Below are 51,589 nucleotides of genomic sequence, written 5' to 3'. Positions count from 1 at the left end.
AAGGAAACAGGAAAAGGACCAAGAGGAATTACGGAAGAAACAGGAACGTTTAAGGAGAGAAAAGGAACAACTTGCTTTGGAGGCAGAATTGAAGGTAACAAACGCAAAATTTAAGGTTCTAGAAATAAATTCAAAGTGTGGCTCTAAAGTGTCAAAATGTGCATCTACAACATCAGATGGCATGAACTCTTACTTGGAAAGGTCAGAAATTCCAGGAAAATATTAACTAAATCCAACTGCTGACCATTTTGTGCCCACCAATGAAAACTCTGAACCTTCTCCTAGGTGCTTATTAAATTCTGTCCCTGTTGGTGTTAAACCTAAACATGTTGTAATGCAACCACCCATACCTAATGTTATTCCTGCTTCTCAAGGACAAAGTACACATCCACTGGTTTTGCAAAATGCTCACGACAATAATCAATCCAGCAATTCTCTGGACGTTTTGAACATCATGCAGCGTCAAAATGAAATTACTGCCCTGTTGGTCCAACAAAACACAGCCTCTGCTCTGCCAATGAGAAATATACCTGTATTTGATGGTGATCCCCTGTATTTTAAATCTTTTCTCAGAGCCTTTGAAAATTGTATAGAGGATAAAACTCAAAATTTCAGTGACTGTCTGTACTTCCTAGAACAATACACTAGGGGGCAACCAAGAAATATTGTAAGAAGTTGTCAGCATCTGCCCTCTGAACTGGGATACCAAAGAGCAAAAACACTTTTGATTGAACATTTTGGCAGTGAACACAAAATCTCTTTTGCTTATATGGACAAAATCAATAATTGGCCCTCAATAAAACCTGAGGATGTTACCGCTCTGCAGTCGTATGCTTTGTTCCTTCGAGGTTGCGCCAATATAGTGCATCACATAAAGTACATGAAGGAGTTGGACATGCCAGCTAACCTCAGGACAATTCTAATGAAACTTCCATACAAACTGAGGGAAAGGTGGAGAAACGTGGCATGTGATATACTGGAGCAAACTGGAAGCAGAGCAGTGTTTGTTGATTTTGTAAATTTTATTGAAAAACAAGTCAAAATTGTTTCAGACCCGCTGTTTGGAAATATTAATGATGTTCCCCCACCAGCCACACAAAGCTATCCACTCAAGTTAAGCAGAAAAGGAAAAGTGGTACCTTTGCCACCAGCATCAATGTAATAAAGGATGGACATTAAAAAAAGGAAAATTTAACAGCCCATAGTAATCAGCTCAAATGCCTGTTCTGCCATTTCATTAATCACACTCTGGAAAAATGCTTTCAGTTTAAAAGACAGACACAACAGGACAAGATTCACTTTCTAAAGGAGAAAGGTGTGTGTTTTGGGTGCTTGAAATATGGACACACAAGCAAAGACTGTAGGAGTCGTTTGGATTGTGAAGTGTGTCACAGGAAACACCCATCTGTCCTGCATGTGGAGAAGGAGGATACTACAAGGATAACCTGCAAAGAAACTGTGAGCATTGTACCTGAGCAGCAGCAGACGTGTGGTCATATTGGGGCTGGTGAAGAGGATACTGCTGTTTTTTCCATTGTGGCTGTGCGGGTGAAAAGTCAGAAAAGTAATAAGGTTGTGCATACTTACCCTTTCTTGGACCCTGGGAGCTCTGGTACCTTCTGCACTGCAAGTCTGGCTGAAAGGCTGGGAGTATCAGGTAAAAATTGTAACATACTATTAAAGACACTGGGACAGACTAAAACCATAAATACCACTGTGATAACGGGTCTGGAGGTGTCTGGTTTTGATACAGAGGATTTTATTGAGCTGCCATCTGTTCTGACACAAACAGAAATGCCTGTATCCAAAGTTAATGTGCCATGTCAGGATGATGTTGCCAAGTGGGCGTATTTGAGTAGCATTAGGCTACATGAAGTAGATGCAGATGTGGACTTGCTCATTGGAACTGACTCTCCCAAAGTTTTGGAGCCATGGGAACTAATAAACAGCCAATGTGGTGGACCGTATGCAGTGAGGACCAGAGTTGGTTGGGTCATAAACGGGCCTCTTCGTGTTGGAGATTCTGGAAGTGCTGGTGTCAAATCAGGATGCACTGTTGTTACTGCTAATCATATATCTGTGGAGCACTTGGAAAATATGTTGATGCAGCAGTACAATCATGGCTTTGCTGAAAGAACATACGATGAACAACTTGAGATGTCAAGAGAAGACATTAAATTTATGAAAATTGTGAAGGATACAACAGTGCTTAACAATGAACATTATTGTATTGATTTACCTTTTAGAGTTGAAGATCCTGTTTTGCCAAATAATCGCTGCATTGCATTACAAAGACTCCAAAGCCTGAAGAGGAGATTTAACAGAGATATTTCATTCAAAGCTCAATATACTGATTTTGTCAACAACATGCTGGAGCAAGAATATGCAGAAAAGGTTCCCACAAATGAGCCCGCTCCAAAACAAGGAAAGGTGTGGTACATTCCCCACCATGGTGTACATCACACAACCAAAGGTAAATTGCGTGTTGTGTTTGATTGCGGCTGTACTTATAAAGGTACATCATTAAACAGCCAGCTCTTGCAGGGCCCAGACTTCACTAACACGCTTATTGGCGTCCTCCTCCGGGTTTAGAGAAGAGCCCATCGCTATTATGGCTGATATCAATGCCATGTTCCATCAGGTCCGGGTCCCACACAAGCATGTCAACTTCTTGCGCTTTTTATGGTGGCCCAATGGAGACGTTACAATGGAGCCAGAGGAATACAGGATGTGCGTACATTTGTTTGGAGCTGTATCCTCTCCAAGCTGATCAAACTATGCACTGAGAAGAACTGCTGAGGATAATGCATTGCGATACTCACCCGACGTCCTCAGCACAGTCAAGACAAATTTCTATGTAGATGACTGTCTCAAGTCCACTGCAACAGAGGAAGATGCAGTGAAGCTCATACATGGATTAACATCTCTCTGTAAAAAAGGTGGCTTCTATCTCCAAAAGTGGGTCACAAATAGCAAAAATGTGTTTGCACTTATTTCCATCAATATCAGAGCAGTGGGTTTGGAGAGCATGGATTTGGATAGGGACCAACTCCCTGTGGAAAGAGCTCTGGGCATGCAATGGTGTGTTCAAGGAGACACGTTCAGCTTCAGGACGGCGGTACAAGAACGTCCACACACCAGGAGGGGCATCCTTTCTGTGGTGAGCTCTCTCAATGATCCACTGGGTTTTTTGTCTCCTTTCATAATCCCTGCTAAGTTACTGTTACAGGAGCTGTGTAGAATGAACTTCAAATGGGATGAGCCAGTCCCTAGTGCCGTCTCCAGACATTGGTCTGAGTGGCTCTCTGAACTTCAGCATATGAGTGGATTTAAAGTGGAACGGTGCATTAAACCCAAGAACTTTGGAACACAAGTGAAAGCAGAATTACATAATTTTTCAGATGCCAGTCAATCAGGACATGGCACTGTTTCATACTTGAGATTGGAGAGTGCTGACAGTGTGCATGTTTCATTCATCACAGGCAAGGCTCGTGTTGCTCCTCTAAAGCAACTAACCATCCCACGCCTTGAGCTTGTATGGTAGAGAAATTTTGAGTGTTTTATCTTATGCTTAGTATAAATGTTTTATATAAAGTATACTTTTAATGTGATTTATGGTTGACGTCTAAATGAATTAAGTTGCCTCTCTGATGCTTGCACATGACAGTGTTTTTCCACAGCTAGGCCGGGATGGGGGATGTGTGACCTTGGTAAGAATAGCAAGATAGCTTTATGACGCATTAGAAAACAAAGGCATTGTGTTTTACCAGCAATGGCTGTCTTTTTGTGTAGCAACTTAAAGGTCGCAAAGATACAGGCCCAGTACAAACAGATTGTTCGAAAGGGAGGGCTACTAAAACTGGGGCACTATTTAAATCACTGAGAAAATCAGAACGGGGTCATTGTCATAGTCATCATCATTTTACCAATGCAGGTGTATACACCCTATGACCAGTATTGTGTTTCAAGCTGTCTGACACAATTCTTTAATAAAATACTTTGAAGAAAATTTTACATCTCAACCGTCTCTGATTCTCCTGAAAAAATCCACGACATTTTGGCGCTGCGGAGCAGGGTTACAAGAGAGAACATTGGACAACCGAGTGGGATCGTTCAGAGGCCGTTCACGGTCGGGGGGAGATGTTCTCCAACCTGAGTCGATTGTTTTGTCTTTGTGGGTGTTAAACTGCTAAGGCTGGCCAGCCGCTTGCTTCTTAAATTAAGGTAAGCAAAGCGTTATGGCATTTTTTCACCTGCATTGATGAGATTTTTAGCTCTGTTTGGAAAACACAGACAGCCCGGCGTTTTCATTTGAATTCCTTAATTCTCTCTGTAACTCATAAACGAACTAGTATTGCTATTAATGAGAAGGGACTTGTGGATGATATTACAAGATAAATTATCTCTAATAGGGAAACCTGGTCTTCCGAGTAAAGTGTACTCTTATCTGAGGGTCAAGAGGACCCAGCTGTGAAACAGTTGATGGAAATTAATATTAACATAGCCAAGAGGGCGTTGACTGTTAATAGCCAAGAGGGCATTTAATTATACTAAATTTTGTTGATTTTATGGACTCAAACTAAAACATTAATTTTGAAACTAAATTTTGTAAAGCCAGTGGGCTGATTTAAATAAGAGTATCTGAGATGAGTACGGATATATCTTTTTAAAGGAAAGAAAAACCAGTGGGTTGATTGTGAGCTGTTTCTTGGTGTAACTGGTTAAGTTACGAAACAAAGTGAGATAAGAGAGAAGATTTTTGTTGAGGGAGAACCAGTGGGTTGCTTAAATGAGTATTTGAGAGTAATTTATCGATGAACTATGATACTATAAATTGCTCTGTAAAACAAATATGAAGAGTTTGCATAGTTTGTGTTCCAAATAGCTTAGAACGTGCAAACGAGGGTGAGCGAGAGAGTCTGGAGTGCGGGAAAAACCAGTGGGTTGCTTGAGTGAGTGTTTATGTGTGCCTCTATCGATGAACTATGATACTATAGAGAGCTCACTGATATGGACACAGTGTTCAAGGGTGCTTTATCGATGAACTATGATACTATAAAGTATTCTTTGAGATGAACACAGTGTTTAAGGGTAATTTATCGATGAACTATGATACTATAAATTACTCTATCAAGTAAACACGGGAGAGACAAGGGAAAAAGCTTCGGTCCAACTTAAAGTTAAAAAAAGTGTTTATTAATTGCTGCATGGTAAGGATTTACCATAAGTGAATTGTTTTAGAACAACCCAAGAATATTTCTGCATTTTATTAAACCCATATGAGAATTTTGATTTTGAAAGTTAGGGGTAAGAGTTATCCTGTGTGAAAAATATTGTCCATGATTGAATGTCAGTTGTTACTGAAAACATTGAATTTTGGTGGAACCTGAAATCTTTATCTAATATTGAAAAGTCATTATTGAGTGTATTTGATTTGACAAAAGAAAAGTTAACAGAAGAAAGTTTAACAATTAAAACAGAAGCCTCTGAGATCAATACAGTTACGTCTGCATTTAAAATAGCCCAATTAATCAGAGAGATTTTTTGTGTTAGTTTTAGTTGGCCTGAGATAAGAAGTTTTTCCAGTTGTAAGATTAATGTGTCAAGGACAATTGTGGGATATAGAGAACTGAGCATTGTAAGTGCTAAGTTTAAGTTTGAATCAAATCTTAAAAGTGGTTTTGTGACAGATAAAGTGACTGGTGAAAAGGAGATCATTTACATACTTGTGGGACCCTTTGTGACATTTTATAGTGCAGAGAAGTGCATTGATTTATTGTTAAATAAATAAAGCAAACAACCATTTAGTGTAACATGGAAGCAGCAACCAAAGAATTAGAGCGTGCTATCACTGTGGCCCCGGTAGAATGGTGTAACTTACAAGACAAAGGCTTTGATGGTAAAGCATTGGCTAAGTGGTGTAATGATCTAAAATGGTATACCAGAAGTAACAAATATAAGAAAGGAGAGCAGCCTCCCTTTCACTGGCCAGAACAGGGAACGTGGAATAAAGAAAAAATAAAGAGTATGAAAATTTGGATGACTAATTATATAGCTAATCAGGATTTGAAAACCAAGAAAGATGGAAAGAAGAAAAAGAGAAAAGCTTTGTTAGATGGAATGGAATTGTGGGAAAAAGCTAGAGGTTGCTGGAGTAAGGAAGCTGAAAGAGTGATGGCTGATAGAGAAGACATCAGAGCTCAAGAGCTGGCAAAGCACAACGAAAGAACAGAAAAGACAAGATTGCTAGAACAGCCAGTAGACACTGCAAACCAATTACCTGTGGTAACTAAAACAGTTAAGCCACCGCCCTATGCACTGCCCACTGCCTCTGCCTCCCTCAATCCATGCCCCCCCTTTACCACACACACAAACTGCCCTCCCTCTACCGAACACACAAACAGCCCTCCCTTCACAGCTCTCTCTGAGAGTCGCCCTCCCTTTCCCACTCTCTCTGAAAGTCACCCTCCCTTCACTGCTCACACTCCAGCCCCAACCACCCCTGTTGCTTCACCAGATGCTAGCACACTGTATCCAGTTATTAAAGGAACTATGCAGCTTAAAGGGGAATTAGAAGTTAAGGGAAATGTGGAACTGTATGATGAGATGCATAGAGGCAAAGAAGGATCATTCAGTGAACAAAGTCAGGCAGCAGGAGGAGCTAGTCAGTATACCAGGACTCAGTTAGAACATCTGGACCGACTAATTGAACAGAGAGCCAAGGAAATAACAGAATTAACTAAAGAGGTGAAGTATTTGGGTTTAGCAGGGCTATCGCAGGACAGAGAGCTGGGTAAAAGATTACAAGAGGAAGAAAGGATGATTTTGGAGCAAGAAAGGCAGGATAGAGAGATAGCAAAAGAAAGGGTGCTTAAGCAACAAAAGGTCAGGGCAGTGCAGGCTATGGAACAGAGAAAGCGAGAAACTGATGACTGGCTAAATATGAAAATGACACAAGAGTACCCAGCCTCTAAAGGTGGTATAGATATGACAAAAATGTCAGGACCTGATGGATTAAGAACTTACAGAGCTAAGATGTTGGTAGAGGAGAGAAACAGAGATTTGGAGCATAGGGACACATTAGCTTTAGACTTTGACCCAATAGAGGACAGATCCCCGTTATTGAAAAGCACCCCTAGAGGTGGAATGACTGAGCCAGGTGTGAGTGTATTTCCGTTGCGTATTGAAGGGAAAACAGCTGTGTATGTCCCATGGGCTCATAGGGATTTAGAGACTATAATAAATCTGTTGCCAAGTTTAAGGGACGGTGCTGGTCCCTGGATCGGTGCGTTAGAGAAAGAGACGCAAGGTACAAGATTGGCGGTGGGTGACATAAAAGCCTTACTGGCAAAAATCACTAGTTTGAGGGAAATGGAGGATGTGTTGTGGTCAGCAGGTATGGGACAGAGTGTGGTTTCGTCTGATTTTGACGGCCAGGCTCTTGACTGTTACAGAGGCAGACTTTGGGGTGCCTTGAGAACTGAGTTCCCTGTCAAGTTTGACAGCACCAAACTGACCCCCGCTGCACTGGGTCAGGAGAACTGTGCACTGTGGATTGCTAAAAACATGCAAACTTGGAGAGGGCAGGGGCTGAGAAAAGATCCCACTGACCCAAGAGACTTTGAAACCAGACTGTTCAGAAAGGAACTGCTGGACGCACTGCCAGTGCCTGTGCAAAACAAACTGAGTGACACCCCAGGGCTAGATGCAATGCCACACAGCCAGTGGGTGGAGACCCTGAAACACCATGCCTCCAAACACCAGAAACACGAAAGAGACTTAGAGCAACAAGCTAAAGAGACTGAACGAAAGTTGGCTCAAGTTAGTCTGGAAGAAAAGAAAAGACACAAAGACATTAGTAAGGCCCCCAGGGGAACCTATGTAGCGGGATGGGCAGGGTCATAAGAGTCAGCGAGCCACTCTCAGGGCGAAATGGTGGCAACACACCCTCCTAACAAGTCTGAAAAGGTAGCAGATCTGCCAAAACAAGCTGCGGATCAAACCCAAAATCAGAACCCATGGCAGCACCCCCAGGGCGCAGCCCCGTCTCAACCAGTAGTTGTGAATGTAATGGCACCTAGTGGACAGAGTAGATGAATTATTTTTTGAAAATGGTCAAGGGGTAGAGGAAGGGGATATTTTCAGAACAGGGCATCCGCTGATCTGGGTCCATATTTCGGGCAAAACAATGTTTGCTGGGGATGTGGGGAGAATACTCATGCTAGGCGTGACTGTCCAAAAAAACCCATGGAAGCAATAGGGGTGTTCGAAGGAACCCATTAACCAACAGGTAGCATTATCCAAAAATTATTGGGAAGAACCTAAATTGACATGCATAATTAATGGAGTGAAAATTGAATGTTTAATTGACACCGGCGCTACATGCAGCTCAATTGATCCAAAATTGGTACCTGGGGTTGTTGCATCACAATCATCTGTTAGAACAATGGGATTCTCTGGAAAACCTATGGAAATGTGTCTGTCAGTACCAATTATGGTTCAGATAGAAGGAAAAACTGTTGTAAATCAATTTCTGATGGCACCTCAGGTTCCGATCACATTAATTGGAAGGGACATTTTGTGTAAATTAGATGCTACCATCAAAACCACACCACAGGGATTAACATTGCAGTGTCTAACCAAAATAACTAAACAGGATCTAACCCCTTTAATTAGACCAGAAGTATATTGGATTGGGAAATTAGAAACAATGATGGTGGCTGCCAGAGAAAAAACAAAAGATTTTCAGGGAAGGAAGCCAAGATTTGAGGGTAACTGTACAATGAAATATTGCCTCAAAGGAGAGGATTTACAGTATGAACAAAGATTCAAATTAGGAGAAGAAATTGAGTTGAGAAGTGAAGGAGTGTTGGTTTGTGAGGCTGGAGTAGCAGTGAGAATCAGCAGTTTTAAGATAGATAATTTTGCTGTGGAAGGAAGCCACCCCCATGTGAAAGTGTGGGTGTGGGGAAATCATAGGGCTAGGGATCCAGAACCTTATGTGAAAAAGTAATATTCAATTGAATGGGAAGAAGGAGAGGATGGCTGGATGGAGAACAGGGAGCTAGGTTGGTATCTAATTCCATTAAAAATGACTGAGACAGGTATACAGCAGAAGCAAATAATTTTACAGGACAGCAGCACAAAGGAGCAGGTAATTGCATTGTTTAACCAATTGCTAAAAGATAAGCTAGTTATCCCCGGAGATGAGAGGGAGTATGCTTGCAATATGTAGATGATATTTTGATAGCACACAACAACAGAGAGGGGTTTGAGAAATTAACCAAACAAGTTTTGAACAGACTGTATGACATAAAAATGTATAAAAGTATCAAAATAAAAGCTGATTTTGGCTAAAACCAGTGTACAATAACTATAAAAAGTAATCTTTGAAGGGCAAAAATAAATTTGTGACAAACACCACAGAACCATGCTTGACTATCCATAGCAAAACACAGTGAAGCAAATGATGGAATTAATGGGAGCCATAGGGTATTCTAGTTCATACCAGAGTTAATACCAGAATATGCCAGTAGGGTAAATTAATTTAGGAAATTTAAATGTGAGGACATGGGAAAAAAAAAATCAGACAGATGTTGTTATATTGTAGTGAAGGCACACCACAGGTTTGTATAACAGAAGGAATTAATTTATTGACAAAGGAAATGAAAAAGCAAATAAGGAAGCAAAATTAGGCGCAGCAAAACCAGAGTGAGCTGAAACCATGTCCATGGTAGTGACAAGGTCAGGTAAAAAGAATGAAAGTGAACAGGTGAGCATTTCCGCAGACGTAACTGTAGATGAAATCAGAGACATGCAAAATAAAGCGACACAAATTGAAAAGATGGAGTGGCAAAGCAGAGGTGTTGCCAATGTAAAAGGTTTGTGGAGAACAGAGCAACAACAATTAGTAATTCCATCTAGAATGGAGAAAATGGTAATGATGAATGCGCATGGTAGTGAACATTGCGCGAGGGGGGAGATGATAGATAAGATTTTGAGACAACAGGGTTTCTGGTTTATCAATATGCAAAACAAGATTAGCCAATTTTTGTCAGAGTGTGACATATGTATGAAAAGAAATGTCAAGCCAGCAGTACACCCAATGCGTCTGTTTCCAAGTGTGGAAGGACCATTTGTGCATTTAGTGATGGATTTTATAGATATGGTCCACCCAATTAAGGAAAAAATTTGTTTTTTCGAGATGGACAGAAGCTTATCCAGTGTGAACGCAGAGTGCGCAAGCAGTGGCTGGAGCACTTAAGAGGGAAGTGGTCCCAAGATTTGGGCTTCCCAAGGTATTGCAGGCAGATAATGGACCAGGATTTCAGGCCAACCTGTTGAGAAAAGCACTTGCTAGGGTAGGAATAATAACCCAAAAATTTGGATCAGTGTATCATCCACAGTCTCAAGGGGCGGTTGAGAGGTGTAACGGCATACTTAAATCAAAAATACCCAAAATCTGTGCACAGACTAAACTAAATTGGGTTCAGGCATTACCAATAGCGCTCATGGCCATAAGATCTAGTACTAACAGGGAAACGCGTTTATCCCCTCATCAAATGGTAACTGGGAGACCAATGTTCAAAGCTAACCAAAATGAATTGAATTTGGAGCATGAGGAGGATCTAAAAAATGAAATTAATGAATATATTGCTGAACTAATGAGAAACCATAAAGCTATTTTACAGATTGAAAGCAGGACCAGAGAGACACCTGGTGACGAGACTGCAATACCTTTTCCTGTAGAAACCGGGGTGTAGATCAAAGTTTACTAGCGTAAGTGGGATGGACCCAGACGAGAAGGCTCGTATGAGGTCATAGAAGCTAGCCCAACAGCTGTTAAGGTAAAATGTTCCTAATTGTGGTATAATAATACTCTTTGCTTCCAGGTACCAGAGAAGACAACCGCGGCGACTGTCTCCATGTCATTATGTTGAAATAACCATATGATAAATAAACACTGTAACCTTATTTTTTAGATAGTGATGTGATGAACCATAGAAACTGGATTTGGAGATCACAATGAATGGGTAATGTAGGATCAAAGCCTTTCAGGATAGGGAGGAGGACGAGTGCAGGACTGTTGTTTATTTGTTTTTATTAATGAAAAGGTTTCTCCCACCAAATGTACAGGCTGAGACGGGTAATTGTACATGTTTTAAGATCACCATTTCACAGATGTGTGGTGCCAAAGAGAGATTGATGTTTCAAATGACAAAGAGGAATACAAGGCAAACTGGTTTGTAGGCCAGACCAGAGAAAGGGCAGACGTATGGTGAATGTGTGGTGACATGAATTTAAGGCCAAGTTTGAGAGTAAATTGGAAGGGAATATAATGCTATTTCAAATGTTTTCATTACCTGATTTTGGGAGCCTACATGATAAAGTAAGTGTTAAGAGTATTAACAGACAGAAAAGAAATCTGCCTGGTGGATCTTATGATAATATGTGTATATAGAGTGTACAGTATATAGATGCCATAGGGGTTCCAAGGGGGGTGCCAGATGAATACAAAGCGAGAAATCAGATTGTTGCAAGTTTCGAGTCAATTCTGTTCTGGTGGTCAACCAAAAATTTGGATTGGATTAATTAATTGTATTACGTTAAGGGGATAACTGAACAAATGGGAGTAACGTCACTGATGGCACAACAAAACAGGCCGGCATTAGATATGTGGTTGGCTGAAAAGGGGAGTGTTTAAAAAATTATAAATGATGGATGCTGAAAATTTATTTCTGACAATACTGCCCCCGATGGCAGCATTATAAGTGCATTAGAAGGTTTGACCTCCTTGTCTAATGAATTGGCTGAGAACTCTGGTGTAGATGATCCGTTTACAAAAATGATGGAAAATGGTTTGGGAAATGGAGTACACTGATAACTTCTTTACTGATGTCAACTGCTGTAGCTGTTGCTATCCTTGCATTGTGTGGTTGTTGTTGCATACCATGTATCAGTGGTTTGATTGAGAAATCTATCGACAAAGGAATGGGTAAGATAATGTACCAACGGGTACAAATTAATGAGGACAACGAGGGAGATAAATTTGAGGACAACATCCATGTGTGATGGGAAACCAACGAGGCTCTAGTACCCTCCTCCCTCACACGGCCCTCTACGCGTGCAAAGCGCATGGGTTGAAGACCGTTGAAAGCTAGAAGATGCACCCTACACATATACATATAGAATTCATGTTTCTTAGAAAGACTCTGTGTGGACTGCCCACCAGAGCAAAACACTCTCATGTGAGAATCATTATGTTACTGGTCATGTTAAACTGGACATAGGGTGTCACCTATACTAATGCATTTATTATTTTTTATTAACATTTATTTTTTTTGCATTTGTTATCATTTATTAACAAGGTATTATTTTTTGCATTTATTATTTTTATTACTATAATCTTTTATTAGTAATGCAAGTTGCAAACCTGAAGTGTGTGTAAAATAGGGAAAGGGATAGTTTTAAGCATCACTGTCCACGATGTGATGACAGTGTAACAAGCCTGGTAAGTGACTGATGGTCCAGGAATTTCCTGGGGGTGGAGGTAAAACATCCACCTAGCACGGCTTACCAGAAAGTGAAAAGAATTTTTTGAAAAGATGATATGCTTGCTTTATATTTAAAATTGAATGTTATGTTATTTTTTATTTTTTGTTGTTAATCATTACTCTTTTTTACAGGTTGTTAATTATCATTTAAAGGATAACCCCATGTGAAATGACTGTTGAGACTAGAAAAGTGACTGAGGGTCTGGCCCTAACTGTCAGGGGTATTTTATTCTTTTATATGTTTTCTTTCTTTAAAGTACCTAGCCCGGCTTCTCTGGTATCATCAGTCGTATTTGCAGGGTGGTTATCAAAAACATTTAGTTTCCGAAGGGGGGATATATGGTAGAGAAATTTTGAGTGTTTTATCTTATGCTTAGTATAAATGTTTTATATAAAGTATACTTTTAATGTGTTTTATGGTTGACGTCTAAATGAATTAAGTTGTCTCTCTGATGCTTGCACATGACAGTGTTTTTCCACAGCTAGGCCGGGATGGGGGACGTGTGACCTTGGTAAGAGTAGCAAGATAGCTTTATGACGCATTAGAAAACAAAGGCATTGTGTTTTACCAGCAATGGCTGTCTTTTTGTGTAGCAACTTAAAGGTCGCAAAGATACAGGCCCAGAACAAACAGATTGTTCGAATGGGAGGGCTACTAAAACTGGGGCACTATTTAAATCACTGAGAAACTCAGAACGGGGTCATTGTCATAGTCATCATCATTTTACCAATGCAGGTATATACACCCTATGACCAGTATTGTGTTTCAAGCTGTCTGACACAATTCTTTAATAAAATACTTTGAAGAGAATTTAACATCTCAACCGTCTCTGATTCTCCTGAAAAAATCCACGACACTTGCGGCAGCTGTGCTTGCAGTTCGAGTGAATACCATGCTGTTGAAGGAGTTACAGTTGCCATTGCAAAGGTCAGTTTTTTGGACTGATAGCACTACTGTTCTCAAGTACATCTTCAATGAAACAAAGCGCTTTCACACATATGTTGCTAACCGTGTCAGCACTATAAGAGAAGCCACAGATAAAGATCAGTGGAGGTATGTAAATACCAAAGATAATCCTGCAGATGAAGCATCTCGAGGACTAAGAGCTCAGGATTTTGGGAAAGGAAAATGGCTAAGGGGACCAGACTTTTTGCATTTGTCTTCCACCGAATGGTCAAAACTTGACTTGGACTCCTCGTCCATCACATCTGATGATCCAGAGGTAAAAAGGGAACTTAAAGTGAATGCTGTCGCAACGCACAGTGACAACCCCCTCAGTCGGCTCATTCACTATTTCTCATCCTGGAGAAAGCTTAAAACATCAGTGGCCTGGTTGTTGGTGTTGAAAGAAAGACTTTTACTTTTGAGCCGAAAGAGGAAAGAATATGTGGTCAAGCAGAATGAAAATGTGGAAAAGGAGCTTAAAAAATTCAAATCCACGCTTGGAACATCCAGCTTGACACCAGAGCGTTTGGAGGAAGCCGAAAGGGCAATAATTCGGTTTGCACAAAACCAAAGATTCAGCAATGAAATTTCCTCACTACAACACGATCCAAAGACTGTTTCCAAAGACAGTCCTCTGTATCGCCTTGACCCCTTCATTAAAGATGGCATTCTCAGAGTTGGTGGACGCCTGTCTAAATCTGTCCTGCCATTGGAGGTTAAACATCCTGTGATTCTGTCAAAAGATCTACATGTTTCCCAGCTCATATTACGTCACATCCATTATCAACTTGGACATGCTGGACGCAATCACATGCTTTACAGATTAAGACAGAAGTATTGGATTATAAATGCCAACTCTGCGGCCAGGAAGATTCTCTCACAATGTACAGTGTGCAGAAGGTACAGAGGAAAACTTGGAGAACAAAAGATGTCAGATTTACCAGAGGAACGAGTTGTGCCTGATAACGCGCCCTTTACAAATGTAGGAGTAGACTATTTTGGACCACTGGATGTGAGGAGAGGGAGAACTGTGCTGAAGCGATATGGAGTGATATTTACCTGTCTGAGCAGCCGTGCATTACATCTGGAGGTGGCGAACTCCCTCGACACAGACTCCTGCATCAATGCTGTGCGAAGATTCGTCTGCAGAAGAGGACCCGTGACAAGTATGAGGTCAGATAACGGCACAAATTTTGTTGGTGCGCAGAAGGAGCTGAGGCAGGCACTGGCTGCTTTAAATCATTCTAAAATTGAAAGGATTTTTGTGCAGGAAGGAGTGACGTGGAGTTTTAACACCCCAGCTGCATCTCACCAAGGTGGCGTTTGGGAGCGTCTGATTCGCTCTGTGCGCAGTGTACTTACCTCTGTTGTTGGACATCAACTGCTGGACGAGGAAGGCCTGCAAACACTGTTTTGTGAGGTCGAAGCAATACTCAATGATCGGCCAATAACTAAGGTCTCAGAGGATCCCAATGACTTGGAAGCGCTCACTCCAAATCACATTCTTCTGCTAAAAGGCAAGCCCATTCTGTCACCAGGTCTGTTTGAAAAGTCTGACTTGTATATTAAGAGGAGGTGGAGGCAAGTGCAGTACATTGCAGAGCTTTTCTGGAAAAGATGGACATCAGAGTATTTGCTTGTGATGCAAGAAAGACAAAAATGGACAAGGCAAAAAGGAAACTTCATTCCAGGAGATATTGTTGTAATCGCTGATGCTACAGCTCCAAGAGGCTCATGGATGATGGGTAAAGTTCTAAGTACTACAGCTGACTCAAGAGGACTGGTTCGCTCTGTGAAGGTCCAAACGAAGACCAGCATCCTGGACAGACCAATAACCAAGCTCTGTCTTCTCTTGGAGGCTAACAATTGACTATGCATCTCACTCTCTCTCTCTTCTGTTTTCTATCTATTTGGTTTTTTTTTTTGCAGGCATGGAAAATCTGAAGATGCAAGATTTAAGCTTAGTGTTTGGGTTATAATTATAGCTCCTTTGTGTTAACAGCTAAGGTTAATTGTGGGTAACTTACCGTCACAATTAGGGGCTGGGTTGTTGGAGCTATTTTTGCACTTTGTTTATTTTAGGCTTAAGTTATAGTTTACTATATATATAGTCTATAGTTTGGTCACGTGGTGCTATGTTAATTTGCATAAATGGGTTAAGGTGGGAGGAACCGGAAAGGCTGCGAGGGCATATGGTTTTTTACCACAGGGTGAGAGAGGCAGCAGGAAATGTCTGTGAGCTTGCTTATCTGTGAAAATAAACCTCCTCGAACTCATCTTTGGCTATGGACTTTTGTTTATTTTTGTACCTCTTACCATGCGTAAAGCCTACCCATGACGCAGCCTTATTGGCGATTTGTAAATTTTTGTTTTTATTAGTCTTGCTTAAGTAAAGGACAAATAGCCGCTACACACATGTTAACAATAAAATGTACATATCCCAAAGTAAACGATGATGCGAGTTATCGTCTCCAACGTAAATCTCTTTTTCTTGGACTACAACAAACACACGGATTTAGGTAACAGTTTACTTCCTGGGATTGGCGATGTAGTAAAGACTGACATTATCATAATTCCTCTCGCTTGGACTCACAGCCTGTAAATTAGCTCCTGTTAGCATTGCGAGCGAATCTTTCAAACATGGTAAGGAGCGTCACATTTCTGGCTGACGTCAGAGGTATTCAGGCCAATCACAATGCAAATATTAGCTGGCCAATCAGGGACACTTTTCAAATCTGTGCGTTTCAGGAATAGAGTAAAATCTGGAGCTACAAAAATGTACGGTATGTGGAAAATAGTGTGTTTTTTTAACTATAAACCACGCATACACATTGTATTATACTAAATATACAAAATAACGTTGTTTTTTTAGTAATAAAATAGGTGCTCTTTAACAAGAAAAAGTGCACTCAATATTGTACGCAAACATGCAAACATACTGTTCACATATTTATGTTTATCATATATCTAAGGCATATGCACTGCAGCTGCATATTGCATAATATTCAATAACAGTTTATGCTATTAAAGATATAAACACAGTTTCTAGAGGCAACAGAGAAGGGACAATATGACCTTGATAAATGCCTGCCCTGGTCTCATTAGTACAGTCATCCAGCTGTGAGCTGCCTGTTAAAAGCTCCAGCAGGTCTAATGAGACTGATGTGTAGGTTAATGCTGGATCATTTGCTATAGCTTTAGGAACTCAGACTCTCTTTATACAAAGACTTCAAAAGAATATAGATTGGCCGTTAACAGCATGAAACCATTTCTATGCCAACAAAGACATTTCTGAATATTTATTTGCTTTCAATTGATACAGAGTTTAATGAGGACGATGTCAACATGCAATATGATCTTCTCTGCCATTCAATAAGCAGCATTAAGATCTTAGTCACACATTAATTCATAAAAATGATATGCATTACCTTTAAATGGCTTAATGATTAATAAATAACTATAATAAATTTAACAAAATTATGAAATTAAAATAAATAAATTCAGTCTTGCCATGCCATATACAGTACAGTACTTTTCTGGAAGCTCTGATTTTTTTCCTCATCTTTTAAACAGATCCACTTACATATTACAAGGAGAAAACCAAACAAATCAGCCAACACCATTATAAAGAATTATACTGATAACATATTGTGACAAATAACAAATTATCTGAGGCTACATATACTGAAAGTAGTCAAAACAGACCACCACTGCAAAGAAACAAAACAAGAAATATCAACCATGATGCATTAGTCTATCTGACTGGAGAGTGAAGAGAAAACCGTTTGTTAAATTGTACACCATTCATTCTTAATTTTTTCAAATATCTGAATAAAACATTATTAGGAAGTATACAGATGCCTGTCTGTGGGAAGCAAAAGCATGCTGGAGAATTTATTTACCCAGGCTGGATAATAAGCAGAGAAAGTTCACACATCAAATGAGATATCCAGCCTAATTTACTACTTTTTCGACATAAAAAGTCCCTCTGCGGAAATCGTCCTTGAGATCAACATTGAAGTCTTTACTGTTCTGGTCCAGATGTGGCATCTGTCTCTGCTTCATCTGATCCCCCTGCTGTCAAAACAAACAAGACTGTCAGATTTACTCAGACTCTTTAAATGAATCAACTTCGACTACAAAATATGCTTGAAACAGCAGCTTCAAAATAGGAAGGGTGATGATGTGTCAAAAAGAAGGTCTGCTATAAAAGCATTACTATTGATTTACCGTATATCCCCAAAATATGTGTTGATCCTAGCTATTCTTACCTATTTATTTTTGTCCAAGTAAAACAGAGCATTTTATTTTAGCCTTGTTTTAGTAATACAGCTGCACCTGGAGATAAAAATAGCACGTCCATACATTAAATGCTTAGCAACTAAGAACTGGGTTGATTTTGCTCGATTCGGCACAGAGGTGGGGTGAAGTGAAGAAGCACAGCTGAAGGAGAGAAATTTGGGCCTGGATGGAGGTGGAAGGACACCTTGATTTTCTTTGCTTGCCCCACTTTCAACATAAAATCCTTCAGAATAACCATAGGCCTTGCATAGAAAGACTTGCTGTAGTGTTATGGGTATAGTTTGTTCAAAGTAGAATTGCAGTGCACCTCTGAAGGATACACTGTTTGTGAACAATTTAAATAAAATGGGTTGAGGTGATATAGTTTACCTAAATCTCTAGAAAGTATGCAATTTTGTCCAGAACAGTTTATCTGAGTGAAAACTTAAAGGGACACATTTTTAGCTCCCCTAAAGTAAAACATTTGATTTTTACCGTTTTGGAATCCATTCAGCCGATCTCCGGGTCTGGTGGTATCACCTTTAGCATAGCTCAACATAATCCACTGAATCCGACCACATTCATTAGCATTGCGCTCAAAAATTACCAAAGAGCCTCGATATTTTTCCTATCTAAAACTTGACTCTTCTGTAGTTACATCGTGTGCTAAGACCGACAGAAAATTAAAAGTTGCGATTTTCTAGGCAGATATGGCTAGGAACTATACTCTCATACTATACATGGCTGCAGCAGGCACAATGATATTACTCAGTGGCCGAAAATAGTCCCCTTGGTAACTTTCAATAGCAGGGGACTACTTTTGGGCACTGCGTATTTTTAAATAGGAAAAGTATCAAAACTCTTTTTGAGCACAATGCTAATGGTCCAATCGGATTCAATGGATTATGCTAAGCTACGCTAAAAGTGGTACCGCCAGAGATCGGCTGAATGTATTCCAAAACGGTAAAAATCAGATGTTTAACTCTAGGGGGGCTGGAAAATGGGCCCGCTTTCAAAAAAAGTGGAGTGTTCCTTTAAAAAATTGGTAAATCGGTGAGAGGATTTAATATCTTAGTCCCACAGCAATTGGATTTAAAAGATTTATATCTCAAACTGCTCAATATGAATTTCATGGACAAACTAGAAGTAACCCCCTTTACTGCTGGAGGCACCACCTTCACATGATCAGTGAAATGACAAATGTGCTCATTGATAATGACTTCATTAAAGAAACAATTATGTGAAAGCATTAGAACAATTAAACAGCACTCCTGAGCAAGTCTTAATACAACTATAAAGACTCATTAAACATCATTGATGTATCGTTTTAATTTCGTTTCATTATAGACTCGACAGGTTATTTTAAACAATAAGAGACTCATCTGTGAAACGCAGTAGTACGCAATAACACATTTGTTGGATCTAGATATCTGGCAACATATGTGGAGGCAGAATTACACTTATACTATAAAGATGAAGGGACAGGAACTGACCTGTGTCTCCTTGGCTGCCATTGAGGGCCTCACCACTGCTGCTCACCTCCTCCCCGGAGTTTTCACCAGGTTTCATCTTCTTTCGGGTCATGTGACCACGAAAGCCGGCCTGGATTTTGGCGGCTGCCTTGTTGGCTTCTGGGTCATCCAAGGGGATGTCCATAATGTCCTCTTCCTCCTGTGGTTGGTTGCGTTCCTCCTGCCGGGTGGAATAAACAATAAGTTCATGTTTGCTGTAAAACAGACACTGGTTGTGCTCTTTTTAAAAACAATTATTCTGGCTAGCCCTTGAGATCCATTCACTGTATACCACCGTGGTGGATTTAGCATGATGTATCTCCTGCCCACTTAAATCCCCTTGCAATGAATCACAATCCATCAGGGACAGAACATCTCTACAATCTTTGTATAAAGCGAGCTTGTGCATTAAATCTACAACCACTTTAGTGGTTCAGCTTGTTGTCATTTTTATCTCACTGTAGGGTAAGAAGTAATGTTATTTCAAGTCTCAAGTCTGTCTTGTATTTTCCTACCAAAACAATGTAGGGCGGACTTTAAACATCTTGTGTGTGGTTGACAGGCACAAGTCTATTGTAAAACCGTAGCAGGAGCACGTCCACCCCTTTTGAATCAAAAAGCATTTGGCCAACAGGCTCATATTTTGTTAAGTTTTTCAGTGCTGCTGACATTCGGTACCAAAACAAGTCTACATACCTCCCAACTGACATTATACAATTAATATAATATCTACAAACAAACAAAATATGATGCAAAAACATTTTATAATGTATATCTACATGCATACACTTACACAGTATCATGGTCAGCCACACAAAGAATAAACTATAAATGATAAAATACGCACTCAATTTGTGAATGCAATCATAAGCAACACTATTCTCAAATATACTTCTTTCTAAAGTTACTATCGACATTTATTGACACTAAATAAATATTCAAAATACAATCATATATATATTTTTATGCAGCATTTCTAGTTTCAAAATAAGTAAGGAAAACCTTAAATAGTTAAAAGGTCCTTATTTCACCATTTTTCATCTTACTTACTAGTGCAAGTAAGCATAAAAACGGACTTATTATTATTTATTTAAATGATCAGTACTTACAATATGACAATCCATGATTCCCAGTTACAGATGCTTATAAATGCGCTCTCGTGTTTTTCAAGTGCAAAAGACCGTAAACCTTCTAACAGGGCAAAACGCCTTGAACAAATACCCCTCTCCTTCAACTATCCTTATTATTTTGAATCTCAGTGTGGGAGGAGAGAGAGAGAGAGAGAGAGAGAGAGAGAGAGAGAGAGAGAGAGAGAGAGAGAAAGAGAGATCATCATCATCAGTCTCACACTCGGTCTGCGCTCCTTTCAAACATTTTGTTTAATGCTGACGATTATAGCGCCATTATTCTCACTTTCCTGTCACCTCGTACCAAAAGCATCAGACATACTTTATTTAGAATAGAAGAGAGAAATAGTATATAATGCTGTACATTTACCGAAGTGCAAAATAATCTATTCTGCAATTAAATAACATCAATTAAAATTCGACATTTACAGTACGAAAACATTTTCCAAATTGACTTTCTTTATATGCTTAGAAAATACTGGAAGCCAGCTCGAAACATCTCAGGCAGACCCACACAGTCAGTGCCTCCTCCACCCAGTGGCAATACACTGTAGTATAACGTGCAGACAGTAAATCCATTTCGCTTTATTTCTCTGAAACATCTCTTGCCTCCTACCCTGCCAATATTAAAAACAGAAAACTCTGTGCTGTAATGATATCACTTTTATTTTCTCAGCATCTGCTATGTGTGCGAAGCCGATATCTATAATGAACTCGTAGAGTTCGCAGAGCACAGAAGTGTTAAAACACATCAAGAAGATGACGTGACTTCACAGTTACTACGGAGATTGATGATAGCCATGCATATTGTTTCTCCAAATAGCAACTGCATGATTCCCTTGCTCCTCCTACAGTATATAAAGTCTTTGGACAGGAGTTGATATAGGTCAGGTTAGATGACCTACATTGGAGAGAGAGAGAGAGAGAGAGAGAGATAGTTTGTTCCTAATAAACGCATGCAGAAATTCTTCGGACAGAACAATCAAGCAGGTGGTGATAACTGATATGTATGTGCGTCTCGATTGCATTAGCTAGATTATTGCCAGGGGAGAAAAAAGGTTGGCACAATGTTTCCATGGAAACAACACCAAATTTTGTTCTTCAAACCCCTCTACAGAAGCGTATGGATATTCTTCTGACCTTTCGGTGAAATATGAAAACATATGTGTGCATAGCGTGACCAGTATGTACTGCAAAATGAATACAGAATTCATGCATACTTGTTAAACCCAGCATGATTGTAATGAGGAGCAGGACTATTTCAGGGGCATCTTCAATCACAGTTCTCTAGAGACTGTATAAAGGTACAGAGCCGAGCTGTTGATCAGCCTTGTCCTTGAAGGATTTATTTTTACTTGTTAACTTGGGACTGTCTGAAACCAAAGTAAGGATGTGTCTTCTAAACTTTAAATTCGGCTACAACTAAGCATATTGTCTTTATGAACACCATATACTGTATTAAACCGAGTGGGTGTGGATGGAAAAATGAGATATGGAAAAAGATACCTTTTGTTCACTGCTTTCAGGATTCTCCTGGCTCTCAGTGTCAAGTTTTGATTCCAGATTGAGCTCAGATCGATCCTCTTGATCTTCATTAGTCTCTGAGTTTTCGGTAGGATTTTCATTCGTGACCTCTGCTTCTCTCTCAGTTTCCTCTGGCTCCATCTCTTCAGCATCACAACCATCACTGTCAAGATCGCTGCCATCATTCAAGGTCTCTGTGGTTGGATCCTTTTCCATTGCATCGATATTTAAAATCTCATTGCTTGTCACATCCCGTGTAACCTCTGCGTCAGAGTCATAGTCAATCATTTGGGAATCAGTCTGACTTTCCAAAAGGTCTTCGTCCACCATAGCATCCCTAATTTTAGAAGCACTCTGTTCATCAATGCTGTTCTCATCTTCGTGCTCACCTGTATAAGTGGAGGATTGATGATCAGTGCCCATTACAACTTCATCTAGCACATCTACGACTTCACTTTTACTATCATACGTTTCATCAGCGTAGTTAATGTATGTGTCTTTAATTCCGATTGTTTCCACAGCAGGTTCATCTTTTATAAATTCAGTGGTGCTGCTGTACTCATGGCTGGTTTCATAGTCTTCACTGAGCAATAATTCATCTTTATCTTCATTATGCTCCTCTGTTTCTTGCTCTGCGTCAACTTTACTTGTCCTACTTGTTTCAGCTATGTCTTTTTTAAGAACATCGGTTGTTTCTGTTGACTCCTCCATGTAAACCTTCTCAGTGATCTTCTCCTCTAGGCCAGGGTCCTCCAGTAATGAGAAATCCTGTTCTGAATCTTCAACATGACCATAAAATTCTGGTTCCTCTGTGTTTTCATCCTCACACAATTCATCTGCTTGTTTGCCTATATCCTGATCAATATGTGAATGAGTTTCAATGAAAGATACTTGGTTATTTGGTGAATTCTGCACATTCTGCGATTTTAAATGTTCACTGTCCGGCAGCAAAGGGCTTTCCAAGTCTCTGTTGTTCTCATGTGATTCAAAACGTGCACTTAAAGGGGGGTTTATTTCTTGAGCACATACATCCACGTTTGCGAGACCACCAAAGGAAGGAAGAGGTGTTGGCTCAAGTTCAGATCTGCAGATGTCAATGTCTACAGATTCTTGTGCCGCCTCATTGTCTTTCTGTACCTCTGTGTGTACTTCTGGAACCTCACTGGGGTTTTTGAGCTCTTGAGCATCAACATCTGCTTGTCCCACATAGGAAAACTCTGCAGCACGTCCATGTTCTGCCTCACCGGATTCCTCATCTAGGTTCTTATCGAACTCACATTTCTTCTTTACTGCAGTGTCGACTGAATTACCAGAATTATTAGCATTGAGGTCTTTTGCTATGGACTGTTGAGATCCAATTTTTCCAAAAGTTCCAGAATCACCGGTTTTGTTTCTGAAAATTGACATTTAAGAAGTTGTTTATATGCAACAATGTGTGATATTTTAAGTAAGTGAGATTGTGTATCTGTGCTCTGACACTAATCTATGTTAAATTATTAAATTCCTGTCTCAGAGACAGAAAGCCTGCCAACTAAGTTTCATCTTACTACAATGTCCTAAAAGGACTGGAATCTACCAGAAATTACACTAAAAGATCCAACAAATACTTTGCTCTCAATCATCTTGTTGAATTGCCTATATTTTTCTATATCACTCTTCACTGTGTCATTAAAAGTAGCTGCAGGCTGTTCCTCTATGACAAACTGTTCACACTTTCTCATTTACAGACCTTGCATTCGCTTTAGGTGAACTGGAGCTTGCTGTATCCTGTTGTGAGAAGAACAAACAAACAACGTGCACCAGATTAACTTACTGCAATAAACAATGTAAAAAATCAAATAGAAACATGTTCTTGCAAGCTAATCAAATAGATCAGGACTTGAATGCACTGTACTGTATGTTACTTTGAATAAAGCGTGTGTCAGATTTGCAAATGAAAAGAAACAAGCTAAAATGGTTACCTTAAATGCATGATTATTGTAGAACCTGTCTTCTAACCTTGCACCCCACTCTGCTGGATCAAGGCCACTTTCTGGAGCAAATGACATGCAGATTCATTCATTATTTGCAAATAGTGCACACTAAAGCGTAATTAAGTAGATTAAATAGACTTTCCCCATTGGATAATGCATGCTTTAGGCACTGAATGTTATTAAATATGCTAGTAATGACTATATGAGACGTATGACATTCACAACTATTATTACACGGCTCTGGAATACACGATTCTGATTGGTCAGTCAAAACGCAACGCTCATGGAAGTAATCTCAACCGGTACTACGTAAGGTATCACTCCGCTGTTTTTACGCGTTGAATGCTACACATGAGCTAAGAAAATATTTTACATAAAAATTACGAGTCCAGTTATTTACTCAACCGTGAAATAACCGAAACAATGTGTATATGGATGAAGCCAAGACGAAAAGAAAGTCACCCTCTCTGGCTTTAAGCCGCTTGGCAAAGTAAAGTGCAGCAAACGCGGGGATGTCTCCAGGCTGGTCTCTCAACACCTCTCTGGCAAGGCCCTCCAATAAATTCCCAAACCCTTTGGGAATACGCAGGTTTGTGTTGGAGAAAGGAACAGACATCTTAAACTGCACCTCAGACCTTTAGCTTATGAGGAATGAGACACATTCATTAAAATGTCATGTTAACTAAGTTATATCTGCAAGATCATTTACAACGTAAATTATGTTTTAATTGGAGTAATTTAATAGTAGTTTTCTAGATAATTACAAAGAGTAACATATTAAGCTTTAGCATAAGCGTTTGTCATTTTATGTTCGGGTAATTCACCTTATATTTAAAACAAACAGTGGTCATTCAATGAACGTGTAACAGTTACTCTGATTAATATTAACGTCATATTTACTCAGTTGTATTTACAATATATTTGATTAATTTCGCCAAGTGAACAGACCTAAAGTTTCTTACCATTCAAAACTCCAAGATAAATGTTGTGCGCTGTTGCTACGCAACCAAAACACGGTTCCAACTACGGAACCCAAAGAGGGTCATAACACGTTTTACATTCAGATTATTTATTAGCATTTTAAAACAACTTTTCATAGGCAAATCGTTAGCAGTATAATATACACAAATATGTAAATGTACAAATCCAGTTTAAATTTTTTTTAATGAAAATATATAAAAGAATTTAAGTAAAATATTTCATGGTGCAGCCTAATGATAAATATTTACCGTAATACAAGTATTTTTTCTAAAGATATATTTACCGTAAAACAAGTATTTTTATAAAGATATATTTACCGTAATAAAAGTATTTTTTATTATAAAAACAGCAGTACTTAGCAACTTTATAAGCATGGTGCACACACACAAACAAACACACACATACATTTTACATATACACAAGAGAACAGAAATGATGATTTTGCCACCTTTTTTCTAAGAGTTAAACAATTCGTTGAGTTAACTAACTAAGAGCCTCACATGAGTAAGTAATTACAGCGTATTCTGATGTTGTGCTTAATTTCCTGGTGACCTCTTTAGAGTGAATGAGCAGCCTGTCAGATGTAGCGTGATGTAGCCCTGCTCTCGTCTCATCTTTCCATCTCTGCACAGATTCAAACAGTCACACATATCAGGTCCCTTAAAATTAAACAATAAACTTGGAAACTATTTCATAATTTAACTTATTATTTTTCTCTTACAGGTCTTTGATGTTTTGAAGACTGGTCAAAGGTGTCAGATAAATCTGGATTGCTGTATCCTCTCACAGAGATCACAATGTCAGCGTAAGGGACTTCATGATCACTCTGGGTGTCTGGGGAAAATCGCAAAATATAAAGTTGTTTGCGTCTGTTAACCATTTTTAAATAGGCATGGTCTTTGTCCTCAGATTAATTTTAATGCTTAGGCTTAAAAAATAATAATAATAATAAACACCTTGAGCGATTGGTCTCATCACCACAGGAGTTCTGGATGTAACCCTATAAGAAACCAGAGGTAATGGATTTAAACCATTTTGTGTTGTGATACATTTGTAGGATCATACGGTTGCACATTACCTTTCAGGCACTGAGCTAGTTGTATCCATCAGCTTACACCCTCTTCTGTAGCACAGATATACTAGATGGGCCACCAGGACAAATATTGCAGACACTGCAAAAGCTGCAAAGATCTTGGCCCAGATGAATCCATCTGTATAGTAAAGCTGACTTAATAGACTGTTTTGCATTTGGATAAGAAAGTGCGTGTTTGGAATTTTTTAATACTCACCAGATGTGATGACCTCTATTTCCACAGTTATAGGATGGCTATTACAAATCCCCTTTGCCTGGCACCTGTAATGTCCCCCGTCCTCTGCTTGAATTTGACTCCACTGAATCACAGTGTAATTTTGTGACCTGGGGATTGAACCGTTTTCTCTGACCCACTGCCCCTCACACTGTTTATTGTCGGGGGCAATACAATGAAGTCTGAGTGAAGTTCCTGCCATCACTTCTATGGTGGATAATGAGGTTAACACCTCATCTGACTCCATGTGACTTCTGTACATCTTCACACTTAGAGATGGACCTAAACCTGTTTTATTAATTTAATACATTTTTATCAAATTCGATATGTGAGGCAGTAACACGCTAACAAAATAAAGTTTGAATAATCATCAAACTCACCTTGGGCTTTAGGAGGTGTTACAGGTTTATCAGATTCATCTGTTGAAACAATTACATCACAATCAGATGAAGTCTGGGATTAATTTGACTGTAAACAAAAGACATTATTCCTTATCACAGTCAATGTACGGCTAATATTTCTTACCCTGAACTTGTAATGTTACTAGAAGCTCTGTTTTACGAGGAAGGCCTGGGCGATCGCTTTCTTCAGACAAGCAAGAATAGTTATAGCGCGTTTGCTGTATAATTAAATAGGGCGTGTACAAGATTTGGCTGCACGTTTCTCCCGATTTTGAAAAGTTTTTACTCCATTCACAGTTGTTACATGCAGGTATATCTTCCCATATCCAGAAACCACGAGTGAAGCCACTGGAACAATTGTACGTGCAAGTTAAAGTAAACGGCTCTTCAAGTTTTACTTTCCTAATCTCAACCTGAGTCCCGGTATTCATACTTGTCACGGTGGCTGCGAAAAGTGATAAAGCAATAAACAGAAAACCATTTATATGTATGTATTGCACATACAAACACAATTTAAGCATTTTTCTAAATAAAGTATATAAGGTATCAATGGAAAATCAAAAAAGTCATTAAATGGCATACCTTGGAGTCTGAAATTTAGAAACAGCAGCACAAGAATCAGTGCCATGTTTTGGCTTTCATTCAGGAGATTTTTTTCCTAAATATATAAATGACAAATGACAGTGAGATTGATCAAATGGTAAAAAACTAAGAGTAGCTCCTCCCCAAGGGTGGGACCTCATTCACACAATGCACCTGCCTCCGGAAAATGTGGTTAACAGATGTGTTGATGCATTATTATGCATTGTGAAATGAGATTGTGCCTTCCTTTGGTGTGTAGTTTCTGATTTGCATGGCACCATCTTTGAAGGTTATGTTTAAATCTTGTAATCCAGGCTAAAGTCTCATAATCTAATTATGAGATTAAAGTTTGATTTTAGTCATTTTTTTTTTACATTGATTTCACTTTGACATGACCTTACTTAGTACCTATTAAAGATATCAAGGTTTTACAGAATGTTCTTTACATTTTGGGTTTAATCACAAAAAATGACTTAAGATGTGTTTACACAGACTGGGTCACAATGAGCTAATAGGAAATATATGCATTAAACAGTATATTCAAATTATATTTAATATTATCTTCATTATTAATGTTTTTGGGAATTTACATTCAAGAAATATAATTTTTTTTGAAAATGAATGAAATAGTAGAGGGGGTAACACATTTTCAGTTATTCCCTGATGGTTGTTTTTTACCTAATTAACATTTCCTACAGATCCAAACTATTTATGCTGAGATTGCCTGAGTGATTTTTCACAGTCAGACTATTGATATCATCCATGTTAATGAATCACAGTGTCTTTCTCAACACTTTGATTAATTCATCTGCTGATAGTTGCTGCAGTAAACTAGATCACGTTCATGCGTTGCAGTGGAAACTCAAGGTTGGTGCAAAGCTGCAGATGTTTCACTTAAACGTATGGGAACAGGAAGCATCTTGCCTTCACAATACCATACAAACCACAACTACTCCACGTAAATCTATTTAAACATGTTCCTGTGTGGTTGGTATATTTTAAATGTTTGTATTTCATTTTAATGTCAAACATTCATTTTTGTTTTGCTTGTTTTGTCTGGATCTCTGGGTAAAAATGTTTTTGTCCAGGTCATACATGCAGTATTTCACCCCAAAATTCAGTAAATAAATTAATACAATTCTCATTTATGCAGAGTATAAGATAAAAAAGTATAATTTTTGAACAAAGATATTTTTGATGGATTAGTGAGATCAGTCCAGCAGTCAAATAATTTTATTTGGTATTTATATGTAAATACATGTAAGTCTGAAATATTAATAGTCTTAACATTAAGAAATCGGAAAGCAAACAAGATCCTGTACAGTCCGTGTTTTAAAAAACAAAGTGTTATTCTAGACAATGAAGTTCACAGTTCTGCCCCGTAAGTGTATCAATGGCTTCTGATGGAATTGAGTTACATGGTTTGAATTTCACTTTCAATTATTGAGGTGTCCCTATTCACCGATGGACTTAAAGGGGCTATAGAGCGACCGAGGACAGAAGTCTGCAGAGATGAAACGGGGAGCTTGAGCCATGTTCAACATGCACCGATATTTCATTTTCTTTTTCTCTTTTGAAGCATTGAGCAACTTAATACAAATACGGAACGTCCTTGTATCAGGTAAGCATTGACAGCATGAGATTCGAATTGCAATGCATTTATTGAATTTATTATTAATTTGAGGTATTTTTATATGATGTAATTTTGCAGGTGCAGATATAAAACCTGATATTTCAGAGTATTTGATTCAGTGTAATAAGACACATATATCATGCTCAGAGGGAACCTATTTTTCATCAGGCATCTGCCTTGAATGTCCCGCTGGCCAATTGTGAGTGCGATACATTTTTTATTTTAGTAAAATCCTACAGGATTTTTTAAACATAAAAAAAATAAATAAAATATTTGTTTTTATTGCAGCTGTCCTGGAAATGTTTCTGCACCTAGAAAGTGTCCCACCGGCATGTTTAACCCTTACACCGGAAAGAGTAGTGTTCAAGATTGCCAGGTGTCCTATTCCATTTATATAAAAAAACATTAATAGTCATATGTCATTATCATTTTTCATCACAGATTTTGATATCAGGCTGGATGCTCAGTTTTTCTTCTTCTTTTTTTAAAGCCCTGTGCCCCAGGTTTGGTTAGCACAGAAGACCGTGTGGATTGCAAGCTGTGTCCTGACGGTTTTTCCTGTGATGGTGGATCAGGCAACCCTACAGCATGTCATTCAGGACATTATTCTCCAGATGGACTGACACAGTGCCTGCCCTGCCCCTTTGGCTTCATTTGCATTGATGGCTTTCAAATGAAGGTGTGCGCAAACGAATGTATCTGTTTTTTGTTGCACAAAGTGTCTTTAACAGTTTTATTCAGGGTCAGAAATGCCACTGATAAACTAAAATGCCAGACGAGTGTTGTGTAACTGTTGCTAATATAAATGGATGTTTGATTTAAGGTTAGAGTCATCCTTTCTCAGATTAAAAACTAAAAATATTAACATTTATTAGTTTATTTAAAGCGACGTACGGTGCATTCAAGTTATACATTTTATAACATCCAAACATGCAGAGAAACACAGCACAGTATTTTTTATTAAACAGCAAACACATTTGTTTTAAATGTTAGTAAAATGTATGTCCTCAAAATAGGTAAAATGCTGAATAATATTGCTCCTTAATAAAAAAAAGTATATTTGTGGTATTAAATTGGACTGTTTGTTGTTTGAAGATTAAATTTTTTATTTTTTTGCATTATAGTGTGGTGCAGGGGAAGAACCAAACATGAACCAGACTATGTGTGTTGAGTGTGTTGAAGGCTATTACTCCACCCTGTGCAGTGTCCTGTGTCAGCTGTGTCCTGCAGGTAAAACACAGCATCCCATGTTTATTCAAAATACATTGTCTTGCTTGCACCTGCTAAAGCCAAATAACCTCAATGTCACAATGTAAAGAAATGCATTCTCAACAGTGGCGGTCGGTGACTTCTTTTTTCAAGGGCGCTCGATGCGAAGTTCGTCACAGCATGTATGTAGCACGTCGTGTGTGGTTCCTTTTTTCAAAATATGTGTTCTGCGCGTCCTGTGTGCATCACATATCTTGTCAAAATAAGTGCCTGCTGCAGACTCGTCTAAAGGGTTTATGATAAAAGAGACGCTCACGTTTGCCAGATACTCACATAAATCATGCAGAGTTTACTTTTAAGGGAGTGTCTTGCGTGTATTTTGTGAACGTGAGCATTTCTTTTGTCATAAACAGTTTTGACGCGTGTGCAGCGGGCACTTATTTTGACAAAACACGTGATGCACATGGTTCACATGACGCAACAAACACATATTTTGAAAACGCAAGCAACACACACGACACTCCGAACACTTATTTTGAATTAGCGCCCCTCGGATGAGCAGTCACGAGCCGCCACTGATTCTCAACCACACGTACACACTTACAAACAGCTAATTGTTTTGCACATTTCATTCTTTAGGGAGCTACTGTCCCTACAAAAAGATGTCTGAACCTCTTCCCTGTCCCGCGGGCCACTACTCAGACAACTCGGGTCAGAGCGAGTGTAAAAAATGCAATGGTTCGTCAGACTGCAAAAGTACATCGACTCCATCTTGGTCAAAGGGGCAGCCGCAGCTGGGGCTGAGGTCAAGGCAGCTTATCTCCTGTCCCCCTGGGACATACAGAGACGGAGAGAGATCAGACTGTGTTGTGTGTCCTCTCGGTGAGTTAACGTCTCATTCCGGCTTGGCTTGATTTAAAAAGTGTTTGCTAAAATATTGTTTAACTGATCTTTGGCAGGACACTACTGTGTTGCAAGCATTGCAATACAATGTCCAGCAGGAACTTATGGACCAAAGGAGGGGCTACAGAGAGAACGGGACTGTGCTATTTGTCCTGCTGGTACTTTTTTGTGTAGTGTAGATGTGGGTGAATTATTCGTAATGTCATTTCTATGATTTTAATATCTTTGTTTTATCCCAGGGTTTTATTGTTTGGAGGGCACTTCTCGCAGACCGAGTTCTCAGTTTTTGTGCCCACAAGGCTATTACTGTGAAGAGGGCACGGGCGTGCCACACGGGTCACCTTGCCCCGCTGGAACCGCAGGAGGACAATTGGGTCAGACAAGTAGAGCAGCGTGCAAGAGATGTGCAGAGGGTCGCTACTGCCCTGCAGGTTGAACCCATAACCTATATTCTGTACTGTATGCATGCAAAAATTCACACACTTTATCTTTTATGTTTGTTGATGCCACTACATAATCTGGGTTTTCACTGAAATACTTTTTGTAACTCAGGTAGTTAAATCTAATCATTTAATGTTAAACAAAGCCGGCTATACAATGTCTTTTATCACTAAACCTACATGAACGACTGCTGTGCTGTTTTCTGTTGTCAGCTGTTTCCTGACTGTTGATTGTGTAGCACAATGCATGTGTGATGTGGGTGAAGAGCGGAGGGAAGATGGAAAAATTCTTTACGATGTTTTTAGAAGCTGACTCTCTTTCATCTTTTCTCATTGGTTGATAAACGCATGTACTGTAAAAAAAGGGTAGTTCACGGATATGATAAAGGTCTGTTATCATCTAATCCCCTGTACTGTAAGACATAACAGGAGTTATATTTAAATGCATGTACTATATGTTTTCTATATGTGACCCTGCCTGTGAAACCCAGACTAATTCATATTATGAGATTAGGAGCATCAAAGTTTAATTTCAATCATTGATTTCAGGGTTTATAACCTTTAAAACCTTACTTTTTATTTGCACAGAATGTCTTTACATACTTTTATGTTGGAAACCACAATTCATCAAAAATTACTTTAGCTGGGCTTCATGCAAAGAGAGTCACATATTTGGGCTTCTTATACCTCTTAATATTCATTGAAACTTGTCTTGGTTGGTACTGATAGGTTCTGCAGGTCCTGGTTTGCTTTGTGCTCGGGGAAGATACTGCCCGGCGGGCACATTAAATGAGATCTTATGTCCACAAGGAACCTTCACCCCACACCAGGGAGCCCTGAGTAAGGTTTTAGTTTTCTTTAAAACACAAAATCAGTCAGATTCCTTACAACACATGCATTTATTTCCTGATCTGTATGATCATAGGTGTGAAGGACTGTTTAAAGTGTCCACCAGGCTTTTATTGTCCAGAGGGAACGAGCGACCCAATGCCCTGTCAGCCGGGCACATTCAACCCTCTAGAGGGGCAGGATGCTTTGACAGACTGTAGGCCTTGCTACCCGGGCAAAGCTTGTACCCAAGTAGCATTGAAGGTTCCTGATGTGGATTGCATGCCAGGGTTAGTGCATTTTAACACCTTTACAATTCACACCATATTGTGTATCTAAAAATCAGCTTAGCTTTTCTTTTTTTTCTTCAGATTTGTATGTCCACCGGGTTCTGCCCGACCGAATGACCCATCCAATGCCTGCCCTCCTGGTACCCTTAGCAACCGCACAGACCTCACTGACCTCTCCCAATGCCAGCATTGCCCTGCACGTTACGCCTGCTTTCGAGGTACCAGCATCTCAGCTTGTGTGTTTGATCTCACAGCCTTGAGCCACAGAAACAAAGACCTTTCATTCTGTGGTAAATGTCTCGCTTTTTATTTTTATTTTACAGGCACAGGTGGCGTCCAAAGACCACCACTCCTCTGCTTTCCTGGGCATTACTGCCCCACCGGCACTATGTTTCCCACTCAGCACAAGTGTCCTGCTGGAACCTGGAGTGATCGGAGCGGGCTTGAGTCAGAGAGTGAGTGTCGGCCGTGTCAACGGGGCTGGTACTGCTTAGCGGGTGTGGGCGCCCCCTCTGGGAGATGCAACTCTGGACACTATTGTCCTGAAGGTACTGAACATTTTTGACTTGAATGTTCTTTCACATGGAAAACAGGGATGAAACACAGACATTATTTTTATAATGCTGTCAAAAATAAGAGCACGCTATATTAAAGAAATTTCACCCTGGCACGCAGGTTTTAAAATAAGCTGTTGTAACGGGTTGTGCTTTAATGAAAGCGAAGTAGAGATGAATCCATGTGCAAAAGGTTATTTATTAGTAAAATCCCAAAAAGGGCCAGCAAACAAATCCAATAAGGGCAAATCCAACAAACGTAATCCAGAGACAGGCAAAAGTTCAGGGCAGGCAGCGAATTGACGCGTTTTAGACCATAAAACATTTTTTGTTACATACAGCAAACATCTCCTCACTATCTGCTTGCTGCCTGTCCACTGTTCAAACTGTAAAAAAACGCGATCTCTGTAGACAGCTCAGGCTCGACAAACGGCAATATCAACATAGTGGCCAAACCTAGCACAACAAAACATAACAAAGTGTTCCAGCCAATAAACGACAAGAAGGATTTGGGGGTGGGGGTTGGGCGCGTTCATGAAAGCACGGACGGGAGAGAGAGGGGGAGGCGTTAACTACGCTCCATTTGTTTGAAAACAGTTCAAACATCAACAGGAAGTGACGTCGCACATTATTCGCTTAGAGAGCCTTTAAACAGCCATGAACTGGTTTACAGGAAGTGCTTAAATACAAAACAGACAGGAAGTGTGAAGCGTGACATGGCAAGGTGAATATCAAAATAAAAGCCAGAACAGAACAGGATGTCAAAATAAAAGTCCTAAAAACAAAAATACACAGAACACAAGAAAACACAGAACAAAACCTTACAGCTGTGTACAGAAGCTGATTTACTTTTTAAAGCTATTACACAATACAATGCAAGCAAAAATCATTTAAGATGATTCTTTGGCAATCATGTTGAAATCACCACTGGGTACCACCTATAGAGACAGGTTTTTATAAGCTGTCGACCCCAAAAAACGAGCGTTTAAAGACACAAAAGTGGATACAGGCAACTTTTGATAGTACAACTATTATTAGAACTACACCCACTGGAGGGAAACGTAGATCCACTTTTGTGTCTTTAAACACTCGTTTTTATGGGGTCGACAGCTTATAAAAACATATTTTTTAGCTTGTTAGCTGTACACCTTGTCACACAGCAGCTTTTAGGCATTATTCAGTTTTTTTGTTAGAAGTAGGGTGGCCATTCGCGCCAGTTCCGCCGTACACGTCCCGAACATGTTTTCGGGTTCGTTCTCCGGAAGTCGCGTTGCTCGACCGCATACGTCATCGAGGTTCTCACATATCAGTTAAAATACATTCGAAAATTAAGATTTATTTCTTTTAAGACATACAATCGTTGTAGTTTCATTCTTACCTTGAAATGTAACGGTTGCTTTTCTGAAATTAAACCCGAAATGTTAAACCTTGATGACATATGTCGACCAACGCGACTTCCGGAGAACGAACCCGAAAAGATGTTCGGGACGTGTCCGGCGGAACTGGCACGAATGGCCACCCTAGTTAGAAGCCAGAAATGACAAGGAGGCAGCTTAACGTAAAACAAAGTGAATGGAGACGGTTGGATTGTTTTTCCCCGGTGGGCATTGTTTTCAAATTAGCATAATTGTGCTTTGTCTCTATACTTACAGTATGCTGTATGGTAGTAAGCAAGTACAAATACAGCTCCTATGTATTGTATAGGGAAACCTCAGCTAATAAATGGCAGTACTTTAACGTTAAGGCCACTATATTAAAAAATCAGACTTTTCCATGTTTAAGTGCTATAATTGGGTGGCCGGTGCTTCTATCAACCTTGAAAATGTGTAAAAGATCAACCCAGTAACTTAGTTTTGGTAAACCATTCTCTGCAAGCATGTAAAAAACTAGATCATTGAAATCTGGCTCCCCTTGTGATGTCAGAAGGGGATAATACCACCCCCTAATCTGCACTATCCATCCACGGCACCACCATTTAGTGCAGAAATCAGCTAATTTGCATTTTAAAGGACACACCCCAAAATTGCACATTTTTGGTCACACCTACAAAGTGTCAATTTTAACATGCTATAATAAATTATCTATATGGTATTTTAAGCTAAAACATCACATACGTACTCTTGGGACACCAAAGATTTATTTTGCATATTAAAAAAGTCTTGTGAAATGTCTGCTTTAAGCATTAGATGTAAGTATTGCTACCTCTTCTCATTTTTATATTGTTTCTTAAATTGTTTCTTCTCCTTTAAAATTGTTATTTTAAGTGTTAAATGATAAGACTGAATGTCTTCTCAACGTCTGCCATTTGTCATTACAGAGGTTTTATATATGTGTGTATCTCTTCAGGTACGTTGTATGGCTCACAGTATCCATGCCCTCCAGGCACCTACAGCACAAAGATGGGTAATGGTGGAAAAGAGGATTGTCAAGTCTGTCCAGAGGGATATTACTGTAATGAAGGGACATCTAAAGCGACGCCCTGCCCACCGTGAGTAGCAGATCCATCGGCGCTAATGAATAAAAATAAGCAGGGTTGAAACTATTGGATTTGATGTTGTCTGTGTGTCCAGGGCAACATTTCGTCGGATGAAAGGGGGGCAAAGGGCAGAGGATTGCTTAGTTTGCCCTGCTGGCTACTTTTGCCCTTATTCAGCCACTATCAACCCAAAAGTTTGTGGAACAGGAAGTTATTCTGTAAGTGTTGCTTACTGTCATTGTCATGATTAAAGTAAGTGTAAGTAAACCAAAATGTAACATTAATTTAATTTCTATATATCATCTTACCTCTCCGATTTTCTGTCTTTCTCTTGTCCTCAGGACGAGGGGTCAGAGGAGTGCCTGCCGTGTTTGCCGGGTCACTACTGCAGCAATGAAACTACCAGTGCAGAGGCCATGCTCAGAATAATGGTCTGCCCTCCGGGGTTTCTCTGCTCGCAGGGTCTGGATCGAGAACCCCAGCGCTCAGCAGTATTCTGCCCAATAGGGTTTTACTGTCCAGGTGGAAGTGTTGTAAGTATCATTTCGAAGGGTCGGGAACATTGTGACCGTCGTCGATCAACGTGTCAGATGATCAATGGTTTGAAACATAGCAATTATTTCCTTTTCTATTATTTACACGCTACTCAGGATCCTAATCCAGTACCGTGTCCTAAGGGAACCTACAGTCAACAGCCAGGTCTGCGTGACCCTTCAGACTGCACTAAGTGTCCAGAGGGAGAATACTGCTACACAGAGAATCCTCAGGAAGAGCCTCTCATTCAACCAGTATGGCTGTGTATTTCTTTGTTAAACATCTTAGACATTTGTAGTATTCTATGCAAATAATGGTTAGTTAAAAAAACTGTAATTGTTCAGGGCTCAACGCAAAGAATTTTTTATACTGGCCCAGTCGAAAATTTTGGCAGGGCAAGTCAAAACCTGAACCACTGGCCCCAATTAAAAAATATCAGTGTCACATATTTAAAATAATAATTCAAAAGTCAAATATAATTGTATATAACAGACATGTTCCAATGAAAAAAAGGCTCCCAACTTTTCAGCTTTATCTGTAAACTGACAGCAAACTGTGCAAAATATTGCATAGTTTTTTCGTCATGTTTTGCCCAAGTAAATGTCAGCTCCCAAGATGTTAAATAATATACATTGATGAAAATATATTTTAGTGACTGAAGGTGAAGCACTGGCCGATCGGGCAAGTGACAATACTTTTTACTTGCTCGAATGTCTCTCACGCTTGCCCTAGGCCACCGGGCAGTCCTTTATGTTGAGCCCTGTTGTTTACACATAATACAGAAATGTCTTTAAAGGTGGTGTGTGTACATTTTATCAGCATCTAGTGGTGAGATAGAGAATTGCAACCAACAGCTCACCCCTAAATTTCAAAATGTCTATGGTAGCCACCACTGGACAAACATGTCGTTGTCTGACTACATTAATAATTTCTCGCTAGAAATGCAATCAGAAGGTGTAAAAGTGGAAATGAAACTTTATTTACACTAAACTTGTGCTCCAGCTGCTTTCTTGGCCACCATTTTATTTTTTCGAACTCGACCAGGCTCGACCAATAACATTCCCTGCGCACACAACGGCTCATTTTAAGGTAATCAAAACAATACAGTTCATTATGTAAGATCTTTATACACCACTGATAATATAGTTATGTATATTATATTGCATTTCTGTCAAGAACTGGGCCGGATTTAAGCCAGAAAAGACAAAACAATAAAGCTAAATAAAACTTGTTTGCTCTTTACACTAAGGTCATAGGACATTAAACGACTTTAAAAACACCATTCATATTTACCATTGATTCTATAATAAAAAGTGATTTCTTATAGTTATTTTATTTTATTTTATTATTAATTTCTCTGTCATTATAAGTATATATAATCACTGATATTTTAAAGCATCTGACATTTCCAATAAAAATGTGACTTAAATTATAAATCATTATTATAAGCTTACTATTGTGAATTGTAGGACGTTAAAGTGCACCTTTTTCAATGCTAAAAAACAACGTTATTTTGTGTATTTGGTATAATACAATGTGGTCACAATACAATTCAGTCCCAATGCAATGCTAACAGAAGTTAACTTACAGGCTGTGAGTCAAAGCAGGAGGAATTATAGTTACAGAATGCAGCTTTTAAGATACAATTTGTATTTATGTGCCGAAAGATGGCGCCAGATCAAACAAAAACAATGATGTTGTTTACTGACGCTCTGAAGCAGCGTGGAATTATGGGATTTGTAGTCTTTAACTTTAGCCATCAATCAGACGAGAACGAGAAATCACGTTGATGGATAAGGTAATCAAGTCTTATAAATGTTGCGTTTGATGACATCGTTTATTTCATTATGTAAGTTTATATGTGATGTTCAAAACGAAATTGTTAGTCATATTGATATTACAGTATTAGTCCAAATTCGATGGCAAACACAGCTCAGAATTAAGTTTTCAACTTACAATCTACAATGATTTTTCACATAATGTATTGACAGTACAAATCTTATTGTGAAGTGTCTTAAAATGACCATTTTTGCTGTACAATACCTTTGATGTGCATATCGTCCGCGGGAAGACGCGCTGATTACAGTCTACACACTAATGTTGTGATCAATATAATAGCATACGTTTTTTGAAGGGTTACGAATCAAAACAACTCACCCATCGCGTAAAACACAAGCAGGATCAGAATCTCACAATACCTTTGATGTGCATATCGTCCGCGGGAAGACGCGCTAATTACAGTAATGTTGTCATCAATATAATAGCATACGTTTTTTGAAGGGTTACGAATCAAAACAACTCACCCATCGCGTAAAACACAAGCAGGATCAGAATCTCGGTCTAGTTAAATGCTGTCGTGAAGCTCTTCTCTATCCAGATAATGCAACACCAAATTGATCCTCCCTCGTTTTGTTCCAAACTCTTCTTGGGTCGTTTGGTTGGCCCGTACACTTACAGGAGCTGACACAACCAGCGGCAGACGGTACAGAGATATCCATAAGTCCATAAGCAAGCGCGTAGTTCCGCATTTGTCCACAACACTGGCTGCGTCCGAAAACTCAAGGCAGTGAGGACTGTGAGGACTTGTGGCCTCGCTGCCTCATGAGGACATGACTTCGGACTCGGAGGCCTGAAGGCCGCTCAGAGAAAGGCTTTCCGACGCACTTCAAAGGCAGCGTGTTTGAAATATAAACAGAGAGCGCCTTTGTGATAACTAATCACATATTTGAAAACTACAATACTAATTTCTCGCTAGAAATGAAATTAAAATGCTTAAAAAGTGAAAATATACGTTTATTTTCACTAAATTTGTGCTCCAGCCGCTTCCTTGGCCGCCATTTTATTTTTTCGCGCTCGACCAGTGTGGTCATGTGGTTTACGTCAGTAAAGGCGGTGACAAAGGGTCACATGGATATTAACGTCATTGACAGGAGACTGCACTGCCCCGTGTCAATGTTTTGAATGGAAATTTTCTCACGATTTACAAGTAGTAGAAAACATTACAGACATTGATAGTAATCAGCTGGACAAAATATATAACACTGGCCTAGTGGTTTTTGGACATTTTACTGCAAATATCTTACAAATTGCACCTTTAAGTAATGCTTTTTGTAAACAGAATGTGTATTTTTGGATGAACTTCTTTAAAAACCTTTTTTCTATTAGACAGGAAACTGTCCTAATGGATACTTCTGCCCTCCTGGTACTGGACATCCAATGTCATTCCCGTGCCAGACAGGCTCCTTCAGAAATGACTCTTATGGTCATAGTGGAGGAGCTTGTGTGGAGTGTCCTTCTGGACACTTCTGTCCCACTCCAGCCACACACACTCCTACAGTCTGTCCACAGGTAAATATACTTAAAGGGGTAGTTCACCCAAATAATGAAAATCTGTCATAATTTTCTCACTCTCATGTTGTTACAAAACCTGTATAAGTTTCTTATTTCTGATGAACCCAAAGGAAGGTATTTTGAGGAATGTTCGTAATCAAACCATTCGTGTGACATACTTTTAGTCTTTTGCTGCTAATACATCTGCATCTCTTTTGCTTTTTATGACAGGGGTTTTATTGTATTGAGGGAAGCTCAGCACCAGAGCCGTGTGCAGAGGGCACATATGGATCCCGGCCAGGCCTGAGTGAAGCGTCACATTGCACCCCTTGTAGTGGGGGCAAATACTGCACAGCACTGGGACGAACTGAGCCTACAGGAAACTGTGAGGGAGGGTTTTACTGTAGACATGGATCTACGAGTCCAGTAAGAAGATTATTACATTTACATTCATGCATTTATCCGATAGTTTTATCCAAAGCAAATGTTATTATTATTATTATTATTATGTGTGTTAAAAGGTTCTCAAGCTTTCTGTTTTTTCTTCGACAGGTTCCTCCTGATGGTCCTAAAGGGGGTGTATGTCCTGCTGGAAGTTTCTGTCCACCAGGTTCAGTTCATCCACAGCCCTGTCCTCCAGGAACATACAGTAACAGTACGGGTCTACAACATGCACAGCAATGTGTCAACTGTCCTCCAGGGTAGGATCAGAAAAGCAAAATGTTAAAAAAGACAATGTTTAGCAGGAATACTATTGAATATTTATCCATAAAAACAATTTAATATTTATTCCTGTTGCTCAGTTGGTAGAGCGTTGCATTAGCCGTTATACATGCTGATAAAATGTACTGCTCAAATGCACTCTAAAGTGCTTTCGATAAAAGGATCTGCCAAATCCATACATTAAAATTGAAATGTGAAAACATTTACATTAGAAATTTCTATTGAAATAGAACTTATATGAGGTGCAAAAATAATAAGAGTTGTATACATTATACATTATATTTACTTCCACTTCTTATTTCTCCTTTGTTTTCTTTAGCTATTATTGTTTAGGAACTAACTCCACATTTCCAACCGGTCCATGCTTTGCGGGTTATTACTGCATTGGAAGTTCAGCCACCCCTATTCAATATGAAGCCGAGGAGGGACACTACACCTTAGAAGGAGCCGTGAGGGCTGAACCCTGCCCAATGGGAACTTTCCAACCTGTAAGTCATGTCCTTAAAATATTTACATGAAAAAACATACATTTTTAATCTGTTTTAATGAGATTCACTCCTTTTCTGTCAGGGAAGAGCCTACAATTCATGCATTGAGTGTCAACCTGGGCGACTGTGCAACAAGTCAGGCCTGTCCCAGCAGCCCCTATGCCCACCAGGACACTTCTGCCCAGCTGGCACCTTAATTGCCCATCCATGTGCTCCTGTATGTATCCAGTCTTATTTTTAATGGACCACATAATTTCTTATGTGATCTAATTTTTTATATTTGAAGGGCACATACACTTCAAGTTCAGGGGCGGAGGACTTGCAGCATTGTGGTCCATGTGATGCTGGTCAGTATTGCCACTCTCCAGGCCTAACTGCTCCACAAGGACCATGCGAACCTGGATTTTACTGTACTGGTGGATCCAACACAGGCAGCCCGGTAACCCATTGTGTATATTGACAATGCTGATTCAGTCTGAACCCTACAATTTATCGATTGATCTGTTTCTGTGTTTTACAGATAAGCTCCAGGTATGGTGATATTTGTCCCATGGGTTATTACTGTCCATCAGGCACCAGACACCCACATGAGTTCCCCTGCCCTCCTGGTACTTGGAGTAATGCACTGGGGGCTCAGACTGTGTCGTCCTGTTGGCATTGCCCTGCTGGCTTCTTCTGCAATAGCTCTGGTCTTATTCAACCCACTGGAATATGTGCTCCAGGTGCATACTCTTGAATCCCTACATACATTTTTATTTATAATCTTTGTTATTTTTTTGTTACTGATCAGAGATCTCCATCATTAAATACAGGGTTTTATTGTGTGGGTGGTGCTAAGACAGCCATGCCTGATGATGGGGTAACAGGCAACAGGTGTCCGCCAGGCTTTTACTGTCCACAGGGCTGCACGTCACCTCTGCATTGCCCTGATGGAACGTTTTCAAATAGCTCAGGTGCACATTATTTATTTTAAATAATATAAAATTGTATAAAATAAAATATTTATTACTGTTGTCCTATTAAAAATGTTTGCCATTGGTGTAATATGCTTTGGGTAAAGTATTTAAAATTTTACTTTGCATACTACCTATGCTACTGTATGTAGTATGCAAGATTACTAGGGCTGTAACGATTAATCGTGTGTCCCATTAAAAATGCCTGTCTGAAACCGAATCTGAATTGCAAGGCTGCGATAATGTTTTTCATGTGCAGCTTGTGCGTGTACTGCGGCATTTGGTCAGTAGGAAGGAGTCGGAGTCGTTTATAATGTGCATTTAAAAAAGCAACACTCATTAAACAAAATCATTCAAAATATTCCTTATTATCATGAAAATACCTGAAATAATTTGAAGAACAGCGATATAAATATTCCTGTAGACATTTCCTGGAATAGCGTTTGTAACGCTACTTCTTCTGTGGCACAAAGGGAGTTTCTGCATGAGAGCGCCCCCTGGCATTCGCATGTGCCGGAATTTCACAGTTGACCGTTTCTCGATACCAAGTACGCCAAGTTCAGACTCGGAAGAACGAACTCCTCACGCGAAATGCATTCTGGGAAACTTCGCTGTCATAAGTCCACACAAGTCTCCTCTGAAGCATCCTCGATAAAATGGGCGGATCAAGAACACATCCGGGGATTTTATGTAAACTTGGGCTTGATGCGAACTTTGAATTGGTCCACAAGAACGCAAGTACAGACAAGAACGCATATTGAGAAACGCGCATTTGCACGGTTAATCGTTACACCCCTAAAGATTAGTACTGAAAAACATAGTATGTGTAATTATTCATAATTATTTATATAAAAAGGAGGATGGGTGGCATTTTTCTAAATTAGTAAAACATTTTAATGCATACTTAATTAGTTACTAGGGCTGTCACAATGATTAAATTATCATCTCATCGCAATTGTTTGACCTCATCGCAATGATTTCAAATCACCGCAATGATTGCACATCTCTTTAAAAAACACAAGGGGGAGCTGCAGCACCTGTATAAACAAGACCGTATTAGATGCCGCTCCTTAAATGATAGTGTAACGTAATATATTGCAAAGCCAAAAAAACTGCATTTAAATGCAAAACTTTGAATTTTCAGTTTTTGAAAGATATATTCATTAAATAATTACTTTTAATATGTGTTATGTGTAGTAATATTTACTGCCAGGTAAACCCTGCAAAAGATTTTATTTAAATAATCACAACAATGTGTGAACATTATTTTATGAAAATTCAGAAACATGACAGCCCTATTAGTTACTTAATGTGTGTCTTGTCTGTTCTTTACCTTCAACTCAAACCTTAATAAAGTAACTTTGGGTCAGTCTGGGAATAACTTGCGTTGTTAATGTGTACGCAGGTGCTGCAAAATGCAGTGACTGTCCCCTTGGATGGCTGTGTCTGGAAGGGGAGGAGCTTCAGTTGTGTCCGAAGGGACATTATTGCCTGGGGGGCACTGTGGAGGACATCCTCCCTTGCCCTCCAGGCACATACAGCCCCAAAGCAGGACAAAGCCAAGTAGAGCAGTGTTTACTGTGCTCAGCTGGTGAGAGCAGTGCCCCTGCTTTACTTACACCTTTGGCAGTATTAATAGCATTGGTCTAGTATTATGTTCATCATACCGACCTATCATTTTAAGGAATGTACTGTGAAGACTGGGGACTAGTTGAACCCACTGGTCCCTGTCAGGCGGGGTATTTTTGCCTAGCAGGTATGTCTAAACACACTGACTTTAACATTCACTTGAATCGTATTTCTTTAGATTCAAGATTTGGTTCATGTATACTTACTTAACTTTTCCAGGCATAAACTTTCAGAATCCCGATGCGAATATTAGCACGGGTGTAGGTGGTCCTTGTCCCATTGGGCATTATTGTCTGGAGGGCACTGGACTCCCTTCACCCTGCCCGCTGGGCACATTTTCGAATAGGTACTTTATAGCATAAAAACATTAATTTAGCATACGGAATTAAACTAAAGATTAATTGATGAACAGATAGATAAATACATCAACAAATTCAATATGTGTCTCCCTAGTCTTTATGTAACCATGAGCTCGGGTTGCATTGTGTGTCCTGCTGGGAAATTCTGTGGTTCAGTTGGCTTAAGTAGACCATCTGGACCTTGCCAAGAAGGTTTCTACTGTCCTGCTGGGTCAACATCATCAACAGGTGTGATTTTGTACCATGTTGGTATCTGGGTGTATCTTGATTTTTTGTCTGTTTGTCTGTCTAAAAGTATTATGATTTGTACAGGATCTGATTCTGAAGGTGGACTGTGTCCCCAAGCACACTTCTGTCCCACTGGCAGTGCCACGCCTGTTCCCTGCCCTGCTGGTACTTTTACAAACCTAACAGGCCAGATTCAGTGCAGTCCATGTCATGCTGGATATTACTGCCCAGAGAGCACCAGCAAATACACACAATTCCCCTGTCCTCCTGGATTCTACTGTCCCGATGGTAAGAGTCACAGCATGTGCCTCGAAAGTATCTTAAAAAAAGTACATTAAAAGTGAATTTATATTAAAGGTGCGGTGCATAATTTTTGAAAAACACTTTGGAATCGGGCCGACTACCAAAACACACTTGTAGCCAATCAACAGTAAGGGGCGTGTCTACTAACCAACACCGTTGCCTGGGTTGCTTATGTGTGTATACACTGCAAAAAATGATTTTCAAGAAAAAAAATTCTTAGTATATTTGTCTTGTTTTCAGTAAAAATATCTAAAAACTACTATCATGTCATTTTAAACCTGCATGCCAACTGCTCCACACCCATTGGGTAAGACACTTTTTATTGTAAGCTTAAACTTACTTGACTGTGATAAGTTTTTTTTTTTTAAATCAGGACTTAATATCCTAGGTCATAGATCAAGATTTTGGAAAACAAGAAAAAAAACTTTTTTGAAGTGTCAAAGTCTATTTAAAAATGTCCTTTTGTTTATATATATACTGAAAAAGAAAAAAAATTCTTAGTATTTTTGTCTTGTTTTCGGTAAAAATATCTAAAATTATTAAATTAAGATGCATTTTCTTGATCAAACCAAAGAAAATAAGTCTAGTTTTCAGAACAAAAATATCAAATTTTTGTGATTTTGTGCATAAAACAAGCAAAAAATATGCCAATGGGGTAAGCAAAAAATATTGAACATTTTTCTTAAACACTAAATTCAAGAAAAACTCAAGAAAAATTTGCTTACCCCATTGGAAGATTTTTTTTGCTTGTTTTATGCACAAAATCACTTACATTTGATATTTTTGGTCTAAAAACTACCTTTTTTTTGGGTCGTTTTGCTCATCAAGAAAAAAACATCTTTATTTAAGAATTTTTATATTTTTTACTGAAAACAAGACAAAATACTAAGATTTTTTTTCTTGAAAATCTTTTTTTGCAGTGTGTATATATATATAAAATAAATAAAAAAGCAAAAGGACATTTTTAAACAGACTTTGACACTGCAAATTTTTTTTCCTTGTTTTACAAAATCTTGATCTATGACCTAGGATATTAAGTCCTGATAAAAAAAAAAAGTATAACAATCAAGTAAGTTTAAGCTTAAAACAATAAGAAGTGTCTTACCCAATGGGTGTGGAGCAGTTACATGCAGATTTAAAATGACACAATATGTAAATAATTCCAGAATTTTCAAATATACTATAAACATGCAAATTAATATAACACAATACATTATAAACATTTGTCCTTAGTATTACGCAGGACTGCTCTTTCCTTACAGGCACAAAGCACGCCACCGAGTTCCCCTGCCCACGTGGCTATTACAACCCTGAGCCAATGACCCACAGTTTGGACAGCTGTCTGCCCTGCCCTCCAGGCCACTACTGTGAGAAAGAGAGACTGTCCACTGTGTCTGGGAAATGTAAAGCTGGTAAGTACATCGACTGAGAGAGTAAGCCTTCAGCAGATGTTCATCAATATTAAATTGACATGATTTAAAATATATATATATATATATATATATATATATATATATATATATATATATATATATATATATATATATATATATATATATATTTTAATCATCATACAGGATGGTTCTGTGTATCTGCTGCCTGGAACGCTCAACCCTTTGACCTGGACAACTACACTAATGCGAACTGCCTATGCCCTGCGTCCTCCACTGGGGGCAGATGCCAGGTGGGCTTCTATTGCCCATTAGGGAGCTCTGAGCCTCTACCTTGCCCTCCAGGGGCCTTTTGCAATGCAACGGGTATCTATCACATGCAATGAAACAAGTCTACATGTAATGCTGTTAGAAAAACTAATTACATGCAACTGTATTATCAGGTCTCCCCCTCCCAAGTGGACCATGTTCTCCTGGGTATTATTGTACTGGAGAAGCAACTTCATCAAAACCTACAGATGGGATCACTGGGGACATTTGCCCTCCAGGGACATACTGTGGTACAAATTACTGTTTATGTCATTTAAACTCAGTCTAGATGTCCATAAAAACTGTTAGTTAATCATGCTGTCTATTGTTTATCCCCAGATGAAGGTTCCAGTGCACCAGAGCCATGTCCAGCAGGGACTTTCTCCCCAGTAGCAGGTCTGGTAAGCCAGGATCTGTGTCAGCCCTGCCGAGAAGGTTACTACTGTGATACCACAGGTCTTCAAGCTCCTACAGCCCCCTGTAGGCAGGGTGAGACATAGCACAGACCAATTAAAAGTCATATAAGATTATTCATTGTTAGGGACTCTATACTCATAGCATAACAGGCTGTACATTTGTGTTAGACAGTTTTCACCATGTCCTTGTACGTTTTTTGGTAGGTTACTGGTGCCCCCTCGGTCAGACGGATGGCCTAGCTTTGCCATGTCTGGTCGGTCATTACTGTCCCCCAGGAAGTCCTGTCCCAATTCTTTGTCCTTCTGGGACATATCAGGACAAGCAGAAACAACCAAACTGTTCAATGTGTAAATCAGGCAAGATTATTTTTTGTACAATGTGCTTTTTCAGTAATTAAATGATAAATGTATGATATACATGTATGAGTCCTATATGTTTTATATATTGTGTATTTTTAACCAGGTTTTTTTTGTGATGGGACATTTGGGGCTACAAATACATCTGTCCTGCAGCCTTGTCCAAAGGGACATTATTGTCCGCAAGGAACAGGCTATGCCAAACAATTTCCATGCCCAGCTGGCACCTATAACCCGTACGAGCACATGGAGAGCCAAAGTGCCTGTCTTTTTTGTCCATCAGGACATTTCTGTCCGGCTGTGGGACTGGAACAACCCGCAGGTGAGACTTACATGCTGATTAAACAGATAATTTTATCGCAATAAATGTAATTTAAGCCCCATACTGTATGCTTGCTATATAAGCCATTTGCTTACACGGACTTGTAGGACTGTGTCTGGCTGGTTTCTGGTGCAAACAGGGCTCTCCATCACCCAGTCCTTTTGGCACTGAATGTCCACTTGGTCACTACTGCCCTAAAGGTGTTGTAAAAATTTAATCAGCTTTGACTTTTGATATATTTTGTACAGTTGATTATATTAGGAAGGGGGTTAAAAAGAAATTATTTTGTAATTTTTTACACATAGTGTTTGCTGTCATATGTTTTATTATTCAATTACATTTCACAGCATGTTATATAGTACTCGAGAACATGTTATATTGCTATAAAATCAAATCAATATAACCTCAGTGCATGATTTAAAGCTCATATTTCCTACTGCAGGCACTACCAATCCTTTACCTTGTCCTTTGGGCACGTGGTCTAACAGCACAGGACTCAAAAGTGTTGAGGAGTGCCCGTCATGCCCTGGAGGGTTTTATTGTGCATCCACTGGCCTTACTGAGCCCACCGGTCTCTGTTCTGAAGGGTATGAGCCACACTATATGCGTTTTGTTATTCCAATAATGCCAAGAATAACTTGCATCCTATTGTATCATATTTCCCAAAAGCTTTTATTGTGCTGCGAAAGCAGAGACACCCACTCCTACGGACGGGATCTCAGGCCATGTCTGCCCTGAGGGTCATTATTGTCCTCCTGGAACCACTCGCCCTGTGCCATGTGATCCAGGGACTTTTATTACAGTCACTCAGGGCTCTCAATGCTGGGCCTGCACTGCTGGCTGGTACTGTTTGGATGGGGCACTGCACTTGTGCCCAGCTGGTTGGTTCTTTGGTCTCTCATTGGCTGTTCAGAACGAAATACTAGCTTACTGGATAGCATACAGTCTAATATATACAATTATTTATGCATTACCATTGTGTCCATTTAGCTCACCTGGTAGAGCATTGTCTTAGCATCACATGGTGACATTTTTTTTTCCGACAAACACACTAATAGATTTCACTCCCATTCAAAAACAGCAATCATATATTGTTATAGATAATGCTGTTCTCTGTTTGCCCACAGGTTTCTATTGTCCTGAGGGAACGGGGTATGACTGGAGGCCTTGTCCAGCAGGGACATACAGTCCTGATTTTGGCCTGAGTAGCATCTCTCAGTGTAGAGAATGTGATGAAGGACACTACTGCTCTCTTCTGAACTCAACCTCAGTTTCGGGAGAATGCTCGGCAGGATATTACTGCTCACATGGGAACATCTCACCTCAACCTCTCACAAAATCTGCAGGTGATGTGAGACCGCAACATCAGGCTATATTATATTATTTACACAAATGAACCATATTTCAGATCAGTACCAGAAATTATGAATAAAGTATAAAAATTCTAAAGATATAGTTACACAAAAATGAAAATTACCCTCATGCCTATTTAAAGAAGAACATTATATCGGTTTGACCTGAAGTCCAGAAGTCCAGTGGTTTATGGCATGCAAACCCCCCCATGTAGGATGCATCCCTTAACCCCCTCCCAAAGAAAATTCATGATATAAAACAATGTCAAACTTCGAATTTGAAATAAAAATACAATACAGTAAACAATACAGATACAATGTAGTGTTGGTGGTTAGTAGCTTTATTTTTCTGAAGTTTAATTACAGAATTTATGATAAATAATTTTTTTATAAAATCGAGGCCCTCAGGCGCAATTTTGTACCTTCCAAGGGGGGCCTGCGCCCCAGTTTGAGAATCTCAAACCAATATGAACTTCTTCTGCAGAACATATAAAAAATCATTTTTAAACAATGGTGGGGAATCTTGTTTCAATAAAATGCCCTGACCTTATTAAAAAAAATGGATCTGATTCAGATGTGAAGCAGACTAATTAATTTTTTGGAGACTAATTCTTTAAACAAACAATGAAAGAATAAAGATTAAATAAACATCCGCGTCATTTGCTCTTTTTTGCCAAAGGTGTGGGAGGACCCTGTCCCATGGGTCACTTTTGTGCACAAGGCACCGCTAAACCCCAACCTTGCCCACAAGGCACTTTCAGCAACAAAACCAAACTGGTCAAAGTGGTAAGAAACTTTCATTCAGTCAGTCATTTTATTTACATACATGCATATGTATACATATTCATGAATGAAATATAAAGAAAAGAAGAAAAACACAGATATGCACATACAGTAAAAACATAATTCAGATTAAATGCAAGGAGACAACGCTTCATCTTAAATTTGAATTCATGGATAAAGAACATGGATAATGGTAGGCTATATCAAAGCCTTGGTCCATTTAGACTCATTTAAAGACATTATTTTAAAGTCAACTATGGCACTGATAAAGAGTTAAGAGACATTATATGCAAGCCCCAGTTAAAAATCTAGCGTTGTCAACCTTTTGGAGGCTTGTAATAGAAAACTGAGATATTCCAGCAAACAAAGAATTACAATAGTTCCTGCGAGAGCCCGAAAGCATGTGTAACTCTTTCCAGATTAAATTTATCCAGTTAAAGCTTTTCTTATACTGTGTTTTTGTGTTGATAAAGCTTAAGCTAGGAGTTCAAAATAACTACCAAGCTTTTCACTGTGGGTTTGATTATCAGTGCAGATTAGCAATATTAAAGGTGTTTTTTCCATTATCGACCGAGGGCCCAAACAAAAAGAAGTTTTATAACATTCAGGATTTCTTTATATCATAGTGGGTCTCATGTTAATTCACTTATCAACATTCAGTTCCACGTGTTAAAGCCACAGAAACTGTTTTCTAACAGGAGGATTGTTTGCCGTGTCCCGCCGGTCATTACTGTGACATATCTGGGCTGACTGCACCCAGTGGAGAATGCTGGGAAGGTTTTTACTGCATACATGAAGCTATACTCCCCAACAGCCCAATCACAGATCACAGAGGAGGACCGTGTCCGACAGGTAACTGACAGATCGCCCAAATCAGAGTAGATTAAAGACACCCACCTTCTCCTCAAACCGGCCCACCACATCCATTTCTCTGCTCCACACGCAGGTTATTTTTGCTCTAGAGGCTCAGCCGTTCCTCAAGCCTGTCCAGAAGGATCCATCAGCAGCAGAGAGAGGCAGGCCAGCTGCAGTTTGTGTCCTCAGGGGTAGATGCACTCATACATGCTCTTATAAGCTTATGGTTATATTTAATGCTCATTATGTAAATATTTTACATTCAAATCCGACTGATCTCACAGAAAGTCGTGGTATAATCACGGAAAATTTGATACATTTTTTCGTGTCCATGGCACGCAATTCACCTTTTTCGAGCATTGAGCACGAATGTCTTTTTCGTGTCATTTTATATATTGTTTTCTCATTGTTTTTTTTTCTATTTTCTTACAATTGACCTATGGCTAAGCCACGCCCCCTTCACTCACTTGGACAAACAATCAACATTCGGTAATAGGCGCTATGGCAGCTGTCACAGTAGGAGACATTTCACAGGAGGCTATTGATGATTTATGGAGACAGAAAGACTATATATCATCTCCAAGTTACCAAAAGGGCCTTAACTATGCATTGGAGGGTTAAATTAATAATTTTATTGTTGGATGAAAAGCTTCAGCATACGTTTCCAGAACAAGCCTTTTTACTATCTTTACCAAGAGTAATTTACCTCTCCGTTAGTTTGGTGCTACAGTATTTACATGAATCATTCAGCACAACATTGCTATTACAAATAACAAATAACATTTGTTATGTCAGTTATTTACAGATATGTTAATGAAGCTAAGTGATATGATGTACAACGCAGCTAGAAGCTAATGTTAACGTTTTCTAATTTTATGTTAGAGATGTTAAAGATAACGTTCTAATACGTTGTTGACTTAGTTTAGAACAGATGTAGACATCCTTGTTTAATTTATTCACGTTTACTTGATGTTGTAGTCTACCGCATAACTTAATCTGGATTAAGTAGACACTTACCTCAGTTGAGATGTGGCTTGGGAAAGGGTTAAAAATACACACCGTCGCCCAGCCTTTCGGGATACCTGGTGTCGGAGTACCCCATGCACACCATTTGACCATTTTCAACTTAAAATGACAAGAAAAAACATAAAAAAGAATGAAAACTGACTAACTGCAATGCATTTTAATGGATACGGAAGGAAAGAATGTCCGAGTGTATTGGGTTGCTATGCGCACTGTGATTGGCTCATCGCGTTTGAGGGCGTGGCTTAGCCATAGGTCAATTGTCACTTGGGGTTATAATCACTTTATGTTACATTTATAGACATCCTAACCCAAACCGCAACTCAACTCCAGGCGAGAATCGTTTTAAAAGCGGAAGAAAAACATGTAAAAACCAATACATAAAAGTATATCCCAACCCCCCCAAAAAATAAGAGAAAACAATACATAAAATAACACGAAAAAGAAAGTCATGCCACAGACACAAAAACAATTGATAGAAATTTGTGCCATGAAAAAGACATTTGTGTTCAAGGCACAAAAATAAGATGAAATTTCGTGTCATGGACTCAAATAAATAAATCAAATTTTTCATGACTGTAACACGACTTTCATGTTGTTCAAAGGGATAGTTTACCCAAAAATGAAAATTCTTTCATTATTTACTAACCATTAAGTTCTTCCAAACCTGTATTAATTTCTTTGTTCTGCTGAAGATATTTGTAATCAAGCAGG

At 39.2% G+C, this 51,589-nt stretch overlaps 3 protein-coding genes across 5 annotated transcripts; 1 reads left to right on the top strand and 2 right to left on the bottom strand.

The window, feature by feature from the left end:
* Positions 1–16,784: 16,784 nt before the first annotated feature.
* Positions 16,785–24,948, bottom strand: nrgnb (neurogranin (protein kinase C substrate, RC3) b). Of its 3 annotated transcripts, none has more exons than XM_055196434.2 (7): positions 24,879–24,948; positions 24,322–24,557; positions 23,905–23,975; positions 23,673–23,710; positions 21,926–23,336; positions 19,275–19,473; positions 16,785–17,577 (listed from the first exon to the last, which is right to left on the bottom strand). In XM_055196434.2, exons 2-7 carry the CDS (start codon positions 24,530–24,532, stop codon positions 17,525–17,527), a joined length of 1,983 nt encoding a protein of 660 aa, XP_055052409.2. In that variant the 5' UTR covers positions 24,533–24,557; positions 24,879–24,948; the 3' UTR covers positions 16,785–17,524. The 3 variants fall into 3 exon arrangements, with proteins under 3 accessions (XP_055052409.2, XP_055052410.2, XP_055052412.2); XM_055196435.2 differs by having other exon boundaries at positions 24,379–24,557; XM_055196437.2 differs by lacking the exons at positions 16,785–17,577; positions 19,275–19,473 and adding an exon at positions 21,065–21,320.
* Positions 24,949–25,046: 98 nt separating this feature from the next.
* LOC129437984 (uncharacterized) lies at positions 25,047–26,881 on the bottom strand. The gene is made up of 7 exons (XM_073862743.1): positions 26,730–26,881; positions 26,585–26,623; positions 26,187–26,492; positions 25,976–26,108; positions 25,854–25,897; positions 25,619–25,731; positions 25,047–25,521 (listed from the first exon to the last, which is right to left on the bottom strand). Exons 3-7 carry the CDS (start codon positions 26,464–26,466, stop codon positions 25,381–25,383), a joined length of 711 nt encoding a protein of 236 aa, XP_073718844.1. The 5' UTR covers positions 26,467–26,492; positions 26,585–26,623; positions 26,730–26,881; the 3' UTR covers positions 25,047–25,380.
* Positions 26,882–27,786: 905 nt separating this feature from the next.
* On the top strand, positions 27,787–50,047 carry LOC129438836 (uncharacterized). Its single transcript, XM_055197744.2, has 42 exons — positions 27,787–28,808; positions 28,899–29,019; positions 29,109–29,196; positions 29,311–29,499; positions 29,945–30,050; positions 30,669–30,911; positions 30,989–31,090; positions 31,172–31,363; positions 32,102–32,212; positions 32,298–32,490; positions 32,572–32,708; positions 32,814–33,038; positions 35,391–35,532; positions 35,615–35,738; positions 35,862–36,053; positions 36,171–36,308; positions 39,220–39,402; positions 39,616–39,810; positions 39,937–40,085; positions 40,427–40,595; positions 40,678–40,812; positions 40,882–41,034; positions 41,116–41,317; positions 41,408–41,548; positions 42,954–43,139; positions 43,233–43,304; positions 43,397–43,523; positions 43,631–43,764; positions 43,849–44,052; positions 45,330–45,479; positions 45,645–45,824; positions 45,902–46,018; positions 46,107–46,256; positions 46,388–46,540; positions 46,647–46,862; positions 46,970–47,067; positions 47,305–47,449; positions 47,532–47,705; positions 47,990–48,208; positions 48,894–49,000; positions 49,696–49,849; positions 49,944–50,047. Exons 1-42 carry the CDS (start codon positions 28,721–28,723, stop codon positions 50,045–50,047), a joined length of 6,408 nt encoding a protein of 2,135 aa, XP_055053719.2. The 5' UTR covers positions 27,787–28,720.
* Positions 50,048–51,589: the final 1,542 nt, after the last annotated feature.

Source organism: Misgurnus anguillicaudatus, chromosome 24 (genome assembly GCF_027580225.2).
Source record: "Misgurnus anguillicaudatus chromosome 24, ASM2758022v2, whole genome shotgun sequence".
NCBI classification, from domain to species: Eukaryota; Metazoa; Chordata; class Actinopteri; order Cypriniformes; family Cobitidae; genus Misgurnus; species Misgurnus anguillicaudatus.
Note: the sequence above shows the minus strand (reverse complement) of the source record. Positions and strands in the feature narration are given on the sequence as shown.

Bases quoted from the DNA above. Each gene is read 5' to 3' on its own strand.
- LOC129437984 (XM_073862743.1), bottom strand. From the start codon at position 26,466: ATGTACAGAAGTCACATGGAGTCAGATGAGGTGTTAACCTCATTATCC. The intron at 25,898-25,975 runs GTAATGTGCAAC...GGTTTCTTATAG, and splicing joins ACTAGCTCAGTGCCTGAAAG to GGTTACATCCAGAACTCCTG. The intron at 25,522-25,618 runs GTAAGAGAAAAA...GAATCTGTGCAG, and splicing joins CTTCAAAACATCAAAGACCT to AGATGGAAAGATGAGACGAG.
- LOC129438836 (XM_055197744.2), top strand. From the start codon at position 28,721: ATGTTCAACATGCACCGATATTTCATTTTCTTTTTCTCTTTTGAAGCA. The intron at 28,809-28,898 runs GTAAGCATTGAC...GTAATTTTGCAG, and splicing joins ACGGAACGTCCTTGTATCAG to GTGCAGATATAAAACCTGAT. The intron at 39,811-39,936 runs GTAAGAAGATTA...TTTCTTCGACAG, and splicing joins GACATGGATCTACGAGTCCA to GTTCCTCCTGATGGTCCTAA.
- nrgnb (XM_055196434.2), bottom strand. From the start codon at position 24,532: ATGTCTGTTCCTTTCTCCAACACAAACCTGCGTATTCCCAAAGGGTTT. The intron at 23,976-24,321 runs GTTGAGTAAATA...CATTTGCTCCAG, and splicing joins ATTGTTTCGGTTATTTCACG to AAAGTGGCCTTGATCCAGCA. The intron at 17,578-19,274 runs GTCAGTTCCTGT...TTGTTTTGACAG, and splicing joins TGGCAGCCAAGGAGACACAG to CAGGGGGATCAGATGAAGCA.